The sequence below is a fragment of the Bufo gargarizans genome, chromosome 2 (genome assembly GCF_014858855.1).
Source record: "Bufo gargarizans isolate SCDJY-AF-19 chromosome 2, ASM1485885v1, whole genome shotgun sequence".
NCBI classification, from domain to species: domain Eukaryota; kingdom Metazoa; phylum Chordata; class Amphibia; order Anura; family Bufonidae; genus Bufo; species Bufo gargarizans.
In genome coordinates, this window is record NC_058081.1 from 47,911,665 (window position 1) to 47,972,612 (window position 60,948).

The 60,948-nt window shown below is 45.7% G+C and overlaps 1 protein-coding gene and 7 non-coding genes across 8 annotated transcripts; 3 read left to right on the forward strand and 5 right to left on the reverse strand.

The window, feature by feature from the left end:
* Window positions 1-4,449: 4,449 nt before the first annotated feature.
* Window positions 4,450-4,520, reverse strand: TRNAG-GCC. Its single transcript has one exon. It is a non-coding gene; the product is annotated as a tRNA-Gly (tRNA).
* Window positions 4,521-14,062: 9,542 nt separating this feature from the next.
* Window positions 14,063-14,133, reverse strand: TRNAG-GCC. The gene has a single exon. It is a non-coding gene; the product is annotated as a tRNA-Gly (tRNA).
* Window positions 14,134-14,768: 635 nt separating this feature from the next.
* TRNAG-GCC lies at window positions 14,769-14,839 on the reverse strand. Its single transcript has one exon. It is a non-coding gene; the product is annotated as a tRNA-Gly (tRNA).
* A 753-nt stretch (window positions 14,840-15,592) lies between these two features.
* TRNAG-GCC lies at window positions 15,593-15,663 on the reverse strand. The gene has a single exon. It is a non-coding gene; the product is annotated as a tRNA-Gly (tRNA).
* A 9,059-nt stretch (window positions 15,664-24,722) lies between these two features.
* Window positions 24,723-24,807, forward strand: TRNAR-UCU. The gene is given in 2 exon segments: window positions 24,723-24,759; window positions 24,772-24,807. It is a non-coding gene; the product is annotated as a tRNA-Arg (tRNA).
* A 1,231-nt stretch (window positions 24,808-26,038) lies between these two features.
* LOC122929324 (transcription factor HES-7-like) lies at window positions 26,039-41,501 on the forward strand. Its single transcript, XM_044282849.1, has 4 exons — window positions 26,039-26,090; window positions 27,863-27,958; window positions 34,973-35,060; window positions 40,859-41,501. The coding sequence occupies exons 1-4, from the start codon at window positions 26,049-26,051 to the stop codon at window positions 41,245-41,247; spliced, it is 615 nt and encodes a 204-aa protein (XP_044138784.1). The 5' UTR covers window positions 26,039-26,048; the 3' UTR covers window positions 41,248-41,501.
* An 8,976-nt stretch (window positions 41,502-50,477) lies between these two features.
* On the forward strand, window positions 50,478-50,559 carry TRNAS-CGA. The gene has a single exon. It is a non-coding gene; the product is annotated as a tRNA-Ser (tRNA).
* A 5,306-nt stretch (window positions 50,560-55,865) lies between these two features.
* On the reverse strand, window positions 55,866-55,950 carry TRNAR-UCU. Its single transcript is given in 2 exon segments — window positions 55,866-55,901; window positions 55,914-55,950. It is a non-coding gene; the product is annotated as a tRNA-Arg (tRNA).
* Window positions 55,951-60,948: the final 4,998 nt, after the last annotated feature.

A 60,948-nucleotide genomic window follows, 5' to 3' on the forward strand; every position in this document is an offset into this window, starting at 1 on the left:
CCAGTACTGCTGTGGAACATCCAGGTTCTTGTGCAAACTGTAAACGTGCAGCAATGTTTTTTTTGGACAGCAGTGGCTTCCTCTGTGGTATCCTCCCATGAAATCCATTCTTGTTTAGTGTTTTACGTATTGTAGATTCGCTAACAGGGATGTTAGCATATGCCAGAGACTTTTGTAAGTCTTTAGCTGACACTCTAGGATTCTTCTTCACCTCATTGAGCAGTCCGCGCTGTGCTCTTGCAGTCATCTTTACAGGACGGCCACTCCTAGGGAGAGTAGCAGCAGTGCTGAACTTTCTCCATTTATAGACAATTTGTCTTACCGTGGACTGGAAGCAAGGCTTTTGGAGATACTTTTATAACCCTTTCCAGCTTTATGCAAGTCAACAGTTTTTAACCACTTGGCGCCGCGCTAACGCCGAAAGGCGTCATTGCGGCGGCTCTCCCAGGCTACGCTAACGCCAATAGGCGTCATCTCGCGTGAGCCGAGATTTCCTGTGAACGCGCGCACGCAGGCGCGCGCGCTCACAGGAACGGAAGGTAAGCGAAGTGGATCTCCAGCCTGCCAGCGGCGATCGCTCGCTGGCAGGCTGGAGATGTGATTTTTTTAACCCCTAACAGGTATATTAGACGCTGTTTTGATAACAGCGTCTAATATACCTGCTACCTGGTCCTCTGGTGGTCCCTTTTGTTAGGATCGACCACCAGAGGACTCAGGTAGGTCAGTAAAGTAGCACCAAACACCACTACACTACACTACACCCCCCCTGTCACTTATTAACCCTTTATAAACCACTGATCAGCCCATATAGACTCCCTGATCACCCCCCTATCATTGATCACCCCCCTGTCATTGATCACCCCCCTGTAAGGCTCCATTCAGAGGTCCGTATGATTTTTACGGATCCACGGATACATGGATCGGATCCGCAAAACGCATACGGACGTCTGAATGGAGCCTTACAGGGGGGTGATCAATGACAAGGGGGTGATCACGCATATAGATTTCCTGATCACTTCCCTGTCATTGATCACCCCCCTGTCATTGATCACCCCCCTGTAAGGCTCCATTCAGACGTCCGTATGATTTTTACGGATCCACTGATACATGGATCGGATCCGCAAAACACATGCGGACGTCTGAATGGAGCCTTACAGGGGGGTGATCAATGACAGAGGAGTGATCACCAATATAGACTCCCTGATCACCTCCGTCATTGATCACCCCCCTGTAAAGCTCCATTCAGACGTCCGTATGATTTTTACGGATCCACGGATACATGGATCGGATCCGCAAAACACATACGGACGTCTGAATGGAGCCTTACAGGGGGGGAATCAATGACAGGCGGGTGATCACCCATATACACTCCCTGATCACCCCCTGTCATTGATCACCCCACTGTAAGGCTCCATTCAGATGTCCGTATGTGTTTTACGGATCCACGCATCTATGAATCGGATCCGCAAAACACATACGGACGTCTGAATGGAGCCTTACAGAGGGGTGATCAGTGACAGGGGGGTGATCACCCCATATAGACTTCCTGATCACCCCCCTGTCATTGATCACCCCCCTGTCATTGATCACCCCCCTGTAAGGCTCCATTCAGACGTCTGCATGTGTTTTACGGATCCACGCATCCATGGATCGGATCCGTAAAACGCATACGGACGTCTGAATGGAGCCTTACAGGGGAGTGATCAGGGAGTCTATATGGGATGATCACCCCCGTGTAAGGCTCCATTCAGACGTCTGCATGTGTTTTACGGATTCACGCATCCATGGATCGGATCCGCAAAACGCATACGGACGTCTGAATGGAGCCTTACAGGGGGGTGATCAGTGACAGGGGGGTGATCACCTCATATACACTCCCTGATCACCCCCTGTCATTGATCACCCCCCTGTCATTGATCACCCCCCTGTAAGGCTCCATTCAGACGTCTGCATGTGTTTTACGGATCCACGCATCCATGGATCGGATCCGCAAAACGCATACGGACGTCTGAATGTGTTTTACGGATTCACGCATCCATGGATCGGATCCGCAAAACGCATACGGACGTCTGAATGGAGCCTTACAGGGGGGTGATCAGTGACAGGGGGGTGATCACCCATATACACTCCCTGATCACCCCCCTGTCATTGATCGCCCCCCTGTCATTGATCACCCCCCTGTAAGGCTCCATTCAGACGTCCGTATGTGTTTTGCGGTCCCGATCTATGTATCCGTGGATCCGTAAAAAACATATGGACGTCTGAATGGAGCCTTACAGGGGGGTGATCAGTGACAGGGGGGTGATCACCCCATATACACTCCCTGATCACCCCCCTGTCATTGATCGCCCCCCTGTAAGGCTCCATTCAGACATTTTTTTGGCCCAAGTTAGCGGAAATATATATATTTTTTTGTTAGTTTTTTCTTACAAAGTCTCATATTCCACTAACTTGTGTCAAAAAATAAAATCTCCCATGAACTCGCCATACCCCTCACGGAATCCAAATGCGTAACATTTTTTAGACATTTATATTCCAGACTTCTTCTCACTCTTTAGGGCCCCTAAAAAGCCAGGGCAGTATAAATACCCCACATGTGACCCCATTTCGGAAAGAAGACACCCCAAGGTATTCCGTGAGGGGCATGGTGAGTTCATGGGAGATTGACATTTTTGTCCCAAGTTAGCGGAAAGGGAGACTTTGTGAGAAAAAATAAAATAAAAATTTCCGCTAACTTGTGCCCAAAAAAAAAAATTCTATGAACTCGCCATGCCCCTCATTGAATACCTTGGGGTGTCTTCTTTCCAAAGTGGGGTCACATGTGGGGTATTTATACTGCCCTGGCTTTTTAGGGGCCTGAAACCGTGAGAAGAAGTCTGGGATCCAAATGTCTAAAAATGCCCTCCTAAAAGGAATTTGGGCCCCTTTGCGCATCTAGGCTGCAAAAAAGTGTCACACATCTGGTATCGCCGTACTCAGGAGAAGTCAGGCAATGTGTTTTGGGGTGTCATTTTACATATAACCATGCTGGGTGAGAGAAATATCTTGGTCAAATGCCAACTTTGTATAAAAAAATGGGAAAAGTTGTCTTTTGCAGAGATATTTCTCTCACCCAGCATGGTTATATGTAAAATGACACCCCAAAACACATTCCCCAACTTCTCCTGAGTACGGCGATACCAGATGTGTGACACTTTTTTGCCGCCTAGGTGGGCAAAGGGGCACACATTCCAAAGAGCACCTTTCGGATTTCACAGGTCATTTTTTACACATTTTGATTTCAAAGTACTTCTCACACATTTGGGCCCCTAAATTGCCAGGGCAGTATAACTACGCCACAAGTGACCCCATTTTGGAAAGAAGACACCCCAAGGTATTCTGTGAGGGGCATAGTGAGTTCATAGAAGTTTTTATTTTTTGTCACAAGTTAGTGGAATATGAGACTTTGTAATAAAAAAAATAAAAAAAAAATAAATCATAATTTTCCGCTAACTTGTGACAAAAAATAAAAAGTTCTATGAACTCACTATGCCCATCAGCGAATACCTTAGGGTGTCTACTTTCCGAAACGGGGTCATTTGTGGGGTGTTTCTACTGTCTGGGCATTGTAGAACCTCAGGAAACATGACAGGTGCTCAGAAAGTCAGAGCTGCTTCAAAAAGCGGAAATTCACATTTTTGTACCATAGTTTGTAAACGCTATAACTTTTACCCAAACCATTTTTTTTTTACCCAAACATTTTTTTTTATCAAAGACATGTAGAACAATAAATTTTGCAAAAAAATTTATATATGGATGTCGTTTTTTTTGCAAAATTTTACAACTGAAAGTGAAAAATGTCATTTTTTTGCAAAAAAAACGTTACATTTCGATTAATAACAAAAAAAGTAAAAATGTCAGCAGCAATGAAATACCACCAAATGAAAGCTCTATTAGTGAGAAGAAAAGGAGGTAAAATTAATTTGGGTGGTAAGTTGCATGACCGAGCAATAAACCGCTAAAGTTGTGGAGTGCCGATTTGTAAAAAAGGGCCTGGTCACTAGGGGGTATAAACCTGTGGTCCTTAAGTGGTTAATGATGTGTTCAATAAAAACATGGTAACATATCTTTGTGTGTTATTAGTTTAAGCAGACTGTGATTGTCTATTTAGATACTTAGATGAAGATCAGATCACATTTTATGACCGATTTGTGCAGAAATCCATATCATTCTAACAGTCTTAACCCTTTCATGGCCAGAGGTTTTTTGTTTTTTGATTTTGCGTTCACATACTTTTTCTTGCAACTGTATCTATTTTATATATCATCTATCATCTGTGCAGCATTACAGTTATGTGCAATGTCCACAATCCCTGAGCTTCCTTATTACATTAAGTAGAGGGAATGATTTCAGGGCTTCTCCCACAGAAATACATCTCTGCAGCAATGGGGAGAAAAAAAAAAGACTTCCTGCATTGGCCGGGAATCGAACCCGGGCCTCCCGCGTGGCAGGCGAGAATTCTACCACTGAACCACCAATGCTCAGCTGTTTTCCAGGTCTCGCTCTTGTGTATTCAGCTCTCACAGGTGTCTGCAGAGCGAGGACTTCATTATTGTATGAGATGTTCTCATTTAGGCTGACTATATATTTATGGACTAATATATATATATTTAATAATAAATGAATGAATAGTTTGGACGGATTTTGAAAAATGCTTAGAATGCTACAAAATAGTAAAAAATTTGAAAAAAAAGGTTTATCGCCACCTTATCCTGCAACCCTCCCACCCATCAGGCTCTGTATCGTTGGCTCCAGAGATGACCTGTCCACACGGACATGTGACTGATGCGGTCAGTTTGTGGCCGTGACGTCAGTGTTCTTGACATGTAAAGCCAGCGATTGGCTGCGGCGGTCATTTGTCCGTTTCTGGGGTCAGATTACTGTAACGGGAGATCGGTGGCTATTATTTCTATAATACTATTCTAAGCATCAGGCCCCATGTACACCACCGTATCCGTTTTGCGGATACTAACTGTGCTTGTTATGTCTTTTCCCGTTCCACGCGTCTCGGATGGAACGGAGGCGGACAGCGCGCGCTGTGCTGTTCACATTTTTTGCAGCCCCAATGAATTAAATGGGTCCGCATCCAAACGGCTGAAATTTCGGATGATATGCCGACCAAAAATAAAGTAACATGCATGGGGCCCTATTACCATTTAGTAGGTAGCTGGACAAACCGGGATTCGGAAGGACAAATCCCGCCACATATCCACCTCATCTCCACCAAACACCATTACGGTCAATGGGGCCAGCGGGCACTCCAGTAACGGGAGACCCAGATAGCTGCGGCAGGCTGCTCCAGCACAGAACTATGCCGGTAGTGTGAAACTAGCCTTAAAGGGGTTGCTAACCCCCCAGGGACCTTTTGAGCAGCCCCCCCCCCCCCCCCCCCCCAATATGGCTAGACATGTGGAGGGAATCATACTTACCTAATCCCCACCGCTCCCTTATCGCTACTGCAGCTCTCCGGTGTGTCAGCATCCCGTTTAACGCAGGTCACGTGGCCTGTGCAGTCAATTACTGGCCACAGCAGGTGACATGTCCCCCATATGTGATGTCTCTTGGTCACATGGTCACCCAAATTATTTAAGTATGATTCCTAGGTCCAGCCATGTTGATGGGGTCTGTTCAAAAGACCCCCAGGGATGAACAATCCCTTTAACCGATCAATCTGTCACCGAACTTGATTGACATAATGGAATTTCTCATTTTTCCAGACGGGTAACTGTCCTTGTGACGACCAGATTATGGTATAACACTAAAAGGCCCTTGAAGAAAGGTGAAAGACAGGAGGCCCCCAGAAGCCATTGTGATATTGGAGATACTTAGACAGGAGTCTGGGAGGATCTTACCGGTCAATGTGAATGACTTTCTTGTCACCTTTCCATCTTTATATCACTTATCTGTGAAAGTGTGACCACAAGACACCAGAGGTGGAGAAGTGGGTGAGACGTGAGGACAACATAGAGGCACCTGGAGGAAAATCTAAAGGTGACCATACACATTAGCTTGATTATTAGTGACCAGCTAACCTGTGTTCAGGTGCTTGGCTGATGTAGACAAAAAAAGATGAGATTTTACAACATGAGAAATCTCTGATCTCCAACATCAGACCCCTTATGATATAGATGCAGCTTTTAATACCCTCGACAAACTTCTAATTTTGCCAGGGGAAGCCATGGTGAACTAGAGCTCAGCTAGGTCTGCCAAGTGCCAGATAGCTCAAGGCCGCCAGAGCAGCACTCCATTGTAGCTCATACAGAGGCCCTTCTGGTGATGTCTATATAAAGGTGGAGATGATAACTGTAGGTGGTGGCTGAATCTCCCTGAGACAGGCTCCTATGTCAAAATCTGACTTGTGGGCACAACCACACTAAAAGTTCCCCCTAGGTGTCAACTGGAATGGATATAGCACACAGTATGTACTAATGAGCACCTCTTCAAGCAGCACATATTGTCTTTTTTGGTAAAGGGACCTATTTTCTACACCTCCACCGAGTCTTCAATTGCCATCTAAGGTGGGCACCTACAAATTTACATTTGATAAGAACCATTCAAAATACCTCAATACGAGTAGAGTTGGCGCATTTTGGTGCGAGGACCCCCTTAATAAAAACTAAGCAGTCTCAGGGTGGTGAACTCTAGATTCCTCATCCACATTCAATTTAATCCCTAGCATTTTAGCTTTTCCCTCTGTATAGGAATCTAGTCCAGGGGCAGAAACTGGGAAACAGGAGGCCCTTCCAGTTATCTCAGAAGTATAGTAAGTCTTAATCCACTACTTGTGTAGGGCTTTATGAAACAGAAGATTGGGAAATGCCTTTTTGTGAAATACTTTATCTTCTGTGATTCACCTTGCATGATCTGGGGCTTTCAATAAAAAAGTAGAGTACACAGAATATCCATATCAAGGAAGCTGTGAATGAGGCATGAGGTGCAGAATTGTTCTCCTCACACCTCAAGCTTGACCACAAGTCGGATTCCACACCCTTGTTTTCATGTCTAAATGCATCAAAATATCATAATGTACCCATACACAACTCCATTGAATTGCATTATTGGGATTTGAATGGACCATGTGGGGAAGGAGGGATAGGAAGAGCTTGTAACCACAAGCTGATTAGGAGTTTCTTGGCTGGTTGGCTAGGTTATGGTTATGACTTATATTGGATCACGAAAGTAACATTTTCCAGAATAATGGAATTTAATATAACCTTCAGACATAAGCCACTACAAGGTCCTATCATCTTCCAATTGCTCACAGGGAGCTGTTGTCATAATTGCCCATCTGCACATTCTTAACTGTTTCCATTGACCATATGAACATTTTTCATAGAACTATCTCTGCTATAAGCGTTATCTTGGGTGGAGATCATCATTCTTGACCAGTGGACTTTTGACATCTGTCTTGGTCTCTGAGAACCATGGAAAAGAGTATTTCCCGGAGAAGAGTGTGAAGGTGACATGGACATGACAATTGCTAAGCGTTTGTCACCTTTTTATTGCAATGCAGTGTGCCCGGGAAGAGATAAAGTCATTGTGCCAAAATTGTCCTGCTGCCTTTTGGTATCTCTCACACTTCCACAGAGGCTTTGATGTTCTACCAACAGGTCCTTCAGAGGTGTCATAGAGTATGTTCCCATAGTGTATCCCACATTGAAGTCAGAAGTTGCATTAGCAGGGTTTGGCTGACATTGGCTGCCATGAAAGTGAAGTTCCTTTCCTTTTCATAGTCAAAACAGAGACTTGCATAAATTACATGAATAGAAATTTCTATAAACAGGACAAGCAGGAGGAGAGTTGAAGATGAATTGAGGGTAGGTGGGCTGCTTGTCTCAAACATACTTACAAATCAATTCCATCCTTAACTTTGCCCTCCATCCATTTATCTCCAGATACCCACCCCACCTTCTCTCCTTTCTAGCTTAAGTTTCCATAAAGAATGGGATTAAGCATATGGCTGCTCTTATGGGATAACTTAAAATTAACAGAATACTCCTTTACGCATAATGGTTTATTCACACTGCAGTGTGCGTTGGAGGTATGCCATGGGAGAATTTCACAACATATACCTCCAACAGATGCCTCCCATGTATGTTACCATAGACAAGCAGTGACACACTTCGGTCATAGCATCCCATGTTAAAAAAATATGCTTACCTATTCTGTAGGAAAATGGTATACCAACATACAGTAGCTCATTGAAGGCCAGAAGGACACTCTTTAGGGCTTCATCAGTCAAATGAGCACCTGTGGATACATTTGACATATGTGCAAGGAACCTTCTCACAAGCTTATATGTTTAGCTCTAGCAGAGACCAAAAACTGAGGCCTGTGATATGAATAGGCCCAATGTTTGTATTTTATTGCCTATTAAATAGGACCCCTTCATTTAATAGTAAAGTCACAATCCCAAAGATGCCATTTTGTAGCACCTCTAGTGGTTTCCAGTCTTATTCTCCCACATAGACATATATGGTAAATAGTGCACCTAGTTTGGCTAGCTTTTATGGAAGCGCCTTGAACATCTGTCCGCCTTCATACCACTTTGCTTCCTTTCTGCTCCATTTTCCGTGGTGCCATAAAACCTAACAACAAGTCGAAGAATTACGTATCATGTGTGTGTTTCACCTCTCCATTCTCATTACACCTTTCTATACTTTCTTGAAGTGTGACCAAAGCACATGTTAGAGAGTCGACCATGAGAACAAAAAGTGACTTTTGAAATACCAAAGGGTTTACAAAAGCCGTAGGAACTCGTTTGAAAGCATCAATCTTGAGTAACGGTGGTCATCGACACATGGTTGGGTTAAAATTTCAGATGGTTGGTTGAAGAAATATTCCATGAACGTACACTTTTGGATCTCCAAAGCCTTTATGTTTATCTCGTGACAGTCAGACATGGAAGATCTGGAGGCTGGGCAAGCTGGGCCACAATGAATGAAATCTTTGGTCAGCTTACTTTCAAAGTCCTTGAGTTGTGATGTTGAGGTGACACATCATAGCAAACGTATAATTACCATGATAAACCGATGGGACCATACTGGAATCCATCAGTCTATTGACTGTCAACCTAACGCTATTTATAATGTTGTCCATACACTTGAAATAATGAACGCACTCAACTGACCATGCATGCTAAATGTTTATTTTATTGGGCAGAGGGTATAATCTACTGTCAGACACCTCTGGTAGCAGCTTATTTTCTGTGAGAATGAAAAATCGGGCATGTTAAAATCCTAAACCTTTTTTATTGATGATCGGTCATAGCTCCTGGGCTCTGTGGTATAGCGCTAGTAGTGACACCAGGTGCCAAAAAGTGCCTATGCGGATAAGAAGGTGCCAGTAATATTGATGGCACATGGTAGGTGGGTGGGGCATTGGTGCCAAAAAATGTCATGTCCCACCTCTGCCTAGCACCCACTGACTTGCCGGAAAATATCAAAACTAGAGAATTTTCTAAATCTTCAAAATGATCTTCAGATTTTTGTATTGTGCATCCAGTTTGACCACTGGTCCTTGGAGACATCAAGGTTTCTAGGTTTTCCAAATCAAGGGCCTGCTGTACTGAATCTCAATATATGTGACTGGCACGGAAGACTTGTTCCCAGGATCCAGAGTGACAGTCACATGAAAGTGTTAATGATGAGCAGACCTCCACATGGTGTCAAAATGACTTTAGGCCAAGGTGTCTTGAAGTGTGTCCATCTGATGTCCTTCTCGCGTCCTTCTCGCTTGGGAAAGCTTTGATCTCTCATAAATGTTCTGAGGAGATGTGACTGTCAAAGGTCCCATCCTTCCAGTCTCCTTCACAAAGAAGACCTAGCTCCAAGACAGGAGGTGAGGGTGAGTTTTTGGGATTGCACATGGGCTAGTTAGAAAACATCCAATGGCCATCAGACCATCACCGATAGTCAATGTCTTACGCAGCTGTACAGCATCCATGTGCTGCCATGCAGGCTCCATATTTTCCACTAGAAGCAATACTTCCTTATACTGTACATACCTTCCATACATATGTCATATGAATCCCTATTGTGGCACGCTCCATCGGATTAAATATGTTCACCTGATGGAGCATCACACAATACTACAGAAAAACTTATGTGACCAAAATAAGCAGAAAAAAAAAAGTTTTTGACAGTTTAAAGGGGGTGCCCACTTTATTTTTGGGGCCTCATAAAATTTTAAAAACACTTACACTCACCTTCCCATACCCTTCCGCTCCAGCGCTGCTGCTCCATCCTCTTCCTGGGCAGCAGCCAATGACATATTGTTGTGACTACAGTGTTGATGTCCTGTGTACCCCTGTAGCCAATCACTGGCCTCCATGAGGTACAGTACCTCACTACAGCAGCCACAACTATACGTAGTCGGTGGGAGGTCAGGGGCTTTTGGGTTTCGGGGGGAGCGGTGGCACTGAATTAGAAGGACCTGGGCCGGTGAGTGGAAAGATTTTTTATTATTCTACCAGGCCCCAGGCAGTTTTCAGAAATAAAAACAAATGACATGGACAATTCCTTTAAGCATTCTTAGATTATTCCTTTAATCTCTGAATTTCACTTTAAGAAAAAATACTAGTCCCAGGATGTTCTGCACAGATGTGTCTGGGGGGATGTGATGATGTGGAGAACTGAGGAGAACTCCATGTATAAGGAGCCTGACACTGACTGTGATGTCCACATACATGGTCTAAACCACACAGGACAATGAAGGGGATCACATTTAAATCATACTATAAAAGTACAATTATAATATTAATAAAAAGCTTAGACCATGCATTAGCCAGGAATCAAAGCTGGGCCTCCCGCGTGGCAGGCGAGATTTCCACCACTGAACCACCAATGCTTGGGTATGCAACGAAAGTTCATAAAACCTTCTAGTAGAGGGCTGTCTATTGTTGTCAGAAGATGTCCTAGCCTGGAGACATTCCAGGAGTCATCTGGTGGCTGTGGACCTTTAGGACCCATTCACACAGCAGGTTTTCCAGCGTAATTTTAGCCTGGACAGCTGAGAGGAAATGTTGCCAAAAAACTTGCCCTCGGCTGTGTCTTTTCTGCCCCCCATATATCTCAGTGGGAGGCAACACTGTAAAACCCACTGTGTGTACGGGCCCTCAGGGTTCGGCTACACAACGACCTTGGTCATGTGACATCTGTCGTGGTCCTAACATAGAAATTAATGGGGTCGGAGGGCAACTCACACGTCTGCCGCGACCGTGACCCAAGAATCACAAAAAATACTGTTATATTACTTGAGACTCTGCGTCACAGCAAATGTGTAAGTCGTGTGACCAAGATAGCCGCGTAGCCAAACCGTAAGGGCACATTCACACGACGGTGAAAAAAACATTGGTTGAAAATGGACACCTTTCATGGCCAAGTCTCAACCGTCGGTGCAGCCATTTTCCGCCCGTTAAAAACAGATGAATTCAATTGGCTTTTTTTTATTTTTTATCTCAACCTCTGCACTGCCCTCAGTATACATAATGCCCCTCTGGACATCAAATGCCCCCAATAGTCACCCCAGTATCATTCAAGTCTCCTTAGTACCCTTCCAGTACTAGTAATGCCCCATTATTGCCCCCTTATTATTTATGCCCCCATTATTGGCCCCTAGTACAATTCATTCCCCATTATTGCCCCCCCATATTATTAATGCTCCATTATTGCCCCCCATATTATGAATGCCCCATTATTTGCCCATGGTATTATGAATTCCACATTATTGCCCCCCCATATTATTAATGCCCCATTATTGCCCCCGTATTATTATTGCCCCCATTATTGGCCCCCAGTATTATTAAAGCCCCATTATTGCTCCCCATATTATTGATGCCCCATTAGTGCCCCCCATATTATTAATGCTCCATTAGTGCCCCCTGTATTATTAATGCCCCCATTATTGCCCCGTATTATTAATGCCCTCATTATTGCCCACAGTATTTTTAATGCCCCCATTAGTGGATCCTAGTATTATTCATGCCCCATTATTGCCCCCCATATTATTAATGCCCCATTAGTGGCCCCTAATATTATTAATGCCCCATTATTTCCCCCCATATTATTAATGCTCCATTATTGCCCCCAGTATTATCAATGTCCCCATTAGTGGGTCCTAGTATTATTAATGCCCCATTATTGCCCCCATAGTATTAATGCCCCATTAGTGGCCCCTAATATTATTAATTCCCCATTATTGCCCTCCATATTATTAATGCTCCATTATTGCCCCCGTATTATTATTGCCCCCATTATTAACCCCTATTATTATTAATGCCCTATTATTGCTCTCCATATTATTAATGCCCCATTAGTGCCCCCGTATTATTACTGCTCCCATTAGTGGACCCTAGTATTATTAATGCCCCATTATTGCCCCCGTATTATTAATGCCCTCATTATTTCCCCCCGTATTATTAATGCCCTTATTATTGCCCCCATATTATTAATGCCCCCCTTATTGCCCCCATATTATTAATGCCCCCATTATTGCCCCCCGTATTATTAATGCCCTCATTATTGCCCCAGTATTAGTAATGCCCCCATTAGTGGACCCTATGTTCCATTATTGCCCCCTATATTATTAATGCCACATTATTGACCCAAAGTATTACTAATGCCCCCATTTATGCCCCCCATATTATTAATGTCCATATTAGTGGCCCTTGTATTATTAATGCTCCAGTATTGCCCCCATTATTGGCCCCCGTATTATTGATGTCCCCTTAGTATCTCCCCAGTATTAGGCTTTTGCTGTCCAGTTTTGATATCTGGGAGAGGATCTCAATATAAAGAATGCCACTATAAGTGGCTTCCGGTACTATTAATGCCTCATTACCCCCCCCCCCCCCCAAGTGTTATTAATGCCTAATTACTCCCCCCCCCCCTCCCCCAGTATTATTAATGCCTCATTACTCCCCCCCCAGTATTATTAATGCCTTATTACTCCCCCCCCCCAGTATTATTAATGCTCCCATTAGTGCCGCCAGTATTATTATTATTGCCCCCATTAGTGACTTCCAGTACTATTAATGATTCCAATAGTGGCTCCCAGCATTATTAATTAGTGCCGCCAGTATTATTAATGCTATTAATCGGCTTGCACACATGAGGACACTCACTACTCACTGGAGGTAGCAGGACCTGGTGCTCTCAGATGATGATGATGTCATCAAGCTGCAAGCACAGGTCCTGCTGCCTCCAGTGAAAAGCGAGTGTCCCTGTGTATTTTTTTTAACCCCTGAACGGCTTTTCCCCAAGTGTACCCTTTTTAACGGCCATTAGATGGGCGCACTCCTGTCCCACAGGCCGTTAAAAACAATCCCATTGATTTCAAGGAGATCTGGCCGTAAAAGTGACCAAAAATAGGATATGATCTATTTTTTGAAAGCTGCTATCCGCTGGCTGTTAAAAAACTGACCATGTGAATAGCCCCATATTTTTGGTCTGCGGACGGCACATGGACCTGTATTGGGCAATTCCCACCTTCATTTTTCTGTGTGGACGTTCAGGGGGCACAAACTACTTGACAGACCTGAATCGTCTCCGGGGGCCTCCTGGTCCGTGTCCTAGGCGGACATCTGGACTTCATTGTGTAATAAAAGTCGTCCACGTTGTGTGACACAGATAATAATTCGGCCTTCATATACTGACTGTACCCAAATAAATTTTAGTTTTTTTCTGTTTATTTTTCCCATTATTTCTTCTACACGTTGTGACCTCCTCATTCTATGTACATAGGATTTGTAAAATAAGGGGAAATTGCGGTGTGAAATATTCCCAGCAGCTGCTGAAAAGGAAATTCTCTGAATTTCTGTTTGAAAAAAATCAAAAACTCAGAGCCAAGATCTTCTGTCCAGATGTGGAGAAATGTCTGCCTGACACCCTGAACATAGTCTACACGTTCACCAGCATCTATATGAGGATTTATTCCATTACTGTACATTATGGAGGAGATCAATTCCTGACAAATTACAGATAATCAAATAAATTATATAAAAAATAAAGTAAAATTTTTTTCCTGCATTGGCCGGGAATCGAACCCGGGCCTCCCGCGTGGCAGGCGAGAATTCTACCACTGAACCACCAATGCTTTGGTATTTCAACTCACTTAGCAAAACTTTTTCAAAACTTCTTCAAAGCAAGTTCCAGCTTTTCTGCTGCTGATGGAATGAATGGTCTTCTAATAAAACCTTCTGACTGATGTGATGAGGAGTGTGCTGGAAGGAGGTGTGACATGTGTCCTTCTCACTTGTCTGGAGTGTGACCTGAACACCTGGTGATGGGTTCTCCATGAGAAGTACATGTAGAAGAGACTACCAGAAAGTCTATCCTATGAAGATGATCTGAGCTGGTTCATTTCATAAATGACTTTATTATCTGCAATTTGTCAATTTGTCAGGAATTGATCTCCTCTGTGATGTAGTGTCCTATAGTAAATCCCTCCATGCATATGCTGGTGAACTACTGTCACCAGCATTTGCATGGAGGTATTTACTATAGGACCCTGCATCACAGAGGAGATCAATTCCTGACAAATTGCAGATAATAAAGTCAATTATTAAATTGTCCAGATGTGGAGACCAGATGTGTCACCCTGTACATAGTCTATAAGGTCACTAACATCTACATGGAGGGATTTACTATAGGACACTACATCATGAAGGAGATCAATTCTTCACATATCAAAAATAATATAAGTAAGTCATGAAACAAAAAAAATATTCCTGCATTGGCCGGGAATCGAACCCGGGCCTCCCGCGTGGCAGGCGAGAATTCTACCACTGAACCACCAATGCTTGGATGAATGATCTGCACTTGGAAACGTTTTTCAGAACTGCTAAAGCCCTACTGGTGACGATGTAAGGACAGTGGCTTCTCTTCATCTTATAGCAGAGGGTTGTCTTTTTGGTTTTTTCTTAGAAGACTGTACTTAGAAGGGAGATCTCCTAGCCTGGAGACCTTCCAGGAACCATCTGTTTTTTTTTTTTTTTGCTTGGCATCTTCCATTTGTCTTCTAATAAAACCTTCTGATTGATGTGATGAGGAGTGTGTTGGAAGGAGGTGTGACATGTGTCCTTCTCACTTCTCTGGAGTGGGACCTGAACACCTGGTGATGGGTTCTCCATGAGAAGTACATGTAGAAGAGCCTACCAGAAAGTCTATCCTATAAAGATGATCTGAGCTGGTTCAGATGGTCAGAATGGTGTATGATTGATTGGACTACTGTCACCAGCATTTGCATGGAGGGATTTACTATAGAACACATCACAGAGGAGATCAATTCCTGACAAATTGCAGATAATAAAGTCAATTATGAAAAAAAAAAAAATATCCAGTACACCCCCCCCCCCCCCCCCCCGCCCCCTCCTTCCACAGAGTCTGGATCTTCTGTCCAGATGTGGAGACATGTCTGCCGGACACCCTGTACATAGTCTATAAGTCACCAGCATCTACATGGAGGGATTTACTGTAGGACACTACATCATGAAGGAGATCAATTCCTCACATATCAAAAATAATATGGTAAGTCATGAAACAAAAGATATACCTGCATTGGCCGGGAATCGAACCCGGGCCTCCCGCGTGGCAGGCGAGAATTCTACCACTGAACCACCAATGCTTGGATGATAGAGCTGCACATGGAAACGATTTTCAGAACTGCTAAAGCCCTACTGGTCTTGATGTAAGGACAGTGGCTTCTTTTTATCTTATAGCAGAGGGTTGTCTTTTTGGTTTCTTCTTAGGAGACTGTACTTAGAAGGGAGATCTCCTAGCCTGGAGACCTTTCAGGAGCCATCTGGTGAATGTGGACCTTCAGTTTTTTTTTTTGCTTGGCATCTACCATTTGTCTTCTAATAAAACCTTCTGATTGATGTGATGAGGAGTGTGCTGGAAGGAGGTGTGACATGTGTCTTTCTCACTTCTCTTCCCTGGAGTGTGACCTGAACATCTGGTGATGGGTTCACCATGAGAAGTACAAGGGAAATATCCTACAAGAAATCAGAAATAAAGCTGGCAATAGACATGATAATCTGGTGGTTTGGTCTCGCATGTGGATGGGGGACCCCATAAGACCTCTGCTAGCATGAGTGGATTGGCCATAGACAGTAAAATTTCCTAGTGTGCTGCCTGAGCGGTCCTCACGGCCACCAGCCAGATAAGTAATGATATGTTGCTCCCAGAGTTAATTAAAACTGGGGTCCTCAAATTGTTATGTACCTGACCGGCAACCACAGGTGCCCTCTTTATTCCTAATTTCAACTGTATTGCCATCCTGAAGAAACTGGAGTAGGAGGACAGCAGTGGCCTACAACATGGGGCCACTTTAATTTTTTTTTTCCAGGGCCATTTTAAGTTCCTAGTCCGCCCCAGGCTTTTAGTCGTAGTTTGAATTGAGTGGTGGTCTCCCTCAAGATCATCTGACGGGTGAGAGTCAGGAGCTCTCTATGCGTATTAATGTGTTGGCCGAACCCACCGTTATTAGCCAACAAAAGTATAATGTGTATGGCCAGCTGTACTCTTCCACATTGGACTTCTTGCTGTAGGTCCATGATTTAAGATGATAAAAAGTATTGGGCCATGTGTCAGAACTGTTTTAAAAGACTTGTGCCCTTGTAGCCTGTTGTAACTGCTTAAGGTGGTTTTCTGGGTGTTTAATACTGATTACTTTTCCTGAGGATAGGTCATCAATATCAGATTGGTGGAGGTCCTACACCCCGCACTCCCGCCAACTAACTGTCTATTGGATAGCAACTGTGTTTGGTATCGCAGCTTGCCCCCCCCCCCCCCCCCCCCTCCTCACAGGAGCGCCAAAGCCTCTACAAATAGCTGATCAGCAGAGGTGCCAGGAGTCAGACCTCCAACGACCAGATATTGATGACCTAACCTGAGGAAAATGTAACATGAATCAGTCGGCACTGTGGACGTAGCGTGGTGGTGCACGTGTCCTGAGGAAAAGTCATTGTTATGAAAATCTTGCACAACCACTTTAAGGTCCATCTTTGGAAATGCTTCAGAAAAGGTGGGCTATGACTAGTTACCAAGTAAAATATGACCTCATTTTTGGACACACTTTTCATACCGAAGGACCAATATTTCCTTTAAAAACCATGTTATAAGAGAATATGTAGCTCCTGTAAAAAGATCTAAGAATATTTAACTGGACCTAATCAATGGCCCCTAAAGTAGAGCAACACCACTGTGCCAGGTACTGTAGATGTTATGAGAAGGCCCACATCTTGGTGTTTGATTGCTATTTACAATGGTTCACTCTCATATTCATTAGATAGTTGCCCACTTCCACCATAACTGTTGGGTTTGACCAGTGGCGTGCCCCGGGTGCCGGCTCTGACGGGGGTGCCAGCAGGCCCAGAAGCAATGAGCGCTTCCATCAATACAACACCCATGACCCAGTCCCACATACTGCGACAGGGCAGGGAGCGGGGTGCATAGTTCCCTGCCCCGCCGCCGATCACCGCCATAGGCTTCAGGCCTAGTAGGCCTGAAGCCTATGCGGTAGTGAAATCCCGGCGCAGGCGCGCGTATTGACGTCAGCGTGCGCCCGTGCCGGGACTCAGCAGCACAGTGCCGGGACTCTGCAAGCAAGCGCAGGTAAGTATTTAGCTTTAGGGTTTCCTTCTTTCTTTTCTTTTCTTTTTTTCTTTTATGTGTCAACTTTGGGGGACATGAGGGGGCCGGGGTGGACAGAGGACGTGTGGGGGCAAACTTTTATTTTATTTTATAATGTGGCAACTTTGGGGGACATGAGGGGGGTGCACACAGGAGGACGTGGGGGGAATATGGTGGGATACTGTGTGGCACAGTAGGGGGGGGAATTTATTATGGGAGGGATGGCAATGTGGGGGACACTACTGTGTGGGGGCAGCGTGGGGGACACTACTGTGTGGGGGCAGCGTGGGAGACACTACTGTGTGGGGGCAGTGTGGGAGACACTACTGTGTGGGGGCAGTGTGGGGGACACTACTGTGTGGGGGGCAGTGTGGGGGACACTACTGTGTGGGGGGCAGCGTGGGGGACACTACTGTGTGGGGGCAGCGTGGGGGAGACTACTGTGTGGGGGACACTACTGTATGGGGGCAGTGTGGGGGACACTACTGTGTGGGGGGACTATTGTGTGGGGGCAGCGTGGGGGGAAATTACTGTGTGGGGGGCAGCATGGGGGACACTACTGTGTGGGGGGCAGCATGGGGGACACTACTGTGTGGAGGACACTACTGTGTGGGGGCAGCATAGGGGACACTACTGTGTGGAGGACACTACTGTGTGGGGGCAGTGTGGGGGACACTACTGTATGGGGGGCAGTGTGGGGGACACTACTGTGTGGGGGCAGCGTGGGGGACACTACTGTGTGGGGGGCAGCGTGGGAGACACTACTGTGTGGGGGCAGCGTGGGGGAGACTACTGTGTGGGGGACACTACTGTATGGGGGCAGTGTGGGGGACACTACTGTGTGGGGGGACTATTGTGTGGGGGCAGCGTGGGGGGAAATTACTGTGTGGGGGGCAGCGTGGGGGACACTACTGTGTGGGGGGCAGCGTGGGGGACACTACTGTGTGGAGGACACTACTGTGTGGGGGCAGCATAGGGGACACTACTGTGTGGAGGTCACTACTGTGTGGGGGCAGTGTGGGGGACACTACTGTATGGGGGGCAGTGTGGGGGACACTACTGTGTGGGGGCAGCGTGGGGGACACTACTGTGTGGGGGGCAGCGTGGGAGACACTACTGTGTGGGGGCAGCGTGGGGGAGACTACTGTGTGGGGGACACTACTGTATGGGGGCAGTGTGGGGACACTACTGTGTGGGGGGACTATTGTGTGGGGGCAGCGTGGGGGGAAATTACTGTGTGGGGGGCAGCATGGGGGACACTACTGTGTGGGGGGCAGCGTGGGGGGACACTACTGTGTGGAGGACACTACTGTGTGGGGGCAGCATAGGGGACACTACTGTGTGGGGTGCAGTGTGGGGGAAATTACTGTGTGGGGGATGCTACTGTATGGGGGCAGTGTGGGGGACACTATTGTGTGGGGGCAGTGTGGGTGAAATTACTGTGTGGGGGGCAGCGTGGGGGAAATTACTGTGTGGGGGATGCTACTGTATGGGGGCAGTGTGGGGGACACTATTGTGTGGGGGCAGTGTGGGTGAAATTACTGTGTGGGGTGCAGTGTGGGGGAAATTACTGTGTGGGGGGCAGCGTGGGGGACACTACTGTATGGGGGCAGTGTGGGGGACAGTACTGTGTGGGGGGCAGCATGGGGGCCTTTCTATTGGTGAGGCACTGTAGGGGCCATTCTATTATTTCTGGGGACACTATACAGGGATTATTGCCTGGAGCACAATATAGGGTGTTATTATTACTGGGGCACTGTAGGGGACATTAGAGCTGCTGTAGACACTATAGGACCATTTGGGGTCATTTGTCAAACTGGTGTAAAGTAGAACTGGCTTAGTTGCCCATAGCAGCCAATCAGATTCCACCTCTCATATTTGACAGCTCTTTTGGAAATCCAGTTCTACTTTACACCAGTTTGATAAATGACCCCATTATGTCTACTGGGGGGGTCACTATTTTTTCAGCAGTATAGTACCTGGGACATTGGGGGGCACACCGGGCACAGGTATTGGGGGTGGCAGCAGGATGACACTGTGAGGACACCAGGATTGGGAGGTTGATGGAAAAATTTAGAAATCTAACATGTCTGTGTTACAAACTCTGTAGAGACGAGATGCGGCTGAAAGAATTTCTCATGGCGGTCTAATGGAGGAGAAGAGGAAAGGTCTACATGACAGGAGATGTCCCTGGATGTAAGAGGTATGTGGTCAATTATTGGGGGGGGGGGTGCCAGAGAAATGACTTGGGCACGCCACTGGGTTTGGCTGACTTTGATGTAATATGTTTGGGCTGCTTTTAATCCTTCAATCGCTAGAATTTACATCTAACATGTCTAGAGCTGGCCACACATGACCCAAATCTCCTGTCCAATGATCAGGCCCATAATTTATTCATGGAAGACATTGAGTACAACGCACTTGGTAAGATCTATTAGGCTTGTGAGGTTTTTCCTACCCAAATCTCACTGTTATGAGTCTCAACGAGAATACTATGGGAGACTTGTTCCCAGGATCCAGGGTGATGATATCATAGAAGTGTTAAGTAGGATTCCAGGTGGTGTCTACATGGCTTTAGGCCAACTTGTGTCAAGAAGTGTGTCCGAGTAGAGTTCTTCACACCTACATGTTTGTGGAAGCTTTGATCCCTTTCTAAAGAAGTGTGCCTCTGTTCCTGTTTACATTCCATTCCATCCCACATGGGTTGTGTCACCGCCTTGAAGGACTACTTTGGACCATTGTAGAAAGAGCAAAGAGTGGTCAATGCAAGAATAGATCATGGACTCTTTGCTCCAAAAATTAATTTGTGCTCCGTTACTGCCCACTGACTGGCACATTCATAAACCCTTCAATCAAGGTGCCCTTATGTGGAAGAGCTTTTCCAACTGCCCCATTTATACTGTGCCGCTCCAGGTTTCTCTTGAAGGGACATTCTCCGAGACTCTGTTAGTTCTCATTGTGCGGTTGGGACTGAAGCTTGCCTGATAATAGCAGAGCTAAGGACACAGCAGGTAGTAGACAACCCCCCCCCCCCCCATGTGTAAATGAGTGCAGGTGTGATGTTCACACTTCTGTCCCTGAGACACACTTCCTGGACACGTGTCATCAGTGGTCACATGATGTCTGAGATTCTGAGGTCTGGATTGTGTAATGTAATAGACCCATCATATAATATACTGACTGTATAATGTAATGTACTGATCATATAATATATACTAGCTGAAGGACCTGGCTTCTCACGGTATATTTCTTCTATTTCATTTGATGGTTGTGTGTGTCGTTTAAAAGATATCGACAGTATCCACCATGACAGTGACCTCTACAGCACCACACCCCCTTAACAGTGACCTCCACAGCACCCCACCCCTTAACACTGACCCCCCCCCACAGTGCCCCGCCTCCTTAAAATAGGACCTCCACAGCAGCCCACCCCCTTACCTTTAACCTCCACAGCAGCCCCCCCTTTACCTTTGACCTTCACAGCAGCGCACCCCCTTACCTTTGACCTTCACAGCAGCCCGCCTCTTAAACAGTGACCTCCATAGCACTACACCCCCTTGACAGTGACCTCTACAGCACCCGCCCCTTAATACTGACATAGGTTACAGTCCCCTTAACTGTGACCTCCACCATTCCCAGCCCCTTCTACAGAGGCCTCCTATAACAGTAACTGCTACAGTACCCCGCTGCCTTAACAGTGACCTCACAGTACCCCGCTGCCTTAACAGTGACCTCACAGTACCCCGCTGCCTTAACAGTGACCTCACAGTACCCCGCTGCCTTAACAGTGACCTCACAGTACCCCGCTGCCTTAACAGTGACCTCACAGTACCCCGCTGCCTTAACAGTGACCTCACAGTACCCCGCTGCCTTAACAGTGACCTCACAGTACCCCGCTGCCTTAACAGTGACCTCACAGTACCCCGCTGCCCCTTTAATAGTGGCCTCCACAGTCAGTTCTTCTCTTAACAGTGACCTCCACAGCAGCCTGCCCCCTTAACAGTAACATCCACAGCGCCCTCCCCTTTAACAGTGACCTCGACAGCGGCCACCCCTTTATTAGTGACCTCCACAGTACCCCATCTCCTTAGAGATTTCCACAATAACCTGCCCCTTAACAGTGACCTCCACAGCAGCTACACCTTTATTAATGACCTCCACAGTCGCCTGCCCCCTTAACAGTGACCTCTACAGCACTCCGCCCCTTAACACTGACCTCCATAGCGGACCATCCCTGTGACCTCCACTGTTCCCTGCCCCCCTTAACAGAGACCTCCACAGCGCCCCCCCCCCCCCCCCTTTAACAATTACCTTCACAGCATCCTGCCCCCTTAACAGTGATGTCCACAGCGGCTCGTCCCTTTAACAGTGACCTCCACAGCGGCTGCCCCTTTATTAGTGACCTCCGCAGTACTCCATCTCCTTAACAGTGATTTCTACAACACCCGCCCCCTTAACAGTGGCCTCTACAGCAATCTGCCCCTGAACACTGACCTCCATAGCGGACCGTCCCCTTAACTGTGACCTCCACAGCACTCTGCTCCCTTAAGGCTGGGTTCACAGATTTCCACGCGGGTGCAATGCGGGCGGTGAACGCATTGCACCCGCACTGAATCCGGACCCATTCATTTCTATGGGGCTGTGCACATGAGCGGTGATTTTCATGCATCACTTGTGCGCTGCGTGAAAATCGCAGCATGTTCTATGTTGTGCGTTTTTCACGCAACGCAGGCCCCATAGAAGTGAATGGGGCTGCGTGAAAATCGCAAGCAAGTGCGGATGCGGTGCGATTTTCACGCATGGTTGCTAGGTGACAGTCTATTCACTGTATTATTTTCCTCTATAACATGGTTATAAGGGAAAATAATAGCATTCTTTAATACAGAATGCATAGTACAAGGTCAATTGAGGGTTAAAAAAATTAAAACAATGAACTCACCTTCTCCTCTTGATCGCGTAGCTGCCGGTCTCTTCTTACTTCTTTAATCATGAGCTGCCGGCTAAAGGACCTGTGGTAACGTCACATCACATGGGCCAATCACATGGTCCATCATCATGGTGATGGACCATGTGATGAGCTCAATGACGTCACCACAGGTCCTTTGACAGGTCCTGAAGAAAGAACAGGAGATCAGCAGCTACGCAAGCAATTGGAGGAGGTGAGTTCATTTTTATTATTTTTTTAACCCTCAATTGACCTTGTCCTAAGCATTCTGTATTAAAGAATGCTATTATTTTCCTTTATAACCACCATGTTAAGGGAAAATAATTACATCTACACAACACCGAACCCAAACCTGAACTTCAGTGAAGAAGTCCGGGTCTGGGTACCACAGTCGGTTTTTTATCACGCGTGTGCAAAACTGACTGCAATTGGGTACCTACTCGCGTGGGTTTGCCACAATGCACCCGGGACGCATCCTGAGCCAAAACGTGACGCCCGTGTGAACCCAGTCTAACAGTGTCATCCACAGCGCCCTGCCCCTTTCAAGCTGACCTACAGCAGTGAAGAAATACGGCTGGGTTGTTATAGAAAACTGGAGTAAAACTGTGTGTATGTGGAGACTTAGGGCCTGCGAGCTGCTATTGGCTGATAAGGGTCATGTGACCGGGTGTATGGCAGTTGGGATACAAGGAGAAAGAACTGCATATAATATAGGACGATATCACATACTGACCGTATAATGTGATGTACTGATCATATAATATATAGGGTTATACAATATACTGACCGTGTATCAGATACTGTTAGATACTGGCTATAAAAAATGTATAATGTCTTCTATAACATATTATAGAGCCGGTATCTAACAATACTCGGTCAGTATATTATATAACCTTATATTATATGATCAGTACATTAGACGGTCAGTATAATGTAATACACTAATCCTGTAATGTAACAGCCATGTACTGTAAGATTATATCCTGACTATATACTGTACTGTACGATTATATCCTGACTATATACTGTACTGTACTGTAAGATTATATCCTGACTATATCCTGACTATATAATATACTGTACTGTACGATTATATCCTGACTATATACTGTACTGTACTGTAAGATTATATCCTGACTATATACTGTACTGTACTGTACGATTATATCCTGACTATATACTGTACTGTACTGTAAGATTATATCCTGACTATATACTGTACTGTACTGTACGATTATATCCTGACTATATACTGTACTGTACTGTAAGATTATATCCTGACTATATACTGTACTGTACTGTAAGATTATATCCTGACTATATACTGTACTGTACTGTAAGATTATATCCTGACTATATACTGTACTGTACGATTATATCCTGACTATATACTGTACTGTACTGTAAGATTATATCCTGACTATATACTGTACTATTAGATAATAACCATATAATATACTGTACTGTAAGATTATATCCTGACTATATACTGTACTGTACTGTACGATTATATCCTGACTATATACTGTACTGTACTGTTAGATTATACCCATATAATATACTGTAAGATTATATCCTGACTATATACTGTACTGTTAGATTATAACCATATAATATACTGTACTATTAGATAATGACTATATAATATACTATACAATTAGATAATGACCATATAATGTACTGTACTATTAGATAATGACTATATAATATACTATACAATTAGATAATGACTATATAATGTACTGTACTATTAGATAATGACTATATAATATACTATACAATTAGATAATGACTATATAATATACTGTACTATAAGATAATGACTATATAATGTACTGTACTGTTAGATAATGACTATATAATGTACTGTTAGATAATGACTATGTAATATACTGTACTATAAGATAATGACCATATAATGTACTGTACTGTTAGATAATGACAATATACTGTACTGTTAGATAATGACTATATAATGTACTGTTAGATAATGATCATATAATAAGATTCTGACGTCATCCAGTCCCCGCCCCGAGCACAGTCTCTGCTCGCGCTCCCCTGATGCTGAAGCTTCTCTTCCTCGCTGCTGAGCTCTCAGGACACGTGGCTCTGTGGCGCAATGGATAGCGCATTGGACTTCTAGCAGGTGCAGTCATTCAAAGGTTGTGGGTTCGAGTCCCACCAGAGTCGCTTTTTTTTCCTCCTCCGATATCGGCTTATTTTATGCTTTTTTTTATTTATTTTATTTCCGGCGCCGTCTTTTCTGTCAGAGACTGAGGAGGAGAGTCGGGGGGCGTCCTGACAGTGAGGGGCTCTGTGGTCAGTGATGGGGGGCGTCCTGACAGTGAGGGGCTCATTCTGGGATCCACAGAGCCGGCCCCAGGACACAGACGCGGTTCCGCTGCGCTAACTACACACATCTCAGCATGAAGTCACACAGTGCGGACTCTGCCAGTGTGTACAGGCACTAAGGGTGACAGCTGCAGAGAGTGGGAGAAACATCGCAGGAACAAATACCGCTCCATATGTACGATCATCAAAGTGTGCCCCCCCCCCCATCATCTCCTCATATACTACTACCCCATCATCTCCTCATATACTACTCCCCATCATCTCCTCATATACTACTACCCCATCATCTCCTCGTATACTACTACCCCATCATCTCCTCGTATACTACTCCCCCATCTCCTCATACACTACTACCCCATCATCTCCTCATATACTACTACCCCATCATCTCCTCATATACTACTACCCCTATCATCTCATACACTACTCCCCCATCATATCATATACTACTACCCCATTATCTCCATATACACTACTACCCCATCATCTCCTCATATACTACTCCCCCATCATCTCCTCGTATACTACTACCCCATCATCTCCTCATACACTACTCCCCCATCATCTCCTCATACACTACTCCCCATCATCTCCTCATATACTACTACCCCATCATCTCCTCATACACTACTACCCCATCATCTCCTCATATACTACTACCCCATCATCTCCTCATATACTACTACCCCTATCATCTCATACACTACTCCCCCATCATATCATATACTACTACCCCATTATCTCCATATATACTACTACCCCATGATCTCCTCATATACTACTCCCCCATGATCTCCTCATACACTACTCCCCCATCATCTCCTCATACACTACTCCCCCATGATCTCCTCATACACTACTCCCCCATCATCTCCTCATACACTACTACCCCATCATCTCCTCATACACTACTCCCCCATCATCTCCTCACACCCTCCTCCCCTCCCCCACACTGTGAGAAGCGCTTCCAACTGTACAGTAGTCACCAAATGGCAGCCACGTGTGTGGGCGTGGTCCCCGTGTTGAGGGCGGGGCCGGGCGGTATATAAGCCGCGCGCGGCCGCCGCTCTGCAGTCACTATGCCCGACATGGAGTGCGCGGAGACCGGCCCGTCCAGGAAGGTAGGCCTGCTCACACCGGGCGGCAGTCACCTGCGGCTTCTCCAATGCTTCACATTTTTCTCATGTTTGCTTTTTTTTTTTGTTGCTTTTAAACTCTCCATCTGTTTGCGGACTACAACTCTCAGCATATTGAGGGCTGGAGAGACTGGCAGACTTTCCGGCTGGTTTTGTGGAAACTGTGGCCGGTGAAGGGTTAAGAGAGCGCAGTCCTCTAGTCCGGGGCCGTGTTCACACTGCTGCGGCTCTGACAGGCTGCGGTCTGTGGGGCATTTCTGTGGTTCGCTCTATGGACCGCTAATCCGGAGCCTTCCGCCTGTTTAACCCCTTAGTGAGCAAGCTGGGGTTTGTTTGTTTTTTGTTTGTTTAATTTTAATTTTATTTTTTTTTTTTTCTCCTTATTGCTTCATCTGAGTAGGGGCTGTTGTTGTTGTTTTCTGGTACTGGTTGTAGTATTTAATGGCGCCATTTTTGGGGTTCACATGACTTTACTGAAGCTTTTATTAACTCTTTCTGCAGAGGATTGGGGGGGGGGGGGCAGTTATACTGCTGCAGAGGTTTTGTTCATTTTTCAGCATAAATAAATGGTTGTTCTCCGGGTCACCGCGATTCCAGTATGTGTATTATAGGAGCCCCGGACGGCTGCTCTCCCATCCCGAGGCCGGCCTGGCGGTATAATGCACTGTGCTGCATAAACAGGACAGTGTATTAGTCATTGTGTGACCGCTAAATGGTTAGAAAAAACTTAAAGGGGCTACCCCGTCTGACACACGGGTGACCATCCTAGCGGCATGCCCCCGAAGAAGAGCGCCCCCTGCCCTCCACTCACCTCTATGGGCGCCGGCTCGGTATTTCCGGACCTCTCACAGGTGGCCGGAGTCGCCATTCGCTCCTATGGGAGTCCTGGAAATGGCCGAGGGCGTCCGCTCAGCTCCCATAGAATGGAGGGCAGGGGGCGCTCTTAGGGGGCATGTCGCTAGGATAGGTCACCCGTGTGTGAGACGGGGTGGCCCCTTTAAGTTTTTTTTTTAACCATTTACTGGTCCCACAATGACTAATACACTGTACTGGTTATGCAGCACAGTGTATTATACCGCCAGGCCGGCCTTGGGATTTCACTAGGGATGGGAGAGCAGCTCTATTTTGGGGGAGGCCTTTGTGTAGGCTAGGTACAACATGTTTGGGTGGAGTTCTCCTTTTCTCTTTTTTTTTTTTTTTTTTTTTTGTTACAACTGGACCCCCATCTGCTTATTTTATTTTTTTTCTAGGCCTTGCTTCTATTTATCCACTTAAAATGGGGGGGGGGGGGATAAATAAATAAACCCAGCAGTATCACTCCTATTGGTAGGGTTGAGCCTGCTGACAAAACCAATATCTGTCTTGTGGAAATGGGTTGCAGCGTCTTTTACTTTGTATGCTGTTAGGTCTTCAGAGCACTGAGGGGCGGGGCCTGGTGCTGGCCATGCCCCCTGGTGCACGGAAGCCCTCATTTGCATAAATAATACAGTTGTGGTTTTTTTTGTTTAGTTTTTCCCCCTCAGCTGCTCTTATTTTTAATCAGCAGGATCAAACCTACCTGTAAGTTTGCCAGGTTTAATGGGGTTGATCCTGCTGACAGATGCTCCTTGAGCTAATACTCTGTGGAAAGCGGATCCTATGTTATGCCCGGTACAAGGTCCGAGAGGATTTTTTATTTCCCACCACGTGTTACTGTAAGCCTCCAGGCTGTGTGTGGAGTTCCCCTTTAACCAGCGACTCGTCCTCTCCTGTTCTAGGTCCTGAAGCCTGTGGTAGAGAAACAGCGACGGGATCGGATTAACCGCAGTCTGGATGAGATGAGGGTTCTGCTTCTGAAGCTGACTGGCAATCAGGTATCGACTATGCTGCCGTGGTACTATATATATATTTTTTTTTGAAATGGCACCTTTCAGCAGCATCAACCCTGTCAGACCACTGCCTCGTAGTGTTGATCCTGCTGGGTAAAATGTTACTCCTCTTGTGAAAATCGGTAAGGCTTTCATTCTTTATGTAAATGAGGGCTTCAGTGCACCTAGGGGCGGGGCTGAAACTGGAAGGCTGGGGTGCACTGAGGGGCTAGGCCATGCCCCCCGGTGCACTGAGAGGCTAGGCCACGCCCCCGGTGCACTGAAGCCCTCATTTACGTTCAGGAGAAATGAGACTTTTATTCTTCACTCCTCAACCCATTTTTCACGAGACTGGTGTCCCTTTAAGGGCTCGTGCGCAAGAACGTATTTTCTTTCCGTGTCTGTTCCGTGTTTTTTTATTTTTTTATTTTGTTTTTCTGTGGAACCACTCACTTCAGTGGTTCCGCAAAAAAAATTGCGTGTGCATTCCATGTCTGTATTTCCGTTCCCCAAAATATAGAACATGTTGCGGACCAGGATAGGACTGTTCTAGGAACGCACACTGACGTCATCCGTATTTTTTGCAGACCATGTGGTCGTGTGCGTGAGCCCTAACCAGCAGGATCACCTCTACCAGGCTTCATGCTTGGTTTAATAGGGTTGATCCTGCTGACCAGTGATGCGGCATCTGATACTCCAGTAACGTTATGTGATATCCCTTTCAGTCACAGTAGTACTACAACCCCCAGCATGTCGGCTCCCATTGTTTTCTTGTAAACAATACTGCCCTCTGGTGGTTGAAGACTGCTATGCGCTCCTGTCACCTCCTTGGCAGCTGAGACACTTGGGATCTGTTCACAAGGTGTTGTCAGAAATGGCAGCCAAGTTCTGAGCGCAGTGATCCGGCACATCTGCTAGTCCGGCACTGATCATGTCCTTTTATTACAGATTAATGACCCAGCCCAGCGATGGCTAACCTCCGGCACTCCAGCCGTCATGGAACTACAACACCCAGTATGCTCCATTCATTTCTATGGAGTTCTTCTGACTACAGCTGAGCAAGTGTACATCCTCGTGGTCATAGTTTTACCACAGCTGGCGTGCCGGAGGTTAGCCATCACATGGACTAGCCTCTGCATGGGTCATCAGTGTCCTACTCCCCAGCGATCAGCTGTGTCGGGAGGCTCCTCACAGCGCCGTCCATCTGGTAGTGGCTGTGCTCGGTATTGCAGCTCAGACACTGTCACCTAAATGGGACGGAGATGCGCCTAGGCCGCGTGACTGATGAATGTGATGGCACGTGGCTTGGGAAGAGGACGTGGCACCGCAGCCTGTGCAATCTGCTTTCTATAAAGGGCCGGCCGTTCTGCAAAATGCGGATACGCCGTCCGGTTTTCAGGACTGTTGAGCGTCAGGAGGTGCATCCATTTTTCGTCTGTTTTGTGTCCGTTTTAATGGCCATGAATTTTATAGAACTTAAAAAAAAAAAAAAAAACAATCCCTGCATGCAGTACCCTCGGTATATATTATGCCCCCCCCCCCAGTATAGATAATCCCCTTGTGGACTGCCTCCTGTACATATAACTGCCCCCTATGTGTGTATATTTTAGTGTCCCCAATGATGCCCGCACACCCCCATTAGTACCAACAAATAAAGACAACCTCCTCTACCTGCAGCTCAGGGACACCCTCCTCACTGGCTGCAGCAGGACCTTCCCATCATGTGACATCACCATGCTGTGTCAGGTCCTGCAGCAGCAAGTTTCCCCGCCCAAGTGAATGAGGTGATTAATTGGGTCGCCCGTGTGATGGCCCCTATGGTGGGTAAAGCAGCCCATAGATGGGAAGTTTGGGGTCTGTGAATAAGGCGGGGGGGGGGGGGGGGGGCGCGCGCGCGCGCTATGTTCACGGTACCAACGCCACCAACCAAATTGTAGGACGTGGCTTTAAGGTAGGTTTTCCTTGAATAAAGCTACGTGACCGGTTGGTCCTTCCACACCACGCGGAGACTCCTTCCTCTAGTAACCGGACTACAGGGGAGCAGATGGATCAAACTGTCCCCTAAAAAACTGCCCCTGTTCCCCATAGCAACCAATCACTGCGCAGCTCTCACTTTTTCCAGGAGTGCTGTAAGATGAAAACTGAGCTGTGATTGGTTGCTATCAGACAGATTAGTGCCAACAATTTTTAAAGGGGTTCTGCAGTTTGTTTAAACTAATGATCTATCCTCTGGATAGATCATCAGCCTCTGATCGTGGGGGTCCGACCCCCAGGACCCCCGCCGATCAGCTGTTTGAGAAGGCAGCAGCGCCACGGCCTTCTCACTGTTTACCGCAGGCCCAGTGACGTCACTACTAGTATCCACTGGACTGGGCGCGGCTATGCTCCATTCAGGTGAACAGAGCTTAGCTCCGCCCCGGCCAGTGATACTAGTCGTGACGTCACTGGGCCAGGCCGCGGCGCTGCTGCCTTCTCAATCAGCTGATCGGCGGGGTTCCCGGGGGTTGTACCCCCGCCGATCAGAGGCTGATGATCTATCCAGAGTATAGATCATTAGTTTAAACAAACTGCAGAGCCCCTTTGAAAAAAAACCTCCTCCACCTGCGGGCTCGGGGACCTCACTGGAGGCAGCAGGACCTGACTTTTACCCAAGGTGACTTAAAAAAAAAAAAGAGAAAATAAAAAATTTGCAAATATATAAAAAAAAAAGTTTAAATCGCCCCCTCTTTCCTTAAAATAAAAATACTCAACCAATAAAAAAAAATTAAACATCATGGGCATCGCCACGTGTGAAAACGCCCATACAATTAAAGTATAACCAGATTAATGGTGTAACGGGGGAAAAAAATATAGAAAAACAACCAATTTGCCATTATTTTTTTATTTTTTGTCACTTTAACTGCCCTATCTTTTTTTTTTTTTTTTTTTTTTTTATAAAAAGTGATCAAAAAGTCGCACAGACTTCAAATATGGTATTGCTGAAAAGAGCAGATCGTCCCGCAAAAATTGAGCCCCCACCCAGCCCCGTACACATGGCTACAAAAAAGTTCTAGGGGTCAGAATATGGTTATAAAAAATGTGTATTTTATTTTTTCCTCAAGGTTTTAAAAAAATTTTCCTCAAGGTTTTAAATTTTTTTGTCTGTGGCATCGTAACCGTACTGACCCGGAGAATGAAGAGAACGGTCTAGTGTACAGTGTAAAATAATTATTTATATATATAATGTATATAAACCTTTTTCAGAATGGCATTTTTCCCAATTCCACCCCATCTGGATATTTTTATTTTTAATTTTTTTTTCCCTACTACATGGTATGCAACCGTAAATGGCACTGTTAGAAAGTACAACTTGTCCCGCAAAAAAAATAAGCCCTCATAAGGCTGCGTGAACGGGAAAATAAAAAAGTTAGGACTATGGGAAGGCGGGGAGTGGAAAACGCAAAAAAAAAGGAAAATCTCAGGGTCCTGAAGGGGTTAAAGGGGTATTTTTACCTCAGATTTGGTGGCATAGCTCTAGGGGTGCACTGCGCAGGCGCAGCCGTCCTCCATTCACCTCTATGGGAGTACGGGAATGTAGCCAAGTGCTGGCTCAGCTATTGAATGGACAGGATGTGGGTTTTTGGGCCCTCCATCGTTTCAGGGGCCCCATCCTGGAGGCAGGAGCGGGTTTGATAAGTCTCCGTCAGTAGGTGTAGTAGGGAAGTGGTGGCTCGCTGTAGGACACGCAGAGGAAATTAATTTCCTCTTGCTGAGCTTTGTGTTCGGATTCCATCTCCTATCTTTTCTCCTTAAAGGGGTATGTCCTAAAGCTGCGGCAGCAGAAGATCTGTACTCCTCCTCCTCCGCGCTGCCTCCATCTTCCGGTCCTCGCACTCCTTCCATCTAATTGGACATGGTCACATCCTCCGCTCCGGCTGTGATGAGGCCACAAGCAGTACATCACCACTGAAGCCGGTCATTGAGCGGAGCGGAGCATGTCCAAGTGCAAGGAAACGGTGCGAGGACTGGAAGGCGCGGGGGCAGGCATCATTATTTTTGAAAACCCTAAAATTTCTCCTACACTTTATTAAAGCCTATGGTGCATGTTGTAATATATGGATTATAGTTGTAATACTTTCATTTGTAGTTTTTTTTTTTTTTTTTTTTACTTCCTAGCAAAATGGGCGCCAGAAGTTCAGGTCCCTATCCCGCTTTGCAGTCCATACCCCACCGCTGCACTGTGTTGCTCCTCCTCCTGCCTGTACTAGCGCTGCTCTGCTAAAGCCTGGCATAGATGGGCTAAGTCAGGATTAAGCAGAGTGGGCACCAGCAGGTGGAGCTCCTGCCCCAGGCCGCAGACTGTCAGTACAGGCGATTGGCGCAGGAGCTGCACAGCACAGCGCTCCTCCTGCTGGTGCCTGCTCCCACTTGTGCCATCTATGCCAGGCTTTAGCAGAGGAGTGATGCTCAGAGCAGCCGCAGGGGAGTCTTCAAGCCAGCGGTGTACTGAAGCGGGATAGCCACCTGAACTTCAAGCACCTATTTTGCGAGAAAGTTAAAATGTATATATAATTTTTTATATATTTTTTTTTTATAAAGGCTATGTACCCCTTAGGTGGCAATTTTTGTTTGAATGCATGTCACTCTAAATTATTGAGAGGTCCTAAACACATTATCAGTAAGAGGAGAACTGAGCTATAAAGTGTTCATAATGTCTAGGGGTGCACCGAAATGAAAATTCTGGTCCAAAACCGAAAATTCAGGATGCCCTTGACCGAAAACCGAAACTGCCTTTTTGCCCAAATACTTTTAAAATACTTTTTTTTTTATGGTTTTATAACAGTGCCATCCACCGACCCCCCCCCCCCCCCCCCCCCCCCCCCCCCCCATTGCCGCTCCAGTACAGACTAGTTATAAAATGTGTACAATTAATAAGGATTCTATTCATGAGGCCCCCTCTGCAGTAGAACATTCAATATAGCCACATCCTACTCACAGGGCTGTGCTGGCCGGCCGGGCAGACGAGCGGCAGCGTCACGACTGACGTCACATGCCTGCGCTGCCTCCTTCATTCAGAAAGTAGGCCGGGCACATGACGTCAGTCGTGACGCTGCCGCTCGTCTGCCCGGCCGGCCAGCATTAAGATAACAGCCCTGTGAGTAGGATGTGGCTATATTGAATGTTCTACTGCAGAGGGGGCCTCATGAATAGAATCCTTATTAATTGTACACATTTTATAACTAGTCTGTACTGGAGCTGGGGGCCGGAGCACAGTGAAACGCACTGGCCCCCAGCTCCTCCTCCAAGTCCCTCCCCGCTGATACATCGCAGCCTGCGATGCTGGAGCATGGCAGGCTGCGATGTCAAAAGGTGGCGGAACGCTGTTCCGGTGCGTTCCGCCAGAAAAAAAAGCCCTGTATATGAATTTCGGTGCACCCCTAATGTCAGAGAGCAGAGATGAGGAGCCCGTCAGCTCCTGGTCTCACAGAATCCACAGGCAGCTGTAGAGCATCTCGGCTCTGTACAGAGAAAAGGGCTCCATATTTTTAATAAAGAACAATTGAGAAAAAATTATGATTTTTAGCTCAAAATAAGTACAATGCAATAATAGATTTAAAAAAATGCCCCCAAAGGTGTACATAGCCTTTTTTTTTATTCTTCTATCTTTATTATTTTTTACTTTCAGTCTTTGCCCAGTGATATGGCGATTACTTGGTTATTTCTACCACCAAGATACTAAATAAGTGTTTATCTCTGTATACCAGGGGGTAGTGACAGTGGTCTGATCTCTGTAACGCAGGGATGCTCAACCCGCGGCCCTCCAGCTATTTTTAAAACTACAACTCCCAGCATGCCCTACAGCAGGGCATGGTTGGGAGTTGTAGTTTTACAACAGCTGGAGGGCCGCAGGTTGGGCATGCCTAGTGTAGCGTGTTACCCGCGGCCTCCGCTTCTCATCATACACTCCCGTCAGTAATTATTAGTTTTATTTTTGTTTTTATAGCCATTTTGAAGAAATCCCCTTTATAACATGTACCTGACCTGGACCTGGCGTCATTGGGGCGGCTCCGTACACTCGCCAGATGTGCCGGCCCCCATCCAGCCGCCCCAGTGACTCCAGGTCAAGGAGTTCAGTACGTTTTCTAAAGGGGAGTTCTTCAAAATGGCTTTAAAAAAACCAAAAAACAATGGGCCGTGGAGTCGGTGTGTATTATAGAGCCGCATCTGATGCCGGGCTCCCTATACAGAGGGCCCACCCCCCTCTCCTAACATGTCTGTTTTAGTAACTACTGGAGCATCTATTCTTATGACTATGTTCTGCCATTCCTCTATTATTCCTGCTAGAAACTGAACTAAAGTAGGACTTCTCCTCAGGATAGGTCATCCGTATCAGATCTGCTGAGGTGCAGATTAGGAGGCCTCGAGCGCCGCGGCCATGGCCTAGTTGTAGTTCAGTCCCATAGAAGTGAATGGGGCTGAGCTGCAATACCAAGCACGGCCACTACACAATGTACGGCGCGCCCTTTGGAAAGCTGCCAGGAGCCTGCGTCGCTCTCCAGACCCCCGCAGCGGATCGGCGAGGATGCTGGCACTTGGACCCTTGCTGAGGAGAAGTCATCATTATCTTTTCCAGGATAACCCCTTTAATTGCCGGCTGTTTGCAATGAGGGTCCAGCTAGGGGTTACCATTTGGAGGGTGTGCACGGACACGTCCTCAACTGGTAACGCCCATCATTGCAGATGGCTAGCAGTAATAAAGAAATGGCACAGCATAGTCATCAGAATAGATGCTACATAGGGGAGGCGACGGGTCCTCTTCAGGGCCCAACTTATCACCCCCATCATGGTCGCCAACTTATTTTTTATTTTTTGGTCTGAACTTAAAATCATTGGTCTCACTCCATTTTTACGGACAGTATAAATATTCCGCAGACCTTCTAGGGATTTACGGAGTCCCAAGTGGCGTCTCTACAGGCCACAGTCGCCTCAGACTGACCACTAGTGGTGTCATTCCTTCAACCTGTCTCTTGTCCTACACAGAAACTTCGGAATCCTAAAATGGAGAAGGCGGAGATCTTGGAGCTTGCTGTAATCTATGTCCGGAACGTGGCACGTATGAAACCGCATGGTATAAATCATTTCAGTCGTGTGATGTGTGCGCATTCTAGATATGACCTGTTGTAGTAAAGAACAGCTCCTCCTGTCCTGAACACTAAATGGTTAAAGGGGCTCTCCGAGCTTTTAATGATGACCTCTCCTCAGGATAGCCCTGCCGATCAGCTGTATGAGGAGACGGCATGCGGCGCAGGGTGCTTGTGCTGTCTCCCGTCTCTCCCTGCCCACCGCGGCTATATCGGCAGGAAGGGAGACGGAGGGCGCGCGTGTACGGTGCGTGCCTTCTCTTCATACAGCTGATGCAGGGTGTCGGACCCCAGCCCATCCGGAGGATAGGTCTTCAATAACCCCTTTAAAGGGAGTCTTTCACCTAAAATGACCATTACACAACACAAACATCAGGATAACCATTACATTCCCCATATTATAATCTTACCTTTCATATTGCTGTCCGTCGCCTATTCTCGCTTAAAAACACTTTTATTCCATATGCTAATCAGGTTCTGAAGGTGCCCAGGGGCGGCGTTTATGCGGCCGGTGCCCAGGCTCCACGGCGCTGTTCAAATCAAACCCCTCCCACCCCTCTGGCCCGCCCTCGGTTCGTCAGATACCATCCTCCAGTTAATGACAAATCCAGCGCCTGCGCACTCCATTACCCACTAGGGCAGAGGCAGCAGAGCGTTTAATGCGCATGCGCCGGCCCGATCTAGCCGGCGGAAGTAAACTACCAAAATATCGGGATGTACGGGCCGGCGCATGCGCATTAAACGCTCTGCTGCCTCTGCCCTAGTGGGTAATGGAGTGCGCAGGCGCCGGATTTGTCATTAACTGGAGGATGGTATCTGACGAACCGAGGGCGGGCCAGAGGGGTGAAAGGGGAGGGGTTTGATTTGAACAGCGCCGTGGAGCCTGGGCACCGGCCGCATAAACGCCGCCCCTGGGCACCTTCAGAACCTGATTAGCATATGGATTAAAAGCGTTTTTAAGAGAGAATAGGCGACGGACAGCAATATGAAAGGTAAGATTATAATATGGGGAATGTAATGGTTATACTGATGTTTGTGTTGTGTAATGGTCATTTTAGGTGAAAGGCTCCCTTTAAAGGGTTATCCCACCTAGGACACAAGTGTAGGATATGCCATAAACGTCCGATAGGCTGGTCCTATGTCAAGAACAGGGCTCTGCTTCATTCACTGCTACGGGGCTTCCAGAAATGGCCAAGTCGGCTGTTCTAGGAAGTCCACTATCGGCGAGTGAAACCTGCGCATGCGCGACTTGCTGTCCATTTGCTTCTGGGCACCGTTCTTGAAATGCACCTACTGGACATTTATGATATATCCTATTCATATTCCATAAATGTCACTGATGGGAGAGTACCCCTTTAAACAGTTATCCAGCCAATAAAAATTATTTATTTTTGGCTGGGGCAGTTCGGCACTGCAGCCAATCGCTGGCTGAGCAGTCATTTCCAGGCGATTCCTGGCAGATTTTTCGGCCATGTATGTAGAGAAAGTTAATACAAGGCACTTACTAATGTATTGTGATTGTCCATATTGCCTCTTCTGCTGGCTGGATAAATTTTTCCATCAAATTGTATACATTTCTTGTTTCCATGGTTACGACCACCCTGTAATCCTTCAGTGGTGGTCGTGCTTGCACACTATAAGAATAAGTTCCGGCCTCTGGTGGCCAGGACTGCGGGAGCGCACATAGGCCGCTGCTTTTTCCTGTAGTGTGCAAGCGCGACCACCGCTGCTGGATTACAGGGTGGTCGTAACCATGGAAATGAGCAGTGTATTACGTGATTGAAAAATGAATCCAGCCAGCAAAGGAGGCAATATGGAGAATCACAATACAGTAGTGAGGTCCTTGTATTAACTTTCTCTACATGATAAATGTAACTTGCTGAAGTGAGACGACCCCTTTAGGCCTGTATTGGGCAGATCAGTAAGTGATTGTCGGGAGGGAAGCGGAAAGTTCCCTCTCCGCAATCATTTGGAGGAGACTGCGGCTATTACATGCAGCGATCTCCTCTTCAGCATGGTGAGGAGCGACCACTATGCCATTGCTCGTCCCCATACTGTCCAGTGGTTGGCCGGCAGCAGATCGCTATTAGACGGCATGATCTGCTGCCGGCAAGCGGTGATTTTCTTTTTAAGCATGCCTAGACCTCTTGCCCACAACCGTATGCCCTCCAAGATATACGGTCCGTGAGCGTGCCATATGTCCAGGGATTGATTGTGCACATGGGAGTGCTCAGCATCATAGATTACGCACCGGGCCGCCCGCAGGACTATTATCATGTGAGTGTGGGACAATAGCCCCGCGGGCAGCCTGACGTCCACGGCATTATTGTAATCTATGATCCTGTGCGCACGATCAATGCCGCTCCGGGACATATGGCCTGCTCACTGACCGTATATCTTGGAGGGCATTCGGTCGTGGGCAAGAGGCCTTAAAGGGGTTTTACCATCTCAGACAATGGGGGGGGGGGGGGGGGGCCACATCACTGGGATATGCCCCCATTGTCTGATAGGTGCGGGACCAGCCCCTACAATGAGAACGGAGCCGGGAAATTAATGGAGGGCGCACTGCACATGCGCAGCCGCCCTCCATTTAATTTCTGTGGGGCCGCCGAAAATAGCCGAGCCTATTGCCGTCTGCTCCATTAGAAATGAATGGGAGCATGGGCCGCGCATGCTCGGTGCGCTCCCATTCACTTCTATGGGAGCAGCGCTTGGTGGTGGTCCTCCAGCCACAGCGCTCCCCGCTTCGTTCTCTTTGTAGGTGCGGATGGAACCCGCACCTATCAGACAATAAGGGCATATCCTAGTGACTATATGGGGATGAACAATAGCATGACAACTGGCTCCTATAGAATGCACCCAACGAGCCCCAGTCGGCCGGATGTCTATAGCCGCTTCATAAAGGGGTATTCCCGTTGAAATGACTGCATATTTTTAGAGAATAGGATGTTGATCAGTTTTCTAATATACGTCACAGGCCTTTATTATATCCACATAGCAGGCTCTCAAAAAAAGGGAAAAAAAATATTGTATGACCCATTTTAGTCCTGTAAAAGACATCTGTAGGAGAGCTGGATAGGACTAAACATGGCGTCAGTCATGTGACCCTCCCAGGTATCTAACAGGTGAATGGTAGTGTACTGAGGAGCAGAACATACAGTATTACTATCCATGTCTGTCAGTGTGCATGTAGAAGATCTTCTAGGTTTTACTCTAAGCTTTACTAACCTGACGACATCACCTGCAGACAGGCAGCAGATTTGCATCACCTAGAGACAGGTGGCCATGTAAATACACACAGCGATGTAGTTACTCGAGTAACCACAATAAGTCATGACTTCACCACTTGTCCAATTTACTTATCACAATAATGTGACCTGTGTGCAGACCCGGCACATGTATGTCAGGTAACACGGCTGCTTATGGAACGTTAGAAATCACATGATGTGTAGGGAGTCACATTACTGTTACACTGGCTAATACATGGGCCATACCATTCTACTGCATATAGGGGGTTAACTGCCTGATGAAAGGTACAGGATTTCTAATACATGTACTGTATGTTAGAAAATGATGATTTCCTATTATATAACAAAGAAGATAAAAAAAAAATGGAATACCCCATTAGGGCTGCAGTAAACGAATATTTTTGTAATCGAGTATTCTATCGATTATATTTCTCGATTCATCGAGTAATCTAATAAGAAAAAGCTACTTAAAATAACGTACGTAATTAGGTATGTATAAAGTTATTGGTTTGAAGGGGTTAATAATTTTATACATGCCTAATGCCAAGGTGCTTCCATTAACCCCTCCAAACCAATAACTTTATACATGCCCATTGGGTTTGGAGGGGTTAATGGAAGCACCTTGGCATTAGGCATGTATAAAGTTATTGGTTTGAAGAGGTTAATGAAAGCACCTTGGTGGCGGTGTCAGTTCCGATCGGAGCCCCAGCAGTGTAATGCTGGGGCTCCGATCGGTTACCATGGCAGCCAGGAGTCACGCTACTGAAGTCCTGGCTGCCATGGTATGTTAGTGAGCAGAGAGCAGCGCATTAGACTCACGTGCGCTGTGGCCGACGGTCGCTCCTTCTCATAGGTCTGTGCGGCGCATTGCTAATGCTGTAAGCATTAGCAATCCGCCGCACAGACAGAAGAAGGAGCGACCGTCGGCCACAGCGCACGTGAGTATAATGCTCTGCTCACTAACATACCATGGCAGCCAGGACTTCAGTAGCGTCCTGGCTGCCATGGTAACCGATCGGAGCCCCAGCATTACACTGCTGGGGCTCCGATCGGAACTGACACTGCCAACAATGATGGGGGGGGGGGGGGGGGGGACCCTGGGGGATATGGCCGGCACATTCATTGGTGGCCACAGTCCCTCCCCCCTCCTCTTCAGCGGCAGCCGCGCACAGTGGGGAGGGAGAGACTCCTCCCTCCGCTGTGCCGGCCGGCTCAGTCCTGCCTCTCTGGCCTCCGGAGGACACGGAAGCGGTGAGTGAGACGCTTATTTCACTCCCGCTCCGTGATCACGTGATGTAAACGATTCCTTGATGCAGGGAAACTGCATCGATGAATTTTTTGACTCTATTTAATCGAGTTATTCGAATAATCGTTTCAGCCCTATACCCCATTAACTGGGGTAATTTGTAGGGTGGTGATACCCTGGGGACAAAATGCTGAGATCTGCTATCTCTTGTCACCAGGAAACATCAGAACATTGGTGTGAAGAATTATTGTGGGATTTATGGAGACTCATATGCTACATAACCTTATTTCATGGCTTTGCTTAGACCTCATTCCTATGGATTAGGGGTGGCCTCTGATCTCTTTATACAAGCAAAAGTGACCACCATTGACCCACCAGTGTGCCATGTGATTGGACTGGATGGAAAGATCAGTCAGGCCTTCTTAATAACCTGAATGTACCATATTTGTGTATATTCTTATTGGTTATGAAGGTCTTGTAGAAATGTTGAGGGCCAGATCAAAGGTCTACCTAGAGGGGATGGACCACTGCCAGTTTAATAGAAGTGGACTGCTCCATTTACATTATAGACATTGCAGTTAAACACTTACTTTGTGGTCCTGTTCAAGGCCATGGTCTGCTTTGGGTAAGGTTTTCAATATCAACGTCACTAACTTGGGTGTTGCAGTCAAATTTTTTTATTGAAGACCGGCCACAAAAGCACTGTCTGACTAATTTCCTGTGGAGAAAGAGAATGAACAGCTGTTAAAGGGGTATTCCAACTGTTTTATACTGATCTCCTGTCCTCAGGTTATGTCATCAGTATCTGATCTGTGTGGGGGAGGGGGGGGGTTCAACACTTGTGACCCCAGATAATAATCTGTTTGAGGAGGGCATGTAGCCATGGCCTCCTTGCAGCTTGCCAAACACCATGCCATACATTGTATAGCGGCTGTGCTTGAATGAGATATGAGCTATGTGACTGAACATGATGTCCCTTGCCTAGGGTGAGCTACGAGAAAGTGCCGCGGCCTCCTCAAACACCTGAACGCTGAGGGTCCCGAGTGTCTGATCCCCAACGATCAGAGACCGATGACCTATCATGAGGCTAAAATAGGTCATCAGTATAAAACAGTCAGAAAACCAGTTATCACAAGATGGCACCTAGAATGGCTGGCCTAATGTTTAGCCTCCCTGACTAGGTCCTTTCGAAATCCATTCTCATTTGATGTTGCTGTTTAGGTCCATCTTACCTTCCTTGGCCTGTGTCACATTTTATTTTTATAATTACTACTGTCCTCTTCTCTCCCAGAACCACACAGATGGGTGTCACCTGCCGAAAAGCTTTACATCTCTGGATTTAGAGATTGTTTGGACCGGACTGAAGATTTCATCCATGATATTAACCCAACGGCCAAAGCCTGGTTCTTAGACGAGCTTCAGACTCGCCTTCAACATCGGTTAAGATTTCCAAACCAGCTGAACCAATGTAATAAAGTAGGTCGAAGAGATGATGACTTGTCCTCTGATGGGAATGTCTCCCCGAACTCTGGTGGGGATGTTAGCCCCTACTCCCCATCCATGAATAGCTCAAACAATGGCAATCCACCAAGTTGGTTATCTTCAAGCCCACCAACGTCTGGAGGGTTTCAGAATGACCAGCACCATAGTAACACCTTTGTCTGGAGACCTTGGCCTTAGGACGGAGGAAGACTATCCATTTTTCCCCCAGTTATCCCATATTTAATGTACATATATTCGATATACTACTGACAGTCCCATAAGTTGCTGTCCTCATGGTGGACAGAAGAGACCTATCGGAGGTGTGTGCGTATATTGGCTTATATACAGTATCTGTATGAGTTTGTTCTGTATGTTGTGCATATGTCTTCACGCTCTTTTCTCAATGTATAATTTTGCTGTCGTACAGCACTTGTGTGTATTCTTGTTGTTGAATAAAGTTTTTCAAAAAATTCAAGTGAAGTTTTTTACTGTATTGCCATTGATATAGGGGCATAGTGACAAATGCAATCCATCATCAAAGAGATTGTGTAAGCAAGGTATGACTGCCTATGGCCAAAAAAAGCCGAGCCAGCTCACTGGGTTCCTGAGCCATTCATCAATATCTCAGCTTGCACTCCATCCAAGCATCTGGTAACTAAGCATGGTCCAGATATGATGAGACGAATACGGTACCTTGGGCTCTTTGTACCACTTACTACAGAAACCATTAGGTGGCTCTCATGTTTAGAATTTTATTTTATTTTTTCCTTCTGACTAAAAGCTGGTGAAGATCAAGCCCATTCCTACAAATCCCCCTTGAAGGGGTTCTCCAGGAATAATTTAAAATGGCTGCCAGCAACCTGTCCTAGAGCAGAACTGGTGGTCTTCACTTGCAGAGCTGCCTAGGAGGGTGAGGGGAAAGGCCTTCCTACACTCTACTACTGCTCTAGAGTATATGGTAATGATGCAATCCTGCCTATATGTCGTCATGGCTTAGCAGCCTGATAGGTACACTCACCAATGTGTAGTATATGCAAGTGCCAGAGCGTAGTCGGTAATTAGGTCCTGCTCCCTTACCCCCTCTAGGCAGCTCTGCAATCAGGAGGCAATCCGGTCCTGCTCATATTCTAGGAAAGGTTGCTTGCAGCCATTTTTTAAATCATTCCTAGAGAACCTCTTAAACTCAACCTGTTGGAGGTTAGTTTTGCTCGCAGAACTTTTCAAAAGGTCTCCTCCCTACAGAACATTAACAGGAAGCCATTTTTACCTACCGTCTTTCTGAAACCGGAAGATGATGGTCAGAAGCAGTCTTCATTCCTCAGCTATCAGAGAGGAAAACAGGATCTGTAATCCAGAACTTAGAGGTTCAGATTTCGTAGCACCTATTTATTATTTGCTGATATATAGAGTGTTATGCTTGATAAGACACTGCCAAAATTGGGAAAATCGGCCACCTACTTATCTTGACTGTCCAATGCAAAAACCATTGTGGTCTGTAAAAAGAAATAGGTTTTTATTCCTTGAGAGCAAGAGGGGCTACATACACTACTCGTAAAAAGTTAGGGATATTTGGCTTTTTGGGGACATTTCAGGATGAACGTAAAATGCACTCTAACCTTTACAGTTTAATGTGACCTTTAAACTTTTGAATGCCCATGTCCAACTGTTAAATGTTTCAGTACTTTTTGCACAACCTGCTGTTCTTTAACCATGAGCTTAATGGTAAAATTTACAACAGGTGTTTGGTCCATGAATCTCCTAATACATTTTCTGGTTTAATTAGAATTTGGTATTTTAAGTCCTCCTCATCCTGCTGTTCACATTTGGACATGAGACCAAGACGACGCCTAACAGTTGATCAACATTACCTCGCCATTGCGAGGCTTCAAGCAAGATGTTCTCAGAGGGAAGTGGCCACTGAGCTTAGTGTCACAGATTGTCATCAGCATGTTGTAACAGAGACTGGAAGAGTCACAAAGGCAGCAAAGTGGATGTCCTTTGGCCACATCCCACACTGATGACCGCTTCAGTGTGAACAATGCCCTGCGGAACTGGATGATGAATGCCACACAACTCCAGGGAGGTGAGAGGCACCCAAGGGTCACATCAGACCATTCGTAAACCATTTACATCAGAGTGGTCTGCCTGCTAAAAGACCTGCAAGGATACCTGTCTACACCACCAGGCACAGGTGTCATCGTCTTGCATGGGCCAGGGAGCATCTACGACTGCACGAGGGACCAGTGGGCCTCAGTGCTGTTCACTGATGAAAGTTGATTCACACTGAGCAGAAATGATGGCTGCCAACAATGTTGGAGAAGTCAAGGAGAGCCCTAACTGTTGTCACCAGATGATCATTTGGTGGTGGTACAGTGTGGACAGGTGTGTCTAGTCAATACAGGACTTCCCTACACTTTGTGAATGGTCCAGTGACGAGCCCATACTACTTGAATAACATAATTAATCCAGTCATTGTGCCTCTGCACGAACACAGGCCTAATTTCATCTTCATGGAGGACAATGTGCCAGCTCATCGAGGTTGCATCATTAGGGAACGGCTGCTGGAGACTGGGGCAGTGGCGTAGCTATAAAGCTCGCAATTGCGCCCGGGCCTGTAAGTCAGGGGGGCCCCACAGGAGACGGAGTAAAGCCCTGGCCCCCGATTCACAATACCTGCGGGCGGTGCCGGCGGCTAACTTCACATAGGGGGGGCGGAGGCAGAGCCGTGAGTGCAGGCGCAGGCTCCGCCAGAAGAGGCAGTGGTCCTGCTTCCGCCTGGCAGTACTGGCCGGACGTGGAGGAGAAGCTGCGTGCCGCGAGTGAGTGAGGTTAGGGCGGCCGTGGCGGTGTGACGAGCAGAGACTCGGAGATCTCTCCGCTCTCGGTCACGGGCTCACGCCAATATGGTGACAATCACTACTTGCACTTGCAATCCCATATTTCCAGTGCTGACCAGCCCTGTGTGAGCATAATGGCGGGCTTGGCGGTGATGTTAATAGCCCTGCTGGCATATGATGATGGCGAAGCAAACTGAAAGGATAAGTCGAAGGAAAATTAAGAACTATCTACCTCCCATGCTGCAGAATGACACATAGACTGATTCCAGCACAGGGGGACAGCTACATCATCATCATCAATGATTCATTGATGATGATATAGCTGGAATTCTAATATATAAAGCTCAGTGTGCGTGTGTGTCCGCTAAAGGAATCCGCACCGTCTCATTTACAATCGCGAAATATGGAACACGGGTACATCAGGTGTCCGGGGTGCTTTCAGACCAGGTCTTAGCTCTCTAGGACGTCCCGTTCCTGAAATATTCCCAAAAAATGCATTAGCCAATAGAAGCCTAGTCACATGACCCTCATTAGCCAATAGAAGCTCGCAGGCCCTTAATCTCCACATACACACAGTTTTACTCCAGGTTTCAATAACAACCCAGCCATTTTTCTTCACTGCTGTAGGAGAGCTATAACACGCAGAGGACCCGCGCCGTACATGACTTAAGGATCAGCGCCGTACATGTGCAGCGCGAGGTGGGGGAAAATTGCGGGAGGATCAAAGCGCGATGGCTGTACTTACCGACAGGCAGCCATGCCGGGTAAGTGCAGCATCGGCTATTTCGGTCCCCCTGCAACTCCGTGCGCTGCGATTGGCCGATCAGTGATGACTGCACATCGCAGTGCCGGAAGCACATGTAAGCTGCTGGGCGGGCGGGGGGAGGTGGCCGGTGCTGAACTCCTGAGGCAGCGGACACCAGTGTTGGGAACAACGCTCCAGCCAATGGCAGCGCTATAGCTGCACAGGAAAGGGCAGAACCTCCCTGCATGCAGCCATTCTAGCCGGTGACTGCATGCTGAGAGGTTCTGTTATTCTCTGTGCTCGATCTGCTGGGATTTGTGGTTCTACTACAGATTTTACTGCTCCTGTATAGAAGAACAACATCTGGCAGTTCCAGATCCCTAATCCACCCCCCTGATCCCTGTGCCTATCCACCCTGGGGACCATGTGATGAGCGCAGTGATGTCACCAAAGGTCTTCAAAGAAGAAGAAAGAAGAGAAGCTGGGCTGCGCGAACAAGTGGATGTGGTGAGTTAAATAAAAAAAAAAAATTTTAACCCCTCCATCCCTAATTTACTTAGCATTGTGTATTAAGAATACTTTTATTTTCCCTTATAACCATGTTATAAGGGAAAATAATAAAATCTACACAACACCGATCCCAAACCCGAACCGGAGCTTCTGTGAAGAAGTCCGGGTTCGGGTCTGGGTACCAAACATGCAGATTTTTCTCACGCGCGTGCAAAACGCAGTAAAGCGCTTTGCACTCGGGCAGAAAAATTGCGCATTTTCCTGTGACGGAACCGGATCCTCTCCGGTCCTCACACGCGACGCCCGTGTGAAAGAGCCCTTAGAATTATATATATATATAAGTTAATTTTTAGCTAGAGTTCTTCTTTTGTATCTGCAGTAAACTTTTATACTGCAGTGTCTGCACGAACGCACCAAACGTCCGCTTGTGTGCGTTCTGCAGCCCTGAGCACCAATAAGTAAAAAGATTTTTACTGGTCGCTTTTGTGCTCAGTTTTTTTTTTGTGCATGCGTCCTGCACCTGCTGAGCGCTGATCAGACACGTCCATTTTTCTGACCGGTCTGCTCAGTTTACTGTGCACATTTTTGTTTTTTTGTGTAGTTAGTTTTATCTATATAGATAATTCTCCATATATACTGTATATAGAAATCTATGTTAGTTAGTGTTAGTGTAGGTTTGTGTGTGCATCCAGCAAATTTTTTATTTATCTTTTTTCTACTCTTTTCTCTATATTTAAATTTTTTTAACAAGCCCCTTCAAGTGTGAAAACACTACATACACACCCCACACTAAATAAAGTTTTGCACATTTCACACAAAACACCCCAATAACAAAAAAAAATAAAAATGGCCCGTCCGTCCCAACGAGTTTACTCCGCTGAAGAGGCTTTTGCCTATCTTGCCGGTGATACTGAGTCGGCCAGTGAGGGAGAAGAGGATGCCACTTTCCTCTACTCCTCTATCCCCTCATCATCATCCGCTGATGAGGTACCCTCTAGAAGGCACCCCAGGGTAGCAGCGGAGGCAGCCCCCCAGAGTGACCACATATGGACCCCATCCCCTGACGATTATCAGCCCCAAAATCCGGATGTGATGAGCAACTCCGGAATACAGATAGACAGTGCGGGCTTCACAGAACAAGATTTTTTTTTTAAATTTTCTTCTCTGAAGTATTTGTAAATTTAATGGTGGCACAAACCAATTTGTACGCCCAACAATTTATAGCTCCGAACCCTACCTCGCCATACGCTAGACCCCTAGGTTGGACCCCAGTAAGTACACCAGAGATGATGAAGTTTCGGGGACTCGTGCTTCATATGGGCGTAATAAAGAAGCCAAATGTCAGACAATATTGGAGTTTTCTACCAGTCAATTCGGAAATTCCTACACTACAACGACAATACACAGTGCCCATCCCAAAACGACCCGACATTTGACCGTCTGTTCTAGGTTAGGCCCGTCCTTGACCACTTTAACACCAAGTTTGCTGAGGTGTACCCCCCTGATAAAAATATATGTGTAGAGGAGTCCCTGTTACTTTTCAAAGGGAGGGTTAGATAAAAATGTACAAACTTTGTGAGAGTAGCTCCGGGTACACCCACAAGTTCCGCGTTTATGAAGGGAAAGATTCCCGCATAGAACCCCCAGAATTCCCCGCCATCCTAGGAGTTAGTGGGAAGGTTGTGTGGTACAAAAATCTGGCCGTACACATTGTACTGGTGGCAATGTACAGTGCGTACGTGCTATTTCAATCTGCAGGCCACACAGGAACTTTCCTCCAGTTCCAAGAGGTGGTTATCAAGGCCCTAATTTTTTAAAGCCAGGCCGGGGAGGGTCCCAGTACTTCTGGAAGTCATGGTGCCCGTGTCCTACCAGGGCAACACTTTCCAGGTCAAGTCCCCTATACAGCAAGGAAGGGAAGGACCCAAAAAAGATGCAGGGTGTGTCACAAAAGGGGGATAAGGAAAGACACCATTTACCAATGCGAAACCTGCCCTGAAAAACCTGGCCTGTGCATGCAGGAGTGTTTCAGAATCGACCACACATCCATGGAGTATTCATTTCATCCTTGATCTACCCTGTAATTTTACCACCGTATATCTCCGATTTAGTCCGCATAGCTTACAGATCCACTTTTCACCGACCACTACATATTCATTTCTATGAAACACCTGTTAGGTCAAAAGTACCCTTTCCACCACTTAAAATGTTCGTACGGAGGTGCTCTTTCCGAAATGGGGTTCACTTCTTGGGGTTTTTCATTTCTGGGGACCTCAGGAAATTTTTTAAATGCGACATGGCAGCTAAAATCCAAGTCTGCCAATTCAGGCCTGCAAAAAACATACTATGCACTTTGCCTCTAGAGGCCTGCTGTGCGCCAAAACAGAAGGCTATGCGCACATATGGGGTGTTAGCAAAATAGGGAGAAAATGGGGAACATATCCTGGGGTGAATTTTCTCCTTTAACCCCTTGTGAAAGTGAAAAATTGGGGTCTGCTAGTAATTTTTCATTTTTACAAATGTGTGCTTTGAAATGCTTCTCTCAAGTAATTCTGCCTTCTGTGAGACACCTGTATGCTAAAAAGTACCCTTTCCACCACTTAAAATGTTCGTAAGGGGGTGGTCTTTCCAAAATGGGGTCACTTCTTGGGTTTTTTCATTTCTGCGGACCTCAGGAATTTATTTAATGCGACATGGCACCTAAAATCCATGTCTGCCTATTCAGGCCTGCAAAATCCATATTTAGCTGTTTGACTCTAGAGCCCTGTCATGCGCCCATACATCATTTTTGGAGCACATATTGGGTGTTGGTGTATTTGGGGGGAAATGGGGAACAAAATGTGGGGTGCATTTTGTCCTGTTACCCCTTTTGAAAGTGAAAAATGTGGGTGTCAAGCAACTTTTTATGGAAAAAAATAATTTTTTATTTTCACAGCCAATTCCATGAATCACCTTGGAGGACAAAGTTCTCACTACACATCTTGAAATGTTCCTTGAGGGGTGTAGTTTTCAGAATGGGGTCACTTTTGGGGCATTTCCACTCTAGGGGTACTTTAAGGTGTCTTCACATGCAACATCGATCCCAAAAGCCTATCCTGCAAAATCTGTCCTCCAAAAGCCCTATTGCGCTGCTTCCCTTTTGAACCCTGCCATGCGCCCATACATCATATTTTGAGCACATATGGGGTGTTGGTGTGTTCGGGGGGAAATGGGGAACAAAATGTGAGGTGCATTTTCTCCTGTTTTCCCTTGTGAAAGTGTAAAATGTGGGTATAAAGCAACTTTTTCTGCAAAAAATGTTAATCTTTCATTTTCAAAGCCAAGCGTTTCCTAATTCTGTTAAAATGCCTGATGGGTCAAAGTGCTCACTACACACCTTGAAATATTCCTTGAGGGGTGTAGTTTCCGGAATGGGGTTACTTTTTGGGGGTTTCCACTCTAGGGCCACCTCTGACCAGTGACATCACGACTAGTATCAACTGGTCTGGGCGGGGCTAAGCTCTGTTCACTTTAATGGAGCTTAGCCCCGCCCAGGCCAGTTGATACTAGTCGTGACGTCACTGGGCCAGCGGTAAACCGTGAGAAGGCCGCGGCGCTGCTGAAGAGGCCGCTGCCTTCTCAAACAGCTGATCGGCGGGGGTCCCGGGTGTCGGACCCCCGCCGGTCAGATGCTAATGATCAGGTGAAAAATGGCAGGGCCCTGAAGGCGTTAAAGGATATCTGTCACAGGATAATCGCTATTGCAGTAAAGCCATGGCCTAATAGCACTTAGTACCTTATTTCAAGATGTGCCTTTGTTCCAGATCTTTTTAACCTCTTAAAATCCAGTTTAGTTGAAATGCAAATGAGCCAGTAAGGTGCCCAGAGGGGCGTCACTCTTGCGGGAAGGAGCCCAGACACGCCCCCTGCCACAATGTGTCCACCCTCAAAAGAATTAAAACCTCACCCCATGTCCTGCTAAGCCACACCCCTGATCTGGTTAGGCCACGCCCACCCCTGAGCCGACATGGATTGAAAAAAATTAAGGTATAAATCAACTTCTGTCAGCTGCAGGGGTGGGAGGGAGGGAGACTTTCTCCCTGCAGCTTACACTCAGACAGCACAGTGCTGCTGTCTTAGAGTGAGCTGTTCAAAAGGACAAGCCCCCAATCCAGTAAAGGCAACTGTTAAGGGGGCAGGCCCCTGTGGAGGTCATTGTCAAGGGGGTGGTATGCTGTGAAAGTCACTGTTAAAGGGGAAGGCTGCTGTAAAGGTCAAAGTTAAGGGGGTGGGCTGCTGTGGAGGTCCTATTTTAAGGAACGGGGCACTGTGGGGGTCAGTGTTAAGGGGTGGAGAGCTGTGGCGGTCACTATTTTGGGGGCGGGGTGCTGTAGATGTCACTGTTATAGTGGATACTGTCGATATCTTTTAACGGCACACACAAACATTAAATTAAATAGATTAAATATACCCAAGCGAAGCCGCATCCTTCAGCTAGTCAGTCTATATTTGTAATTCTGCAGCAGGTACATAGTTCTCCATTTTCCTTCACTTATCCTTTTAGTTCTTATTTTTAAGTTAACCCTTATATACGAGCTGGGTAACGAGCACCCCTGTGAGGAGGTAAGGATTCAATGACAGAACGAGAGTGCAGATGCTGCATGTTCCAAATAAATACATTACAGACAGTGCCTTTCACTCATTTTCGTCTCATACAGAATGTGCCACAAAATGTAACTTAGTGCAGTTAATATTTCTACCACTAGGTGGTGCAATAAGAGAATCTGTCTGTATAAAAGTGCTGTAGGCTCTTGTTTACTCATAGACCCTCCTAATAGCACAGCATGTGGCCGAAAGTGGTATTGCAAGTAAAAAAGAAAATTATTTTTCGTCCGTCTAAGTATAATGGGGCAAAGTTAAACAGCGGTATAAGAGGAAGTTCATATGTTGACGTAAACGATGGAAGACTGAACGTATAGCCTGCGACTCTCCTGACGCTCACGTACTATACGGGTTTCCAGTTTAGTATATTTGACGTTATCTTTTATTTTACGTAATTTTCTTTATTCGCGGTAAAATTATTACTATTATAGACTCATTAAATTGCATCTCCTGTGAGGTATAGGAACTTAAAGGGGTTCTCCAGTAATAATGACATTTTACTAAGCTAAGGATTCATACTTACCTGCTCCAGTCACAGTCTTCCTGCTCCGAGGTCTGCCACTGTGCGTAACCGGGCCACGTTTTCTATAATTTTCACCCCCAAATATCCCTAACTTTTCATGAGTGGTATCAGGGTGATTTTCCACCTACCAAAAAGAATACAAAAAGCAGCCGTGAACCTGGCCTGATGGTAGGCTGTGATGGCCGAGTGGTTAAGGCGTTGGACTCGAAATCCAATGGGGTTTCCCTGCACAGGTTCAAATCCTGTTCACAGCGAGGTTTAGTTCTGGTTACCCTGTAAAGGGGTATTCCGGTTCTTATTTTAAATATATTTGTTTATATAATAGCAAATCACATAATTTTCAAAAAATTGCATTTTCATTTTTCTTCCTTATCTTCCTTGAGCCATAACTTTTTTATTTTTCAATTCACATATCCATATAAGGGTTTCTTTTTTTGTAGGACAAGTTGTACTTTCTAATACCACCATTTAACATGGCATGCAATAAAGTGGAAAGCGAGAAAAAAAATTCCGAATGGGGGTGGAATTGGAGAAAAAAAAACGTAATTCCACTGTTTTACGTTTTTTTTTTCTCCCTACGGCGTTCCATTTGTGGCAAAACTGACCTGTACCCTTCATTTTCTGGGTTAGGCCTCATGCACACGACAGTTGTTTTTCTCGGCCTCCGTTCCGTTTTTTTTGCGGATAGGATAGGGACCCATTCATTTCAATGGGCAAAAGAATGCTGATAGTTCATCTGTTTGTGTTCCGCGTCCTTTGTCTGTGTTTCCCTTCAGCAAAAGAAATAGTGCATGTCCTACTTTTTTCACATTTGCGGACAAGGTTAGGTATTTATTACAAGGGATCTGTGAAAAAAAACTGATCCTCCCAAAAAAACGGATGCCGCATCCGTTTTTTTTTTTTGCAGACACACTTGTGGACGCAAAAAACAACTTTCGTGTGCATGAGGCCTTAGTACGATTACAGTGATACCACATATGTGTAGGTTTTTTAATGTCTAAATAGTGTTAAAAAAAACTTTTTAATTTTTTTTTATTTTACATCACCATATTCTGACACCCATAACTTTCACAGTTATATCTACTGAGTTGTGTGGGGGCTTATTTTTTGCGGGACAATCTGTAGTTTTTATTGATACCATTTTAGACTGTGTGACTTTTTGATCACATTTTCTAACATTTTTTGGGGTAAGAGAAGCGATGAAAAAATGGCAAATCGGCCATTTTAACCCTTTTTCCGTTACGCCATTCGCCATATTGGAAAAAATATTTTTATATTTTAATAGTATGGGTGTTTTCAGACGCGGTGATGATCATGATGTTTATATTTTTGTTATTTATGTATTTTTTTTATTCTGTGGAAAGGGGGGTGATTTAATTTTTTTATTGTTATATATTTTTTAACTTTTTTTTTATAGTTTTGTAGCTTGTGTTTGAGGTTAAAAAACTCAGTATTTTTTTAAAATCTGTACCATTATGTTTATTATATATCCATATTGGTACAGAATTGCTCATTTCTTATGCTGGCCTGCCACCTGCTGGCCAAAATAAGAAATGCAGCTTCAATACCCTGGGTCTCTTCAGAGAGACCCAACATATTGAAATCAATTACCGGCATCCTCATTGGCCGCAAAGGATGCCGATAAGAAGTCCGAAGCACAAGCTTCTGGGTTTTAAACCCTTAAGATGCCTTGTTCACACTTGATTACGGCATCTAAAGGCTTTAATGACCGCGATCGGCATTATTGCCAGTCGCGGTCATTAACTGCATTAGCCTGGCATTTTTGTCCATCACTCCAGTGCCGTACATGTACGATACTGAAAAATTGTCTATTTACTTTTTGCACATAGGCTAATGTACTAGAATACAATTCAACCCAGTGACTCTAGTTGACATCATCTGGGATTGGAGCCATTAACTTTTTCATTGATACTTCATCAGGCCCAGACTTCCATGACAACTTCTCCTAACCGTGATAAATCTCTGTTGCGTTTGCTAAAAAGACATCTTTAGCACTTTGCTTTTCCATCTCCTTCTCATACTATTCTACAGCCTCTATTCAAACCTCCCACCCTGCCACCCATTTATAAGTACTGCATACTAATTTCTCTATCACTATACCTCTAACTGCCCCGGGGGCCAACAATACTGTTCCTGATGTGTTGTCAAGTATTATTTAAAAACTTTACTGAAGAAATAATTTTGTTTTAATTATAGATACCTTGAAAATAATAGTTTCAAACAGGTAATTCCCCACACTTTCATGTTCCATTTTGTGCCCTACAAAGTAATTTTGCCAACTTAGTGGCATGAGCACAGTAATAGTTTCCTCTTCATAACGCCACACATGGCATAAATGCTACAGAAAGTTGGCAGCATGGAACAGTAGCAGCAAAGTGGGGGAGGCTACACAAATCTCATCCACGCACTGCGCAGGAAATCAACAATGGAAATTGATCTACACAGAAGATTTTAAATCCACAACATGTTAATTTACATTGCGGGTTTTCACAGTGAATTCCACCCCTTTACATTACATAGGGTGAAATACATGGAAAACCCGGGGGGTGTTGGGCACTTATCTGAGTGGAGTCGGGGTCTCGGTAATGTTATATTTACAAGCCATAGCAACACCTCTCATATCCTCCTCCTAGGTTATGTACCATGTGTAGTATATCACTGTCTATAATAATACTTCTCATATCCTCCCCCTAGGTTATATACCATGTGTAGTATATCACTGTCTATAATAATACCTCTCATATCCTCCTCCTAGGTTATGTACCATGTGTAGTATATCACTGTCTATAATAATACCTCTCATATCCTCCTCCTAGGTTATGTACCATGTGTAGTATATCACTGTCTATAATAACACCTCTCATATCCTCCTCCTAGGTTATGTACCATGTGTAGTATATCACTGTCTATAATAATACTTCTCATATCCTCCCCCTAGGTTATATACCATGTGTAGTATATCACTGTCTATAATAATACCTCTCATATCCTCCTCCTAGGTTATGTACCATGTGTAGTATATCACTGTCTATAATAACACCTCTCATATCCTCCTCCTAGGTTATGTACCATGTGTAGTATATCACTGTCTATAATAACACCTCTCATATCCTCCTCCTAGGTTATGTACCATGTGTAGTATATCACTGTCTATAATAATACCTCTCATATCCTCCTCCTAGGTTATGTACCATGTGTAGTATATCACTGTCTATAATAATACCTCCCATATCCTCCTAGGTTATGTACCATGTGTAGTATATCACTGTCTATAATAATACCTCTCATATCCTCCTCCTAGGTTATGTACTATGTGTAGTATATCACTATCTATAATAATACCTCTCATATCCTCCTCCTAGGTTATGTACCATGTGTAGTATATTACTGTCTATCATAATACCTCTCATATCCTCCTCCTAGGTCATGTACTATGTGTAGTATATCACTGTCTATAATAATACCTCTCATATCCTCCTCCTAGGTTATGTACTATCTGTAGTATATCACTGTCTATAATAATACCTCTCAGATATCCCTCCTAGGTCATGTACTATGTGTAGTATATCACTGTCTATAATAATACCTCTCATATCCTCCTCCTAGGTTATGTACCATGTGTAGTATATCACTGTCTATAATAACACCTCTCATATCCTCCTCCTAGGTTATGTACCATGTGTAGTATATCACTGTCTATAATAATACCTCTCATATCCTCCTCCTAGGTTATGTACCATGTGTAGTATATCACTGTCTATAATAATACTTCTCATATCCTCCCCCTAGGTTATGTACTATGTGTAGTATATCACTGTCTATAATAACACCTCTCATATCCTCCTCCTAGGTTATGTACCATGTGTAGTATATCACTGTCTATAATAACACCTCTCATATCCTCCTCCTAGGTTATGTACCATGTGTAGTATATCACTGTCTATAATAACACCTCTCATATCCTCCTCCTAGGTTATGTACCATGTGTAGTATATCACTGTCTATAATAACACCTCTCATATCCTCCTCCTAGGTTATGTACCATGTGTAGTATATCACTGTCTATAATAACACCTCTCATATCCTCCTCCTAGGTTATGTACCATGTGTAGTATATCACTGTCTATAATAACACCTCTCATATCCTCCTCCTAGGTTATGTACCATGTGTAGTATATCACTGTCTATAATAACACCTCTCATATCCTCCTCCTAGGTTATGTACCATGTGTAGTATATCACTGTCTATAATAACACCTCTCATATCCTCCTCCTAGGTTATGTACCATGTGTAGTATATCACTGTCTATAATAACACCTCTCATATCCTCCTCCTAGGTTATGTACCATGTGTAGTATATCACTGTCTATAATAATACCTCTCATATCCTCCTCCTAGGTTATGTACTATGTGTAGTATATCACTATCTATAATAATACCTCTCATATCCTCCTCCTAGGTTATGTACCATGTGTAGTATATTACTGTCTATCATAATACCTCTCATATCCTCCTCCTAGGTCATGTACTATGTGTAGTATATCACTGTCTATAATAATACCTCTCATATCCTCCTCCTAGGTTATGTACTATCTGTAGTATATCACTGTCTATAATAATACCTCTCAGATATCCCTCCTAGGTCATGTACTATGTGTAGTATATCACTGTCTATAATAATACCTCTCATATCCTCCTCCTAGGTTATGTACCATGTGTAGTATATCACTGTCTATAATAACACCTCTCATATCCTCCTCCTAGGTTATGTACCATGTGTAGTATATCACTGTCTATAATAATACCTCTCATATCCTCCTCCTAGGTTATGTACCATGTGTAGTATATCACTGTCTATAATAATACTTCTCATATCCTCCCCCTAGGTTATGTACTATGTGTAGTATATCACTGTCTATAATAACACCTCTCATATCCTCCTCCTAGGTTATGTACCATGTGTAGTATATCACTGTCTATAATAACACCTCTCATATCCTCCTCCTAGGTTATGTACCATGTGTAGTATATCACTGTCTATAATAACACCTCTCATATCCTCCTCCTAGGTTATGTACCATGTGTAGTATATCACTGTCTATAATAACACCTCTCATATCCTCCTCCTAGGTTATGTACCATGTGTAGTATATCACTGTCTATAATAACACCTCTCATATCCTCCTCCTAGGTTATGTACCATGTGTAGTATATCACTGTCTATAATAACACCTCTCATATCCTCCTCCTAGGTTATGTACCATGTGTAGTATATCACTGTCTATAATAATACCTCTCATATCCTCCTCCTAGGTTATGTACCATGTGTAGTATATCACTGTCTATAATAACACCTCTCATATCCTCCTCCTAGGTTATGTACCATGTGTAGTATATCACTGTCTATAATAACACCTCTCATATCCTCCTCCTAGGATATGTACGATGTGTAGTATATCACTGTCTATAATAACACCTCTCATATCCTCCCCCTAGTGTGTAGTGTATTGCTAGATATAGTAACTGTTTACAAAAAAGCGACTCTGGTGGGACTCGAACCCACAACCTTTGAATGACTGCACCAGCTAGAAGTCCAATGCGCTATCCATTGCGCCACAGAGCCTGTTGGTTGAGTCTCCCATTTACCTAGTTCTACAACACAGGATGATGTCCTGAGGGTGGGGTCAGGGTGGAGGAGTTTCTTTCTCTGCTCCCCCTTCTCTTCCCCCTCCTCTCTGAGTTATCAACAAGTTATGTTTAGTTCCCTTGTGTCTAACCAGAGCCATGAACTCTCCTTCCAGAGTCCTCCTCATGTTCTCTACGAAAAGTGCGGGGTGTACACAGGGAGGGGACATGGGTGGAGTATGTAATGGAGAATATAGACTTGTCCCTGTGGTGTGTCCTATAGAGAGTGCAGGGTGTATACAGGGAGGGGACTTGGGTGGAGTATAGAATACAGAATTTAGACTTGTCACTGCCGTGAGTCCTAGAGAGAGTGCAGGGTGTATACAGGGAGGGGACTTGGGCGGAGTATGGAATACAGAATATAGACTTGTCACTGCCGTGAGTCCTATAGAGAGTGCAGGGTGTATACAGGGAGGGGACTTGGGCGGAGTATGTAATGGAGAATATAGACTTGTCCCTGTGGTGTGTCCTATAGAGAGTGCAGGGTGTATACAGGGAGGGGACTTGGGTGGAGTATAGAATACAGAATTTAGACTTGTCACTGCCGTGAGTCCTAGAGAGAGTGCAGGGTGTATACAGGGAGGGGACTTGGGCGGAGTATGGAATACAGAATATAGACTTGTCCCTGTGGTGTGTCCTATAGAGAGTGCAGGGTGTATACAGGGAGGAACATGGGTGGGTTATGGAATACAGAATATAGACTTGTCCCTGTGGTGTGTCCTATAGAGAGTGCAGGGTGTATACAGGGAGGGGACTTGGTTGGAGTATGGAATGGAGAATATAGACTTGTCCCTGTGGTGAGTCCTATAGAGAGTGCAGGGTGTATACAGGGAGGGGACATGGGTGGAGTATGGGATGGAGAATATAGACTTGTCACTGCTGTGAGTCCTAGAGAGAGTGTAGGGTGTATACAGGGAGGGGACTTGGGTGGGGTATGGAATACAGAATATAGACTTGTCCCTGTGGTGAGTCCTATAGAGAGTGTAGGGTGTATACAGGGAGGGACATGGATGGGGTATGGAATACAGAATATAGACTTGTCCCTGTGGTGAGTCCTATAGAGAGTGCAGGGTGTATACAGGGAGGGGACTTGGGTGGAGTATGGAATACAGAATATAGACTTGTCCCTGCCGTGAGTCCTATAGAGAGTGCAGGGTGTATACAGGGAGGGGACTTGGTTGGAGTATGGAATACAGAATATAGACTTGTCCCTGCCGTAAATCCTATAGAGAGTGCAGGGTGTATACAGGGAGGGGACTTGGGTGGAGTATGGAATACAGAATATAGACTTGTCCCTGTGGTGAGTCCTATAGAGAGTGCAGGGTGTATACAGGGAGGGACATGGGTGGGGTATGGAATACAGAATATAGGCTTGTCCCTGCCGTGAGTCCTATAGAGAGTGCAGGGTGTATACAGGGAGGAACATGGGTCGGGTATGGAATACAGAATATAGACTTGTCCCTGTGGTGAGTCCTATAGAAAGTGCAGGGTGTTTACAGGGAGGAACATGGGTGGAGTATAGAATACAGAATATAGACTTGTCCCTGACCTGAGTCCTATAGAGAGCGCAGGGTGTATACAGGGAGGAACATGGGTGGGGTATGGAATACAGAATATAGACTTGTCCCTGCCGTGAGTCCTATAGAGAGCGCAGGGTGTATACAGGGAGGAACATGGGTGGAGTATGGAATACAGAATATAGACTTGTCCCTGACCTGAGTCCTATAGAGAGCGCAGGGTGTATACAGGGAGGAACATGGGTGGAGTATGGAATACAGAATATAGACTTGTCCCTGCCGTGAGTCCTATAGAGAGTGCAGGGTGTATACAGGGAGGAACATGGGTGGGGTATGGAATACAGAATATAGACTTGTCCCTGCCGTGAGTCCTATAGAGAGTGCAGGGTGTATACAGGGAGGGACATGGGTGGGTTATGGAATACAGAATATAGACTTGTCCCTGCGGTGAGTCCTATAGAGAGTGTAGGGTGTATACAGGGAAGGGACATGGGTGGGGTATGGAATACAGAATATAGACTTGTCCCTGTGGTGAGTCCTATAGAGACACACACTTGGACCCTCGGGATAATTACTAACAAAACGGTCCTCTGACCATGAAATCCCTTTAGGGGTCCTAACTATATATGTATCTAAAATACATATTTTATTATATTCACATAAAACTGCTATTATAGAAAATAAAAAATGTGTATGATTAAATCTATCAGGACTAAGCAGAGGGTATCAGCTTTCACACCAGTATATGGCAGCACTAAGATATGGGCTTTTTGCTGTAACACTGTGTTTGATAATAAATGCTGCTTGTTGAATACGGAGCGGTGTGTAGTTTTTATTTATTTTATAATATCAACACCTCCATATAACCTTTTGTATATTTACTTTTACACCCTATATGGTATTGCGTCTGGGGGTGGTTATTATGGGGGTGGTTATTATGGGGGTGGTTATTATAGGGGTGGTCATTATAGGGGTGGGTATTATGGGGGTGGTTATTGCGGGGTGGTCATTATGTGGGTGGTCATTATGGGGGTGGTTATTGCGGGGTGGTCATTATGGGGATGGTCATTATGGGGGTGGTCATTATGGGGGTGGTCATTATGGGGATGGTCATTATGGGGATGGTCATTATGGGGGTGGTCATTATAGGGGTGGGTATTATGGGGGTGGTCATTATGGGGGTGGTTATTATGGGGGTGGTCATTATGGGGGTGTTCATTATGGGGGTAATAATTATGGGGGTGGTTATTATGGGGGTGGTCATTATGTGGGTGGTCATTATGGGGGTGGTCATTATGGGGGTGGTCATTATGGGGGTGGTCATTATGGAGGTGGTCATTATGGGGGTGGTTATTATGGGGGTGGTCATTATGGGGGTGGTCATTATGGGGGTAATCATTATGGGGGTGGTTATTATGGGGTGGTTATTATGGGGTGGTCATTATGGGGGTGGTCATTATGGGGGTGGTTATTATGTGGGTGCTCATTATGGGGGTGGTCATTATGGGGGTGGTTATTATGGGGGTGTTCATTATGGGGGTGGTTATTATGGGGGTGGTCATTATGGGGGTGGTTATTATGGGGGTGGTCATTATGGGGGTGGTTATTATGTGGGTTCTCATTATGGGGGTAGTTATTATGGGGGTGTTCATTATGGGGGTGTTCATTATGGGGGTGGTCATTATGGGGGTGGTCATTATGGGGGTGGTTATTATGGGGGTGGTCATTATGTGGGTGGTCATTATGGGGGGGGTCATTATGGGGTGGTTATTATGGGGTGGTCATTATGGGGTGGTCATTATGTGGGTGCTCATTATGGGGGTGCTCATTATGGGGGTGGTCATTATGGGGGTGGTTATTATGGGAGTGGTCATTATGGAGGTGGTCATTATGGGGGTGGTCATTATAGGGGTGGGTATTATGGGGGTAATCATTATGGGGGTAGTTATTATGGGGTGGTCATTATGGGGGTGGTTATTATATGGGTGGTCATTATGGGGGTGGTTATTATGGGGGTGGTTATTATGGGGGTGGTAATTATGGGGGTGGTCATTATGGAGGTGGTCATTATGGGGGTGGTCATTATGGGGGTGGTCATTATGTGGGTGGTCATTATGGGGGTGGTCATTATGGGGGTAATCATTATGGGGGTGGTTATTATGGGGGTGGTTATTATGGGGGTGGTCATTATGTGGGTGGTCATAATGGGGGTGGTCATTATGGGGGTGGTCATTATGGGGGTGGTTATTATGGGGGTGCTCATTATGGGGGTGGTTATTATGTGGGTTCTCATTATGGGGGTAGTTATTATGGGGGTGTTCATTATGGGGGTGGTTATTATGAGGGTGGTTATTATGGGGGTGATCATTATGCGGGTGGTTATTATGGGGGTGGTCATTATGGGGGTGGTTATTATGGGGGTGGTCATTATGGGGGTGGTCATTATGGGGGTAATCATTATGGGGGTGGTTATTATGGGGGTGGTCATTATGTGGGTGGTCATTATGGGGGTGGTCATTATGGGGGTGGTCATTATGGAGGTGGTCATTATGGGGGTGGTCATTATGGGGGTGGTCATTATGGGGGTAATCATTATGGGGGTGGTTATTATGGGGTGGTTATTATGGGGTGGTCATTATGGGGGTGGTCATTATGGGGGTGGTTATTATGTGGGTGCTCATTATGGGGGTGGTCATTATGGGGGTGGTTATTATGGGGGTGGTTATTATGGGGGTGTTCATTATGGGGGTGGTAATTATGGGGGTGGTCATTATGGGGGTGGTTATTATGGGGGTGCTTATTATGTGGGTTCTCATTATGGGGGTAGTTATTATGGGGGTGGTCATTATGGGGGTGGTCATTATGGGGGTGGTTATTATGGGGGTGGTCATTATGTGGGTGGTCATTATGGGGGGGGTCATTATGGGGTGGTTATTATGGGGTGTTCATTATGGGGTGGTCATTATGTGGGTGCTCATTATGGGGGTGGTCATTATGGGGGTGGTTATTATGGGAGTGGTCATTATGGAGGTGGTCATTATGGGGGTGGTCATTATGGGGGTGGTCATTATTGGGGTGGGTATTATGGGGGTAATCATTATGGGGGTAGTTATTATGGGGTGGTCATTATGGGGGTGGTTATTATATGGGTGGTCATTATGGGGGTGGTTATTATGGGGGTGGTCATTATGGGGGTGGTCATTATGGAGGTGGTCATTATGGGGGTGGTCATTATGGGGGTGGTCATTATGTGGGTGGTCATTATGGGGGTGGTCATTATGGGGGTTATCATTATGGGGTGGTCATTATGGGGGTGGTTATTATGGGGGTGGTCATTATGGGGGTGGTTATTATGGGGGTGCTCATTATGGGGGTGGTTATTATGTGGGTTCTCATTATGGGGGTAGTTATTATGGGGG

Coding starts and splice junctions, on each gene's coding strand:
- LOC122929324 (XM_044282849.1), top strand. CDS start 26,049: ATGCCCGACATGGAGTGCGCGGAGACCGGCCCGTCCAGGAAG. Junction 26,091..27,862: donor AGACCGGCCCGTCCAGGAAG/GTAGGCCTGCTC, acceptor CTCCTGTTCTAG/GTCCTGAAGCCTGTGGTAGA. Junction 35,061..40,858: donor GGCACGTATGAAACCGCATG/GTATAAATCATT, acceptor CTTCTCTCCCAG/AACCACACAGATGGGTGTCA.